Source organism: Protopterus annectens, chromosome 7.part0 (genome assembly GCF_019279795.1).
Source record: "Protopterus annectens isolate FY-2018-M chromosome 7.part0, PAN1.0, whole genome shotgun sequence".
NCBI classification, from domain to species: Eukaryota; Metazoa; Chordata; order Ceratodontiformes; family Protopteridae; genus Protopterus; species Protopterus annectens.
In genome coordinates, this window is record NC_056739.1 from 1,349,405,779 (window position 1) to 1,349,477,867 (window position 72,089).

Here is a 72,089-nt window from a genome sequence, read left to right on the forward strand (position 1 = left end):
CTTGTGACTGGTCGGCAGTCTGACTTGGAATCAGCTACTTTCACACTGTGGGTTTTATCTGTGAGCCAATTTGCAACCCACCTAGTGGTATAGAGGTTGATGGCTAGCTTAGTGAGTTTTTCTGTGATTCCTGAGTGGGGAATGGTATCAAAGGCCTTGGCCAGATCAAGGTAGGCTGGATGAACCACCTTGCCTTCATCAACAGCCATACCTCTCAACCTGGAAACATCAAAAATCTGGACAAGGCCCATGAAAAATACGTACAAATCTGTATGCTAATTAACATCTAATTTGCATACATAATTACATAACCCCACTCCAATGGAATTGTGGGATAGCTACTTTCAAACACAAACTGAAGAACAGACAACCAAAATATGGCACCAGAGTCCCCCTGCAGTCATCCCAATGTCCCATTACCAAGTTATTTCGGCCCATTTACCATAAAATCTAATGTATGCATACTGCTTTACTTCTGCAATGATTATTTGGATTTTATTTTTACATTTTACAGCACAACAACAATGCAGAAACACTAAGACATCTGCTAAATAAAGTAATACTGTCTCACAATGAAAATAGACTTGGCACTAAAACTTCTCTGCCTTTGAAACTCACATTCCTTGAAACACACACCTCTGCAATTACCTTAAAGAAGTTCCCAAATGGCAGTTTCAAATATTCCCATTAAAGCTCTCTGCAGTTACCTTAAAGAAGTTCCCAAACGGCAGTTTCAAATGTTCCCATTAAAGCTCTTTTTGCTCCGTTCCCGGCTAGATCCTTCTCACTCGCATTCGGACTGCCATTCTGAAGCTCCGTTAGTTGCTTCATTCAGATTGCCATTCTGAAGCTCCCCGCTTGCAAGACTGGCATTCTGAAGCTCTGTTCTGTTTCCTGCTTGCAGTAATGCTCAAATTAGAGTTGTATTTGCGGCCAGCCGGAAGATCTTCCTTCAGCTCAATTCCGACTGGCTGGATGGCCTGATGGAACTAACGTCATTGCACACATGATGACATCATCACCAACAGCGCAAAATTTAAAAGAATTAAAAAATAAAAGGGAAAAAAAATCGGAAATGAAGGGGAGCCACTCCGGAATCATGACACTCCTTCATTTGGATCCCAAAACTTGGCAAAAACTGAGTAATTTGGGACGGTTGGGAGGTATGTCCACAGCTCTGGTGACTGACTCAAAGAAGTCAACCAAATTGAGCAGACATGATCTACCCTTCACAAACCCAAACTTTGTGGGATCCAGAGTTTGGAGATTCCCTACATCCTTGTTTATTAGGTCCATGATTTTGCGTTCCATAACTTTGCATATCAGACTCGTCAGGCTAATGGGGCAATAATTTCCAGGGTCTGTAGTTGCTCCTCCTTTGTGGAGAGGGATGACTGTAGCAGTGTGCCATTTGGTAGGGACAAAGCCTGAAGTGAGGCCGTGACTGAACAGGCATACAGATGAGATGCCAGTTCACTCTGTAGTTCATGTAGAACACAGCCAGGGATATTGTCAGGTCCCATAAAAGCTGTATTTTTTGGCCTTGGACAGTGCTGTTTTAACCTGTGCAGCAGTAATACTGGGTGCCTGGCAATCTACTGTTATTGTGATTGGTTCTTTGGGGGGATAAAGTTGGCACTGAATCTGTCGGCCAGTATATTGGCAATATCTGTTGGCTCAGTATAGGACGTACCATTGTGCAGTAGCTCAGAGCAAATCTGGCTATTGCCATGGAAATTCTTTACATAACTATAGAAGGCCTTGTGGTTGTCTTTACTATCTGCTGCAATTCTGTTTTCATAGCTAGCTTTAGAGGATTTGATGAGGGATTTCAACTTTTTGTTGAAGCTGATAAGGGAGTTTTTCCAGTCTTGGGACTTCACCTTATTTCGCATTAGTTCCCTCCTTCTGTTGTATAGTTTGTTTATGGCAGGAGACCACCAGATTGGCTTCCTTTTTTTGGAGGAGAGCGTCTTGGTTCTATTGGGTATGGCAAGATCCATGCATTTGTGTACATGTTCATACAGTGCATTGGTGCATGATTCAGCAGTCATGCAACTATTCTTTATTTGCATGGGTGCCGTGAAGTTAGCCACCTCTGTTTTTAGGAGCCCAAAGTTAGCTATGGAGAAGTTTTTCATGGTGGTTACCTTTGGGGGGGATGTGGATTTCCAAAGTGATTAGTTTGTGGTCGGATCTAACCAGGGAGGAGTTGACTACTGGTATAGAGCAATGGTCACCCATGTTAGTAATAACCAGGTCAAGGATGTTGCTACCACTAGTGGGGGTAAGAATGAGCTGGTCCAGGGCATTGGAACTAATGAATTCCAGGAAATGTTGGGCAAGTGTATTGGTACATGAGTAGTTTTCCCAGTTAATGGAGGGGTAGTTGAAGTCGTTCAGTATGAGAGTGTTAGGTTGTACCCTTATATTCTCCAGGGTGCTTAGGAACATGGAGTGTGAGTCTTGGGACATGGTTAGGGACCTATAACAGGCTAAGACCCGAATCACTGTCTTACCCAATCTGGAGGTGTGCACATTCTTTATGAATATGAAAATACCACCGCCTTTGGAGCTTCAGTCCAAGTTCTGAGGCCAAAAGGTGTGGAATGAGTTATAGCCTGGTAGTGCAGGGGTGTTTTCTGCTGCCTTGAACCAGGTCTCTGTTACAGCACAAATGTCAATATATCATGGAGAAAGGTGGGTTAAAACTTACAAAAGACAGCTGGACAAACAGGTCCCAGGATAAAAAAAGTGGCCAATCCTAGTGTATGCACTGATGCCAGGACTCAAAAAATGGCAGTGTAAGAATCTTCAAGACACAGAAACATTCCTACAACAGGTTAGGCCAAGCCCAGGGGGAGGATGGACCCCATTGTAGAAAGAGGAAGTAATCCACAAAAAAATACAAAAGCTGACTGGCCAAAAAAGAGACATAAAGATGACAAAGTGGACTAGAGAGGATAAGGATGAAATTATGTATTGTTACTATTATGCAAGAAGTCCAGAATTTCTAGACAAAGGATATGCAGAAAGATTAAAAGAGAAAGGAAAGCAAAGAAAATATATTTGCGCTCTCAAAAAAAACCCTCTCAAATGCTGCACAGAAAAATAATGTATTCATTAATACAACAGATTTATGAAAAACATTAAATAGATAAAAGAACTTTGGGACACCTGGAAAAAGAAGCAACAATGGAAGTGCAAAAATATAAAGAACAAAACCCAGAGATTTTTGAAAGGCATAAAAAAGAAACATGAACATGGGAAAAAGAGATCTGGTATGGTGCAGTATTTATGCAAAGGAGAAAGCTAAACTAATTGATACAAAAAAAGTCCTAAATATATTTGATGTGAAATACAGTCAAAGTCTCCCAGATATGGAGCATTTCACAATGCAAAAAAATAAGAAAGCAAAGGGGGAATGTAGAAATGAGGATTAGTACAGCAGAAATTAAAGAAATCAAAACTGATGTTATGGATTATCTGCATAGTGAAGGATTTAGTTTAGAGAATCCAACAGAGGCAATGTTGTAGCATGATGGAATTGTGGGTCCCCAGATTAAGGAGCAACAGGTGGTGCAGGACGCATGTGCAGAAGATGTGCAATATAATGATGCTCTGGTGCCTTCTGCAGGAGACTGGTATGAAAGCAAGAAAAGGAGCAAGAAAGAATGGTAGCACTGATACAGGTATTGGTCCATTGTGATGGGCCAAAGGATATTCATATGAAGGAGCAGCAAATGACCCTATACAAGCATGTTAATAGCTGCATACAGGCAGCTATACCCACAAGGAATAAGCACAGAAACAGCTCAAAAGCAAGACACCCTGGTAGAATCACATCAACAAGCTGTATAACAGATGGCAAAAATTAGGAGGCATAGCACACATCAGGATAAAAGCACTCTCATCAAACTAAACAAACAACTCGGAGGACAAATAAAGTCTACCAAACCCAAATATGAGGTAAATTTGGAGTCCCAGGCCAAGGACAACCACAAGGCATTCTTTAGCTATATCCACAGCCTCAAAGGTAATACACAATTGTGTGCAGACCTCATTGTTAATGGAGCTAACTACAATGAGCCAGAAGATATAGCAAATATACTAGCAGACAACTTAATCTCTAACTCTTCCCCTCAGCATCCCCTCAGAAAATGCCATCAAACATAACTCTCCTCTACTATCACTAGAGAATAGGTCCTCACTGCTTTCTCTAAGGCCAAGAACACTGCATTGATGAGCCCAGACATTATCCCAGGATTCCGTCTAAATAGCAAAAGACATGACCTGTCAGACCCTCTGGAATCATTATTTTACCCATAGCCTACAAACTGGCTTGATGTCTAATGAATGGAGAACAGCAACCATCATCCTCTGCACAAAGGTGGGCCATCTACAGACCCTGGGAACTACAGACTCATAAGTCTCACTAATCTATTATCCAAAACCATGGAAAGAATTCTCATGGAAAAGATCAATAATGACATAGAAAATCTCAAGATGCTGGACCCAACCCAGTTTGGTTTCATCAAGGGCAAGTCATGTGTACTCAACTTGGTTGGCTTCTTTAAGATAGTCACCAAAGCAATGGATGAAGACAAAAAGGTTCATAATCTTTACCTTGATCTGGTCAAAGCATTTGACACAATGTCCCACTCTGACATTGTTAACAAACTCAAGAGGTTGGGTATAAATCCTTATGTTGCCCAGAGGATAGCCAGATAGCTCACAGACAGGACCCAGGAATTCAGAATCTGAGAATGCAACTGTACAAAGTCACAAGTAGAGTCCCTCAGGGATAAGTCCTAAGACTGCTCCTTTATGACATCTACTCCTCTGAAGTCAATGCCAATGACAAGGGCTTCTAGCTGACTAAATTTGCCGATGATTGCAAGTTGGGAGCAGACACAGACTCCCGCACCAAGACTAATGATCCTCAGGAAGGACTGACACAGACCAATAACTTGTGTCATAGCCATGGACTAAAATTAAATGCCAAGAAATGCATAATAGTATCCTTTGGAAAGTTATCTACCCCAGATAGTTATAATATTGACAATACACCTTTAAGAGTAGACTCAGTAGTCAGGGACATGGGGACACATATAGACAGTAATCTATCCTTTGACTATCACATGTGTACAGTATTGAGGAAATCATTCTATGTTGTGCAACTTACAAACAAAGATATGCCATCTAGGTCCAAGGAGATCACTGTTCCATTGTATTCAGCATTCATCAGACCTATCATTGAGTGCAATGCCCCCTTTGGTATGTTCCTAAGCAGACACATCCAACAACTGGAACATCCACAGATGTTCTACACTAAAAGAATAGAGTAGTAAGTAACAAGTCCTTTGCAGACCACCACAAAGCCATATCTCTATGTTCTGTCTCCTACAGGCTGTTGAGGGGAGACCAATGCCTGGCATACAAGGCATTGCTGGACTCCACCCTGATGGACCTCTTGCATATCCGCAGAGCAAACAGCAAAAAAATTTCTCATTCTAAAGACTTAAATTTCACCTGTGATATAGACAGGACCTGCTGGAGAGACAATTATGTATCCCAGAGACTACACCATCTATGGAACATGCTCTCCATACATGTGAAGCAGAGTTCCTCACTGACCCAATTCAAATGTAACTTGGGCAATTGATGGGGACATGGAAATTCATCCCTGGTTTGGCACCTATGTCTCTAATGGGCACAGGTAGCCTGTAAATGGTTCATCTCCCAGGCATCAGCTTGTAAATGTTTCAGCTCCCAGGCACCTGCTTGTAAATATTTCATCTCTCAAGCCCCTACTTACACTTATCAATGGTACCAGAACTTGTCAGAGATTTGGGATATATCTATAGGTTCATAGGTTGGTACTAGGCTATCGGCCCTAGGGCCTATACAAGCCTAGCCATAACAATTCCCTGGCTATTTCTTCCCACAGTATTTACTTCCCTGGACCCCTAACAGTAGGTAGGTGCATCTGAAAAAGATATGGCACAGGAATTTTTTTCTGCAACTTTCTGTAGATTACTTGCAGGAAACAGAGAGCAAAGAAGAAATTCTCAATCCAGAAGAAAATTGTTTAAGGGAAGACATATCTGATTTAATAGTAATGGATAGACTTAGTAAGATAAATGAAAGAAACAGTTTACAGAAAGTAAATGAGACCCAAAGTGTGACAAGACTGATAAAACAGATTAACAAAGTAATCAGGACTATTAAGAGAAATGAATGTGATATAACAGAAATAAACAGGATATATTACACTGCAGCTAATCTAATAATGGATAAAGTGCTACTACAAAAATGCAGAGTAGCAAAGGAAAGGAAGGAAATAAGTGAAATGGCACAATGGAAGCATCAAAAAGATAAAACTATAAAGCAATTAAGACAAAAGGTATCATTGTTAGAATAATATAGAAAATGGAACAGATCATTAAAAAACACTTAGCAAAATAGCTGTGGCAAAAACAACACACAGTTTCAAAACAGACGAAGAGTTGTCATATTCCATTGCCAATAATAAGCTGAAAATATCAGAATAACCAGAAAAACTTAGAAGGTATGCAGATAAATATAAATGAAAATTACAAAATAAGCAATTCATTGATGACCCAAAAAAATTTTATAGGGAATTTGGAAACGTAAAAAAAAAGGATAGAAACATCATCCAAACAGAAGAAATGGGCACATTTTGGATAAGCATTTTTGAAAACCCAGTTGAACATAACAAAGATGCTGAATGAACAGAAGAATTAAAACAAACAGTAAGGAGCTCTAATGTAGAAGGTATGAAATGGGATGAAGTAAAAGACAGAGAAACTGAGATAAAATTAAGAAAATCTCCTAACTGGAAACCCCAAGCCCAGATGCAGTACCTAATTTCTGGCTAAAAGCATTAAATTCTTTACACAAAGATTTAGCTATGAGTAAGAATTACTTATATGCGCATCCCAAACACACATCAACCTGGTTAACAACAGGAAAAAAAAACACTAGTCATCAAGAGTAAAACTGCAAGCCATCCTAAAACTATAGAACAATAACTTGTCCTCTGACAGCATACAAATTATATACTTGAAGTGATGCAGACAGGGGTTATTGTCATTTAGAAAAAAAAACCTTAATCATGACAAAAGAACAAAAGGGTAACAAAATTAAAATCAAATGGAACAAAGGATCATTTGTTGCTAAAGAAAGTCATAATAGAGAATTGTAAAAAAGTAATGATTTAAGCATGGCATTGATAGATTACAAAAAAAGCATTTGACAGAATCCCATATTTGTGGTTAAAGGAGTACTTACAAATGTATTAAATGCACCCTACATTGATCAATTACAGTATAGTGACCATGGAACAGTAGCAAACCACTTTGCAGCTGAGCCATGACAAAGGGCAGATTATTATCCCAGGGTTAAAAATTCAAAGGGGTATATTCCAGTGTGACTCTTTGTCATTTCTGCTGTTTTGTCATGTGCTTAACCCATTAAGCTATTTACTTAATTAATTAGGTAATGGTTACAGTTTGGATCCCAGAAAACATCCTTATTTAAATATTTCTCATCTACTTTTTGTGGATGACTTAAAGCTGTATAGTTCATCAGATGAGGAGTTGAAAGCACAACTACAAATGGTTAAAACTTTTTCATTTAAATCAGGAAATCTGCAGCACCAAGAAAATATGAGCCTGGAACATGAATGTAATATAAAAGAACTTGAAAGGAGGGCATATATAAATATTAGGGAATAGAAGAGGGATCGTCAGTAAAACATGAACAAATGTTAATAAAGCTCAGTAAGGTATACTTCAGAAGACTAAAACTAATATAGAAAACTGCCTTGGCATCCAGGAATAAAGATCAAACTAGAAATCAATTTGTTCTTCCTGTTCTAACTTAAGTTTTAGGTGATTGACTTGCCCCAAAATTATTGGATCAGTTGGACAACACAATAAGAGAAGTGCTTCATGCTTACCGAATGATATGTAAAGAATCAGTGTATACCAAGATTATATTTTCCTCACAGTGAAGTGTGGGCTTCCTCCAAACTGATTACATGTATAGAACAGCAATCAAGGGTCTGGACTCATATCTGCTGATCTCATCAGATCCAAACATACTGAAAGTTTTAAAACATTAGGAGAAGAAATCTAAGATGACATTTTTGCTTAGTTTAGCAGGAGCATTTCAGTGTCAAGTGGGAATACAAATCAAACCAGAAGTAGATACAAATCAGAAAACTGAATGTGCCAAAAAAAAAACAAAACTAAGAATAAAAGAAAAATGATCAGATGAGAAGGAAAGAAATCTGGAAAATTCATAAATATACTACAGAGATCTGCTGGAATAAATTTATGTTGACCAAGATTTGACAAAGGAATGGTTAAGGAGTGGCGAACTAAAACTAAAAGATGAAAGGTTAATAATCGTGGTCCAGGATAGTGGACTATGAACACACCAGTCTACAAAGTCAGCTGAACATGTGGAAGAAACAGATAAATGCAGGTTCTCTAAAAAAGGAACTGGAAACAGTCACACATCTTATCGCTGGGTGTGATATACTCACTCAGTGGCCCTGTATAATGAAAGGCACAATGATGTGGCAAGGCTGCTGCACTGGGGATTGTGCAAGCACCACAGTATAGAAGTAGCTGTGAAACATTGGAATCATGAACTACAAAGCATTATAGATAATAATGAAATGTACATCACATGGGCTTATCCACTACCAACAACTCAAAAAATAGATGTGAGAAAATCATATTTAGTAGCCCATGAAGAAAAGACAAAAGGAGCACTAATCACTGAAACTGCTACAAGACTACAGTGTCTTATGTATAGCAAGACACAAAGTCATAAAATATAAGGATATGCAGGCAGCAATCAAAGCAACATGGAAGAAAGCTACCCAGAGAGTCCCAATAGTAGTGGGAGCAATGAGTCTAATAAAAAAGAAGTTTTGGTTGTACTTAGATATGCTACCAATGCATGTAACTCCATATGAATTAAAGAAGGAGGCAACTCTGGGCACATGGCAGGTGCTTAGAAAAGCACCCTTGGCTAACATTAAAGACGGAAGCAATACTAATTTCATTAACTGTAATCATGCCCTTACTTAGGAATGGAATCCATTCCTGTCATGGTGTTAGTAACCCAAGAGACATGGAGAAATTAAACTGGGTATAGAGAAGCTTAAGTAAATGTTGACATTTTTTTAAGGAAAAGTTTGTACAATATAGTAAAATATGGTGTATTAATAAATTATGAGGAAGCCTCTCAAGAAAGCCTATCCTGTTTGATTTCCTGTAGTTTTTGCTTGAACCAACCAACCAAGTCATTGCCACAGTAAAACCATGCCTGCTTCTATGTGCATGTACAGAGAATTTTAATAATATTTATTTATTTTATTTTATGTTACATTTGTTGACTGAGATAGTCCAACTGGATATATGTCCATTTTCAGCGAAGGCCCGGGGAGAAAAGCTCCAGATAACACAGATAGAACATAAAAGATATGAGTCAAACATATTTACAAAGCCCTCTAGTGGGTACTCACAATATACACAGTGTGTAATAGTATACAAAAACAACAGGTTGCAGCAAGCTATTATGAGCAAGAGATATGTACAATATTAATTTAAATAAGGCATTGAATAAGTAGTGATTAATCAGGGTTGGTACAGGGACAAAGCCAGTGTTCTTTAAAATATTGTTTTGAGGCCTTTTTTGAAGAGACTTAAAGAAGGTTCGAGGATAAGGTTAAATGGAAGTGAATTCCAAATTTTACCAACAACATTGGCAAACAGGGAATCGCTGACTGTTTTAATGGCTTTGTGGGTTTGCACCAACAGTTTATTGGATGATCATAGTTGCCTTGAATTACTCTATGGCTTTATGATACTTTTGAGTGCCAGAGTATTTTCAGGGTGGTACAGAATTTTGTGTGCTACTATAAGCTGACTGAACAGAAGAAGGCTAGGCAGTTCTAGCCACCCGAGAAGACTAAGGTTTTGACAGTGACGTGTCCTATATGTTGAGCCGATGGCAAATCTGGCAATATGGTTGTAACAGTGAGAGAGCTCACTAAGTTCAGGTTTGGTCAAATTGGAGAGTATGAGGGAGACATATGGAAGGGTAGACAGTAGGTGTGAGCGGGCGATTGTAATCCTAGCTAATGGAGTTAGAAAAGATTTGCTTCTATATAATGAGCCAAGCTTCTTATTAATATTTTTTATAATTTTATTGATATGCAGATCAAATTTGAGATTATTGTCCACTATTACTTCTAAGAGCTTAGTGTGGTCATCTGGAGAGATAGAGGTACCGTTGTTGGATGCTATGGAGAAGGAAAACGGGGTGGATCTACTGGTGGGGCTAAAGAGGAGCAGTTTCGTTTTGTTGGGATTTAACAACAGATGGTGATTAGAGAACCAATTTTCAACTGTGTTAAATGTGTTTTGCGTTAAGGTTTGCAGGTCTAAAGGGGAAGAGGCCATACAGATCAGGGTAGAATCATCTGCATATTGAATGCAGGTTGCATCAGGAATGGCAGTATAAAGATTGTTGATGAAGAGAGAAAAGAGTCGATGACCTAGAATAGAGCTCTGAGGGACATCAAGGGTGAGAGGTAACAGGGTGGACAGTTTGCCTGCCATAATACAGTCTGTTGTCTGCCATTCAGATAGGATAGGAACCACTAAATAGCATGGTTATCTAGGGAGATGTATTTTAGGGAATGGATGAGTAATTTGTGATTGACCATATCAAAGGCCTTCGACAGGTCTAGAAATATAGGATTGAAGATAGCCTGTTGTTGTTTCTATTTTGGAATATGGTATTTGTAAAAGAAAGGAGGGTGGAGGTGGTGCTGTGATGTGGCCTAAAGCCATGCTGAGAGTTGGCAAGCAGACCGTTCTGAATGAGACAGTCCATAAGCTGCTTATGAACGCACTTCTCCATTAATTTGGCTAGTGGTGAGAGAATGGCAATGAGTCTGTAGTTGAAAAGTTCTGTTGAACTTCCACCTTTGTGGAGTGGGATAACATGGGATATTTTCCAGTTTGAGGGGATAGTTCTATTAGTTAGTGCTCTATTGATTAGGATAAGGATGGGAAATGCTATGGCATCGGCAGTTTTTGCAGGTACTCAGCAGGAAGGAGGTCAGCAGAAAGGGTGATGGGTTTAGTCTTTTGATAAGGGATCAGACAAAAGTGGTAGAGACAGGTTGAAAGTTAATGGAGGGATGAGAACTGACTGTGTTAGTGGTAGAGTTAGAGTGGGTGGGAATAAGTTGGTTAGCTAAGGACTGAATAGTTTCAGTGAAAAAGTTATTAAAGGCAGTGGCAACAGTTTCTGGGGATTTATGGGTATAGTTTGATGGGGTTGGAGTAGAAGATTGTCCTTGATGAAGAAGTTGTTAATACCTGCCCAAAACTTTATCCAGTATTATATTGCACTCAGTCTATTTGGGCAATGCAGTGACGCAGCGGTTAGTGATGTCATGTCACAGCAAGAGGTTCTCTGGTTCAATTCTCGGTTGTGGTGCCTTCTGTGAGGAATCTGCATGTCCTCCCTGCATTTGTGTGGGTTTCCTTCAGGTGCTCGGTTTCCTCTCACATTCCAAAGATATGCGTCTGCAGCATTTCTCCCCTGGCTTCTGCTGAAAATGGGCTCTGTCCCAGTCAAACTTTCCCAGTAAACAAATGTTAAATAAATTAACTGTTTTGGATGTCTCAATTTCCTCTAACATTTGCCAGTTTTACATTCATTCTGGATCTCATGTATTTGCTTAGTTTGACAAAATTATTCTTCTCTTAAAACATATCACTCATTGCATTTTACCTCACACATATTCATTTGCCATGCTTGAATTAGCATTTTGCCTCTCCACTCATTTTGCTTTTCTGGGGAAATGTATGGCCATTTCTAAAGTCAGATTCCTTTCAAGTTGTAACTTTTTAGACATTTTAATATCAGCCATCCCAATAACAATTCTGTGTCTGATTTGTTCATCTTTTGTGCAATTAAACCCACAATTTTTAGCCATCTGCCTATCTTTTCCCTCCAGAAAGCAAAATTAGTTCAGACTTCTTATAAACCAAATTCTTCTTATGACCAAGACATTCAAATATATTACAATCCTAGTTGGTTTTAATATCAGTCTTCTGAACCCATTCAACACAGGTAGCTCTTAGTGTTATACAACTAATTAAGAAGCCAACCAGACTAAACATTGTTTGAAAATGCTCCCTTTTAGACCTCATGAAGACAAATATTCCCAACAAAATGTCAGATATCATCATACTCCCACCCTCCTCCAGTGACCATGGTCTTATAACATTCATTTCAAATATTCCAAATGATAACCCCCCCACAATGACAGCCCTTTGACCTAAATTTTATATAAATCTTAGCTTTATAAGATGTATGGTCAAACTTAACTGGCAATCTATTCTAACTAATGAAGATCTTGCTGAAATAGCTTCTCCTTTTATACACACTATACTAAACCTAAACACAAGCCATTATAAACATATACAAAACAAATGAGTTACAAAATAACTGGAAATCTTTTTACAAATGAAGAGATACTGCTTAACAGTATTGAAAAAGTTCTCCTTCAGCAAAAAACAGAGACAGATTCATTATCCCAAGGAACCTAACCAAAATAAAGCAGCTATATATCATTTACTTGTAGTCTTCATAAATATGTCTTCATAATAACTAAAAACAGTTATTAGACCCAATCAGTTGTCTTATAGAATACTGTCCTTATAAAGATCTCATAAAAAATAACACCATCACAACCACCTTAATAGCAGGACAGAATTTTTCACTCTTCCATCCACTGTTTCAGTAATCAAAATTCCCCTCCAAAGTACAGTATGAACCATTATATATCCCCATTCTATTTCAGAATAATTAGGTCTAAAGATATAGCAAACCTGATGGATCAAATCCCTTCAGATGATCCCACAGGAGCAGATAGCCCTGTTTCATCCTGCTTTGTAGTAGAATATCTCATACATCCCTCCACCACGTCTATAACCTCTGCCTAAACAAAATATCATTCAGTTTGAATATAAGCAAGCCATAGTCAAATCAGTACCTAAACTCAACAAACATTCCATGTCCAAAGGCTTTTGACCAATACCCATGCTGCCAGCACTACACATAATTTTTGAAAAACTGCTGTTCTTTTACCTTACTGATTACACCATAACGTACAGCATTCTATCATATCATCAACATGGATTTTGATCAGAAAGGGGCACTCTGACAGCCTTATTCATCCTCAACAATAATATCTTTCACAATATAGATAAAGTCCTCCTAAGTGCATCAGCATTTGCTTATCTTACTGAAGCATTTGATCTAATAGATCACGTACTTCTACTTGTCTCCATAATGACATCAGAAATAATCATCCTGGACCTAGAATATTTTAAACATTTTTTTAAACAAAAAGGATTTTAAAGAACAAATTGGATCCACTGTATCTCTTACCGCCCCATATATTACTTAACAACTGAAGGCCACCAGGCACAATAACACCAAACCAGAGATTAACAAATTACAAACATAAAAAATGAAAGGCATACAGAAGTAAAGTAACTGCTATCTGTTATTAGGGATTTCTTTTATGATAACTAAGCTAATTTCATTGTCCTAATTTGTTAATAAAATGAAGTCAATGTATATAAGTACAACACTGTATAGTTGCGGTCTTAACATACAAGCTACCAAATAGAATTGTCTATTGTACCATTGTACACATTCATTACAAGACAACAGAGAACAAAGCACACTTCTAGGAATGAAATGTATTTGTCAGAGCTTTTACAGCTGTCATGATCAGCTCAGCTAGTTTGATGGAAGTAAAACGGGAATGTAAGCAAACAAGTACCCAAGGGGCTAATTCCTTCACAGAGTAATGTTAATGCACTATTTGTACTACTAACAAGTGGTACAGGGAGTGTTGGAACTTGATACCAAACAGTTATCCCAGCACTACATAAGGATCACATTCAGTCAAATCTACTTGATGGCTTTTATTTGCTAACGGTGTTGGCACTTACCCCCCTTCAGGTTAGCTGCAGACAAGCTACTTGTTTTGTAAAAACATAATTGCTGACAAAGTAATAGGCCAATCAGTTGTATTACAGCAGAACATTTCTGACAGATCTGAAGACAACATCCTGATTAAGCATTGAGCTGGAAGGGGAGGTGGAGACAAAAATCAACCTACCTGTGTGAAGACACAACTCCTTTCCCAGGTATGTTCTAGTTAGGAATGAATATGATGGAGCAAAGGAAAACAGAAGAGAAACAGAATATTATTATACCAAAGATGCGTTAGATTAAGTATACACCCTAACCTTTCTTCAGTGTACAACTGAACAGAATGCTGGGAGTAGGAGCAAAGTAAATATGAAGCTGAAAGCATACTGGAACTAAGAGCACCAATACTGATAAAGCATGTGAGCTACAGAATGTCACGGATGATAAGGGTTTACACTTCACCTGTGAGCTACAGAATGTCACAAATGGTTAGGGTTTATGTTTCACTTGTGAGCTATAGAATGTCACAAATGGTTAGGGTTTATACTTCACTTGTGAGCTACAGAATGTCACAAATGGTTAGGGTTTATGTTTCACCTGTGAGCTATAGAATATCACAAATGGTTAGGGTTTATGCTTCACTTGTGAGCTACAGAATGTCACAGATGGTTAAAGTTTACATTTCACTTGTGAGCTACAGAATGTCATGGATGGTTAGGGTTTATGCTTCACTTGTGAGCTACAGAATGTCACAGATGGTTAAGGTTTATGGTTCACTTGTGAGCTAAGAATTTCACAGATGGTTAGGATTTATACTTCACCTGTGAGCTACAGAATGCCACAGATTGTTAGGGTTTATACTTGTGAGCTACAGAATGTCACAAATGGTTAGGGTTTATACTTCACCTGTGAGCTACAGAATGTCACAAATGGTTAGGGTTTATGTTTCACGTGTGAGCTACAAAATGTCACAAATGGTTAGAGTTTATACTTCAGCTGTGAACTACAGAATGTCACAAATGGTTAGGATTTATGTTTCACTTGTGAGGTATAGAATGTCACAAATGGTTAGGGTTTATGTTTCATTTGTGAGCTACAGAATATCACAAATGGTTAGTGTTTAGTTTTACTTGTGAGCTACAGAATGTCACAAATGGTTAGTGTTTATACTTGTGAGCTACAGAATGTCACAAATGGTTAGGGTTTATACTTCACTTGTGAGCTACAGAATGTCACAAATGGTTAGGGTTTATACTTCACCTACGAGCTATAGAAGGTCACAAATGGTTAGGGTTTATGTTTCACTTGTTAGCTACAGAATGTCACAAATGGTTAGGGTTTATACTTCACCTGTGAGCTACAGAATGTCACAAATGGTTAGGGTTTATGTTTCACTTGTGAGCTACAGAATGTCACAAATGGTTAGGGTTTATACTTCACTTGTGAGCTACAGAATGTCACAAATGGTTAGGGTTTATGTTTCACTTGTGAGCTACAGAATGTCACAAATGGTTAGGGTTTATGTTTCACTTGTGAGCTACAGAATGTCATGGAAGGTTAGGGTTTATACTTCACTTGTGAGCTAGAGAATGGCATAGATGTTTAGGGCTTAAGCTGCACTTGTGAGCTAGAGAATGGCACAGATGGTTAGGGTTTATGTTTCATTTGTGAGCTACAGAATATCACAAATGGTTAGTGTTTAGTTTTACTTATGAGCTACAGAATGTCACAAATGGTTAGTGTTTATACTTGTGAGCTACAGAATGTCACAAATGGTTAGGGTTTATACTTCACTTGTGAGCTACAGAATGTCACAAATGGTTAGGGTTTATACTTCACCTATGAGCTATAGAAGGTCACAAATGGTTAGGGTTTATGTTTCACTTGTGAGCTACAGAATGTCACAAATGGTTAGGGTTTATACTTCACTTGTGAGCTACAGAATGTCACAAATGGTTAGGGTTTATGTTTCACTTGTGAGCTACAGAATGTCACAAATGGTTAGGGTTTATGTTTCACTTGTGAGCTACAGAATGTCATGGATGGTTAGGGTTTATACTTCACTTGTGAGCTAGAGAATGGCATAGATGTTTAGGGCTTAAGCTGCACTTGTGAGCTAGAGAATGGCACAGATGGTTAGGGTTTATGTTTCATTTGTGAGCTACAGAATATCACAAATGGTTAGTGTTTAGTTTTACTTATGAGCTACAGAATGTCACAAATGGTTAGTGTTTATACTTGTGAGCTACAGAATGTCACAAATGGTTAGGGTTTATACTTCACTTGTGAGCTACAGAATGTCACAAATGGTTAGGGTTTATACTTCACCTATGAGCTATAGAAGGTCACAAATGGTTAGGGTTTATGTTTCACTTGTGAGCTACAGAATGTCACAAATGGTTAGGGTTTATACTTCACTTGTGAGCTACAGAATGTCACAAATGGTTAGGGTTTATGTTTCACTTGTGAGCTACAGAATGTCACAAATGGTTAGGGTTTATGTTTCACTTGTGAGCTACAGAATGTCATGGATGGTTAGGGTTTATACTTCACTTGTGAGCTAGAGAATGGCACAGATGTTTAGGGCTTAAGCTGCACTTGTGTGCTACAGAATGTCACAGATGGTTAGGGTTTATGCTTCACTTGTGAGCTACAGAATGTCACAGATGGTTAGGGCTTATACTTTACTTGTGAACTACAGAATGTCACAGATGGTTAGGTTTTATGTTTCACTTGTGAGCTACATAATGTCACAAATGGTTAGGGCTTATACTTCACTTGTGAGTTACAGAATGTCACAGATGGTTAGGATTTATGTTTCACTTTTGAACTACAGAATGTCACAAATGGTTAGGGCTTATACTTCAATTGTGCGCTACAGAATGTCACAGATGGTTAGCGTTTATGCTTCACTTGTGAGCTACAGAATGTCACAGATGGTTAGGGCTTATACTTTACTTGTGAGCTACAGAATGTCACAAATGGTTAGGGTTTATACTTCACATGTGAGCTACAGAATGTCACAGATGGTTAGGGTTTATGCTTCACTTGTGAGCTACAGAATGTCACAAATGGTTAGGGCTTATACTTCACCTAGCTACAGAATTTCACAGATGGTTAGGGTTTATGTTTCACTTGTGAGCTACAAAATATCACAAATAGTTAGGATTTATGTTTCACTTGTGAGCTACAGATTGTCACAAATAGTTAGGGTTTATACTTCACTTGTGGGCTACAGAATGTCACAGATGGTTAGGGTTTATGCTTCATTTGTGAGATACAGAATGTCACAAATAGGGTTTATACTTCACTTGTGAGCTACAGAATGTCACAGATGGTTAGGTTTTATGCTTCACTTGTGAGCTACAGAATGTCACAGATGGTTAGGGTTTATGCTTCTCTTATGAGCTACAGAATGCCACAGATGGTTAAAGTTTATGCTTCATTTGTGAGCTACAGAATGTCACAGATGGTTAGAGCTTATACTTCACTTGTGAGCTACAGAATGTCACAAATGGTTAGGGTTTATACTTCACTTGTGAGCTACAGAATATCACAAATGGTTAGGGTTTATGTTTCACTTGTGTGCTACAGAATGTCACAAATGGTTAGGATTTATGTTTCACTTGTGAGGTACAGAATGTCACAAATGGTTAGGGTTTATACTTCACTTCTGAGCTACAGAATGTCACAGATGGTTAGGGTTTATGCTTTACTTGTGAGCTACACAATGTCACAGATGGTTAGGGTTTATGTTTCACTTGTGAGTTACAGAATGTCACAAATGGTTAGGGTTTATACTTCACCTGTGAGCTACAGAATGTCACAAATGGTTAGGGTTTATACTTCACCTGTGAGCTACAGAATGTCATAAATGGTTAGGGTTTATACTTCACCTGTGAAACACAGAATGTCACAGAAGGTTAGGGTTTATGCTTTACTCTGTCATTGTACATTTTCTATAGGTACATAGACTAGTACTAGGCTAACTGCCATTTTAAACCTAACCAGTTACCCCATGTGAGAGTCAAACCCTGCACCCTGTGTCTCTAAGGTTAATACCATTATGCCAATCTTGTGAATATGAAAAGGAGATGTGGCTCATCAGAACTAGTGACAGCGGACAAGTGTGAATCCATTTTTTTCCAGATGATATAATACTGTCCTCGCTTATTTCCTGAATGGCATCCCATTAAGTGAAACAGCCATTAAATTTATTTTGTTCATAATCCATGTGAAGGCAAGTTAGAGCTAAGGTCCTATAATATTTTCATACTTCTGGGGTAATGGGGAGCAAACAAGAGTACTAAGAGCTATTGATTTTGCAATGACAACACATAATCACAGATAATAAAAGTAAAAAGTGCAAACCATTTCTCCGGTGCAAAATCAAGATTTTTTTCTAAATGTTTTAGCATATTTATTCTACATTTACACTGTTTTGCAGTGTATGTTGTAATTTGCCAGTGATAGAACTTAGGGATAAGTCAGTCCTGATAGGCTAAATAATAGACATTTAAAAAATATTCCCAGCCTTATTACTTGTACAAAATATGGAATATATAGTAATGGCTATTAATGTGGCTACCCTCTTTGTGAAGACTCATCTGAAAACTCTTCCCTTACTGTGACCTTAAACTAATAATTATGTGCAGTTTTTTATTTGTATTCCTTCAGTCACAGACCAGACACAAATCAAAACAATAACACACACTACACATACACAGAGAATAACAATAGTAGAAGAGGCAACAGGATGTTCTTGTCACTGAAGTAAGTCATTTGGAGATTATCACAATAAGAACAAGGACTACAAGAGTCACTTCCTCTTATAACTTATGGAAAGCACTAAATGAACTATTAAGCAAATAATTGTTCCATGATAACCTTTGAAATATGTATCTATCTTTAACTGTACGTTAACAGACACCATTTGTAAATGGTTCCTTTTACTTTATCTGTTTATATGTTTGTATTTAGTTAATAAAATGAATTCTTGTTTTACTTTATTTGATAGATACTGAAGCAATCAATTCAATGTTATTGGATAGTTCAATTGTTCATCTTTGGTTTGATTTTATCCTAATAAAAATTATAGAGAAAGATGGTCAGAATGAGCTATTTAAGAATCTCAGATCTGAATTAACAAGCAAACAAAATTCAGGACAACACCAACATATAATGTCAATTCAGGACAACACCAACATATAATGTAATTAGCAGTGGTGGTGCTGCGGTAGCGTTGTCGCCTCACAGTAAGACGTTGTCCTGTTCGATTCTCAGCTAGAGCGTCTTCTGTGTGGAGACATGCATGAATGGGTGTACCTTCATTGAAGGTTGTGTGTCAGGGCTGGCAACTCGGCACGTAAAAATCTACTGCCAATCATTAGCGGACCGGAGTTCCGCTGTGGCGACCCCTAACCGGGAAAAGCCAAAAGACACAACAACCAACATATAATGTAATGTGAACCACAAAAGGGACAGTTTTAATCACCACATAAGTAGTAGGTTATGTTTAGTTGTTTAAATAATTCCATAGGCACATTTAATTTTTTTGATTTTTAGAACTGCTTCATTTCAAACCTAAACTCAGTCTAGAGACCTTTTTTGACCTCAGAGTGCAGACAATTATATGGAGAATGTTAAGGAATGGTTATGCATGGTTAGGGATATCAGGTACAAATTTGTGACTGATGGGTAGGTGTTACCACCAGCAGTCAGGTACTGACCATATGAACTATCTCGACTTACTTCAGCAATATGCCCTTTTGTTACTGCCCTACAGAAGCTCCCTAAATGGATGGAATTCTAACAGTGTTGTACTCACTGCTATTCTACAGCTGTCATTCTTACATTGGAGGTATCACTTCTATGGGAATACTATGTAAATGAACCTCCATCTGCCTGTTTCAAGTAGGTGTGACATAAATATTTTGAGAGCTGTAGTATGCCATTTATGGGAAAGGATTTTTTATTTTTATGTATTCATTTTTAATTTGTTAACCAGGGTAGAACACTGATCCCATTGGACCCATTTCCATTTTGGTTTATTCCTTTTGGTTTATTTTTTCTAAATCCTACCTTAAGAGCTATCATTGGAAATGTGGAACATTTGTACCTTGGCATTTAGCTTTGAACTTTCTGCAAGGTTACAAAACATATCTGGTTTATTTGTTGCTAATTATTAAGATGCATACATTTTCATATGGTTGCTTCCCAGCCAGTTACGTCATATGCACAGAATTATTTCAGGAATAACAGCGGTTGGGTTCCCATACAGATATTGTTATAGCACCTATATACATTTAACAATAAATACATATTACCAAGGTAGTTGGCATATTTTAGAGTAAATTAATTTATTCTGAGCTAGTCTTTATATTGAGTTGGCCTTCGGTGACAGGGAAGTAGGATTACTTGACCTGATTTCATTGTACAATATTTCATTTTTGTCTGTGAGGTGTGATACAGTTGACCTAACTTATTCGGCAGTTAGCCCTATGTTTTCCACAACAGGCTATTTCATGCCATTCTTTATTTGACACTATTTAACAATGTTTTTTCTGCAGTTGTAAAATGATTACTTATTTATTTATTTATTTTATTTTACATTTGCTAACTGGGCTAGTCTAGCTGGATATATGTCCATTTTCAGTAGAGGCCCGGGGAGAAAAGCTCCAAGCATGAACAGTGACAAAGTTAACAATGTATAGACACATGAAGGATTACAGTACAGTCTAGTATTAGTCTTAAAAGGAGTAATAATGATACATTTTTGACATACAACAGTTAATTTATAAACATACATGACTACAGTAGAAAGTAGAGTTAGTCTAAAAGGAGTAATAATAATAATACATTTTAAATTATAGCACGTTTAATAGAGATTCTATTAACTAATTATTCAACACACAGTAGAAGGTATGTGCAAGTCTCAGGTAGGGAAGAGAACACAAGTGATATTCTCATCATTCAAAGAAAGAGAAGTAACTTGTGTTGGAGATTAGGTTAAAGGAGTAGGGAAAGGGGTAAGTAAAAGAGTAGAGGCAGATCTCAGTCTGGATTAGTGCATGGACAAAGCCAATGAATTTTTAGATGTTCTTTAAAATGTTTTTTAAAAAGAGAAGTAGACGCAAGGATAAATAATTCAGAGGGAAAATGTATTTATTTACTGTCTCTATAATACTTGATAAGTTCTAACACTTTGCATTTATTTAAATCAATTAATACTATTTTCAGACAGCATTAAATATACCTCTAATATGTTTGCGTTTCATTTTATGTTTTATTTTTTTCTAAATCTTCTAATGTAAAGCATTTAAACAGAAATCGTTCTAAGTCATGCTTCATAATTCTGGATTGTATAATCGGATTAATTCATATTGTGTAGCCTTGCTTACTGAACTGCAGAATGATTTTTTTCTGTATGAGATTACGTTATTGCATTCTGCCTATGTACTGATCCCCAAATCTGTTACAGCAGGGTGCAGCTGGTTGGGTGTTCCTAAGGGACAATGAATGGAGAGTGTGACAGGTGTCTTGGAGTACATGCTGTGAGATAATTTTCATCCTTTACTAAGTAAACAAGCACTCTTACTATGCAGTTTATTCCTTAGCTAAATACCCTTATATCAGAGTCCTTAACCTTGTATTGTTTTCACAGTGAGTCTCAGCTGTCATGGATTATCCTTCCCTGTATCCTGTCCTGTATCCTTCCCAGTATGTCACACAGGAGGTGTGCTCCATTGTTGTTAAACATCATAGCTGAAGTTAAATTATCTGCCTCAAAGTGGCTCTCACATGTCCACTAAAGGGAAGACTACGTCTGGAAGACCACTCAGCAGGTGTACTACTGTATGGTCAATTATTTATGTAAAACTACAGCCATGCTCAAAGTTGACCCCACCCTAATATATTCCCACCCACTAATCTTAACTCCATCCATTTAGTTGCTCTCTGTGATACCTCACCTTTGCATTGAGGTGACCATTCACCCCTGGATCAGGCTAATATCCTGGTACTGGAATAGTTTAAAGTGATACTTATGGAACAAAGCTAACTCCGGCAACTTCATAACTCTTTGTTCTTCTTTCTTTTTGATCTACAGCATTGCTTAGTTTATCTTTTCAGATCTGTATTGTCCTGTCTCTAAAAGTAAGAGAAAAGATTCTGACCATACAAACTGTCCTTTCTGGGATAGTTACCTGTAGACTCCATTATAATTTGGTCAATGGCCAACTGTTAGCCATGTGAAAGCCTGTGGCAGTATGGTTCCCTACTGATGAGAGAAGCAACTTTTCTGAGGACCACCTGATACAAATGCTGCAAAATGATAACCGATGGAAGAGAGTCATAATTCTCTATGGTCTCACTAGTTGTGTGACTTATAAAAGAAGAGACATGGATTGCTGTTCTCCCTCTTCCTAGCCATCTAATCTGGAATTACCTATTCTTGCATTTTAGTTTTCATCTTATGCTACAATATTTCTAGTAATGGAATTAGCATAAATTGCCAATCTCCCTATGTGACCAAACCTCAATGACTCTTTTCAATAATATATTCCCTGCATGTTCTCTTAACATCTATGGGCAGATTCCAAAAGACTTATTCTGGTGTAAACCTGCACTGATACCAGACAATTTGCTCTTATTGTAAATGATCTATTCCTGTGTAAGCCTGCCCTGATTCAAAATGTATTTATTTACTGACATTTCTTTAACTGGAAAGTCTGACTGGACACTGGTGCCCGTTTTCACTGAAGGCCCAGGAAGAAAAGCTCCAAGGTAACAAATTTAATGCAATCAATACTTACAGTAACATATTTTATAATGCAGATTACAGTCTATACACAGCATAGTAGTCAGTATAATAAAATATGCAATGATATTCATAAACATTTATATTAGCATTGCAGCCTGTTTTTTTTCCGGACTATCCAGAAGTCAAGCTTATTGTCTGGTAGTCTGGAAAACATTGTACAAACTCTGGTATTATATTTCAAAAGAAGAAACAGACTATGATAGTTTGTTAAATCAGCTGAAGTATAGTAAATCAGCAGAAAAAACATCATAAAAGGAATAAGAGGGTGTTCCTCCTCACCTAATATGTTGTGGGGAGTGGGAGGGGAGAAGGGAGGAGATGGGAGGGGTTATGGTATGTGCAACAGGTCTGACCTTGGTCTCATTTGGGCAACAACGAAAGGTGGCAACCCTAATTAATATACAAGTATTATACTGAGAATTTACATATAGAAGAGTGGTGTATAAGATAGGTAGGAGTAATTTAAGAAGTACATTCTAGTGAGGTATTGGGGATAATCAACTTCAAGTGTTAATAGAGAAGTAGAGATGGAATGGAAATTTGGTTGTGCTAAATCATAAGTATGTATAGTAGTTTAAGTATTACAATAAAGAATTGCTCTTAGTGTAAGTGACGTTTTCCTAATTCCAAAAGACTTGCTTTCATTATCACATACTTAGTCCAGTCTTTCAATGAAAGCAAGTCTTATGTAATCAGGCACCTAGGAACATGTGTATTAGTCAGATCACAATTCCAGTATAATGTATTCCTGTTTAGTGCAGACTTTCTCATCCTAGTCAATGTATATGTTGATATAATGTATTAATACTTGCAATATGTTAATATTCTCAAGACATCTTTAATGGGAACTAAGTTAGAAAAAAGTCATACGTCAATAACTCATTTTTATACAATGACCTATTGATATACTATCTCTTTTAAATTTTTCTGTTGTACTGTTTCTTTGCAGTCAGCAATTCATTCCAGCAAATGGAAAATGCTCAGCAGTCCTAGTCCAGTTAACAACATGTAAATAAATAAATCTATAAATTGTTCCTTGGGACCATTGCTGAAAGCTAAAACTGTTTGTTCCTCTTGTGCAATCTTCCATTTTAACATTTATCATAGATGCCCAGATGTTGTAGCAAGATGTTTGCTAGTCTGGGAACCCCCTGGTAAAAGCAGCATTATTGGTGTGGCTTCTGTGTATGGCATGTATTATGCCTAAAAGTATCTCTTTTAAATGTGCCACCTAACAAAAATACCAAAATTACATATTTGTAATCAGTGATCACATATTAAAATGTAGGTCATGCTAATGGAAATGCATTACTGAGTTTTGTTGGGAACTGCTGCTCCTAACAGCCTAACATTCATGAGATCCTTGTCTTCAAATGTAAGCTAAAAAGACTGCCAGTATTTAGTAAGAGATGTAGGAGCTGCTACAGAGGAAAATTTCCCTGCAGAAAACTTGGAATGACCTGAGGACAACTGGAAATAAAGACACTTTCTATGAACCTGCCTATTTAAATATCCATGCATATGGTGACAGCTCTAAGTAAATTTTACAATTTTTTAGTAAGCAGAGATTCATTTCTTTTTACTTATTGTATATCCTTGGGGACAGAAGGATCTGTTGCTCTGAGTGCCAGATTCCCTTAGTACAGCTTTGTCACAAGTAATGACCAAGCCGAGATCAAATAGTTGAAAAGCATCCGTGACAGAATTCAACTACAGCACTAAATGCAACAGAAAAAATTTTAAATTACAAACTTAGATGGGAAACAAACATCTGATACAAAGATTAACAATCTGAATTTTAAAAAACTTTCTTAGAAAAAATATTGTTCAAACTGTATGATCCAGAAAACATTTTAAAGTTAAAAGAATTGAATAAATACAACTTATGAATGCAGATTACAGATGTAAAACAGATGAAGAGTGAAATTTGTTTAGGGTAAACCACAAAAGAGCAGATATAGTTAAAAACTTTTAATCAGTGTTCTCAGAGGAAGAAAATGACAACTTATAACAAATCATTTACACGCATATGACACAAACCAAGGTGGTCAACAGACCATTTATAGAGCTGTATAACCTGAAACAAAATCATAAAATATAAGTAGGCATTACATACATGCTGAAGAAGGTAATGGAGATGCCATCAGCTACACTGACTGCTTGTTCTTTCTGCCACTTCAGAATACAATCTTTTTTTACACCTGGTAGGGTGCATGTGCAGTTATTCACTTGGCAGGATGGGTGGGTGCAGACTAATAAGCTTAACTTCAGTGCTGAGGAAATTAATGGAATCAGAAATGAGGCAGGAAAAACTACATGCAATGTCCTACACCCAGCAGCTTTCAGGATCAAAAACAGTAAGCTGATCAGTAGAGGTGGTAGGCCATGACTGGTAAATCTAATATTTTAACTGTACGGGCTAATCTGATTAGGACAGGGTAGAGGATGTTCCATGTTCTGATTTCAATAAGACCTCCAACAGGTTTGGACAGAAGTGACTCATAAACAAGGTGGCAATCACAGTGTAAGATCTAAGTCTGGAACACCAGGAGTAAAACACAGAAAAAAAGGTTACAGTGAAGCTCAGTACTACTGCAAACCTCATTGGTGGATTTATTACCAAAAAAACATTACTAAGTGGCTTGATGGAACTAAATTCTTTCTGATAGATGGCACAAACGTCTACTACAGGAGACACTCAGGGATGAAGACAGGTCTACCTGAATTTTACCATTTGGTAGTGCTGCAGTAACTATGATTCAATACAAATAATTGCAAAATTGTGCATCACAGGATGTGCAACGACAGGGCACAGACAATCGACTGAAAGTGAAATAAATGATGCATATCAGCAGTGAATATGTTTCGCTAAAGTGACCTCTAGTATATAACTTCAGTAGAGACCACACATTTTCAAATTGATCAGATTTATAAATAAAGTACAAATAGTATGATCGAATTTCTCTAAACTCGAAAGTCATAAACTCGAAACCAGAATCTCGAATTTAGAGAAACTCAAACATATGAAAGGGACAAAAAAAAAATTAACACCTTTCAAATGTTTTCGCAGGGGGGCTTCGCCCACCTGCACCCCCCACACCCCCCTACTTAAATATACCTACTCTGAGATCGCACTATAGTGAAGGAAAGGGAAATCTCCCATTCCGCACTATACACGTAAGCGCAAAACGGAAGATTTTCCATTCCTCCGCTATAGTGCAGTTACGGAACATTCACATTTAAACTGCTAGGGTACAGGGGGACCTGGCCACCTGCAATAAGGTAAGTTAACTTTTCATTTTTTTAAACCTAAGGCTCCCATTCACAATTTCGAGTGAATGGAAGTTCGAGATTCTGGGCTCGAGATTATGAATTTCAAGTTTCCATCCATTCGATCTTGTGAAGGGGAACTATATATATATATATATATATATATATAGACTTTCTGATGAGAGGTTATACAAAATGTTTTTTGGGTATTTTTTTGCATAGAGACATGCTAGAATTAAAATAAAAAAAACTTAATTATTTACAGTAGTTATAGTTTATTTCGTCATATATTTTATTAAATTATTTATTTTCTTCAGAATGTTTGGTAAGCATTTTTTTACTTAATTCTATCAGTTCTAAAGATTTCTGGCTACACCATTGGCTATAGGAGCTGACCAGTAGGGAAAGAAGGATTAGCAATGGATGAAATGAGGAATGCTGCAAGGATTAAAGCAAAAACTACAGAGTCCAGTTTCATGACATAGAGGGAAGGAGACTTGACTATGACCCAGATAACTAATGTTTGAATAGCAAACTGGATGTTGGAGTAGGCAGCCAGGGAAGGGAGGGGGGAGTGCACTTTGAGCAGCAAAGGCTGCTTTGTCCATCATAGAGAGGGGAGGGAGTCAGTTTAAGTCCATCCACAAGAGATGATTAGTACTATGCTGCAACCCATAGGGATTCCGCAGGCATAACCATGGCCAAAAGGTACATGCATTCTATGGGAGTGTGAAAATATACACTCACAGTAGCTCAGCATAGCCAGTCAATGCACTACTACTGCAAGCTCATAGGGAGGATATTGCTAGCAATTTCAAAAAACACCTAAACCCCCACAGAATGGCAGATTGTCCCCAACTCTTGCCTCCACTTTCTGGTACCATTTCCAAGGGAGGGATAAATTGGACAATTGGAGATATGACTCGAAGGTCACAAGACAGGATATAGTATTAAGAAATGACAAGTAAATTTTAACAAAAAAAAAAAAGAGGATAACCACAACCTAAGTGTCTACTGATGAAATCTGTTTCATATGCAATATGAAAACTATGTATATGTTTTGGTATAATGAAGGTAAATAGAGTGAGACTATAGTATTACCATTGTTGTGAGTTTCATGGTAGGAAATCTATGAATAAACAAACTATTGTTCAGTTTAGAATTAGGACTTTTCACTAAGAAATCAAGTGTATCAGATCTGTTCTTTTTATAATGTTAAGCATATGCTGCAATACTAGGTCAGATAGTCATGTGGGCGAAAGGTATGAAAATATATATCTTATGTTATAATAAAATCTTTATAATAAAAATATATAAAACCTGCTAGCTATAGTGTATGTAGGCAATATTGCTCAATGTTCATCTGCTTCCACACTACCTAATTATTATGCAAGCTCTGGTCTGGATTCAGAGCAGCAGGAAACTAGATGTAAGCAATGTGCCAGAACTATATTGTCTTACTATGCCCCATGTTTCCTCAGATGGAAAAATCATCTGTGACAAGCCACTTTCCTGGGTGAAGAGCTCAAAAGACGTTTAGAGGCTTGGGGCTTGATGAAAGGTATTTGATGTCAACAATATCTGACATATGCAGGTTTGATATGTTCACGGTTTCTAAATTGTGCCAGAAAATGCAGCTTATGAGAATAATGTAGGAAAATAGAGAGCGATGTGAACTATTTGAGATAATTGCTGTTAGTTGTGCAAGGTCACCTTGATTTCAAAGAACACACACTACATACACACAGATATGTACACAAAAAGGTTTTCAGTTACAGTCTGATTTCAGTTTAACAGTTAAATGCAGACAATTCACCACTCATTTATATCTCCTAAATACATCTCAAAATACATTTTGACAGAGTATGCAAATGGCTTTGACATTACTGATGGCATGAAAAGTATCATCAAAGCCTGGTTTGTACATCAAATGCTTGCCTGTAACATTCCTCTCTTTTCACATTCAATATGGATTATGACAGCAGATTTAATTTAGAGTTTGCTTCTCAAATTTGTTTTTACCAGAAGGCAGCAATCGCAGACCATGTTTTGGTTCAGTTTGAGACTGACCCTTTCTGGTCTGATCACATGGTGTAGCTCCATCCTCAGAACTAATACAGAACCTTTCAAAATGTACACATTTTCACGATTCTTAAATACTTGAGAGGTTTGGGTTCCATTTTCTTATGCCTTATAATGCCAAGTATGCAGCAAGATTGCAAGGAGCATGTTAATTTCCACAGGAGTACAGTCACTTGTCTTTTTTTTAATTTTGTTTAGCCCTCCCTTTGAATAATCCAGAGAGCTTCTGGCAGTGAATAAATCTGTTGAAAAATCAGTGCAGATGTTATATCAGAAAAAAAACACTGTTAAGAGAACAACAAAGCTACCAGAGTTAATGGCATGAATATATCAAGATAATCAGACAGAAAGATTTAATTTAAGCAGTGGGGAACAGGGTCAATGGAAACACACTATTACGAAAACACAGGAAGACAAGAATGCAAAGATAATGTAAAGAGAATAATAAAATGCAGCCCTCACTGTCCTAAATGGGTACCAGCAAATATATCAGTAATATAGTAGGTCAAATAACAGTGATAAAAAAGTTATCATGGCAAAGACACACACCACTACTACCAGGGAATTTAGTACTGATGAAAAGTCATGTACAGTATGCTTCCTGGCTCTGTGGCCCAGAGCGAAAATACCCTGACTGTAACCTGGATTACCTGAGTTCAGGCAGTATCTTGGGCTTTGGAACAGCCAACGGGGGTGGACAATGAGTAGTTTATGGCTTACCCATCCTGAGGTGAGAGTGATATGGTTTCTTGGTTTCCTGGTGGAAACATCAATCCCATGCAAGCAGAGGTATATAGAACAACGGGGACCATTACTAGCAGGGTAAGGGTTTGACACTCCCAAACCAGTGATGGCAGACATTGGGCCATATAAGTAGGAGCACACATGCATCCTAGGAGGGTGTAAAAGATTCCTTTAGCAATGTAGGTGATTATGTCAGCCAAAAGAGGGTGGGAGTTAGGGCCATAGCAGAAGTGCCAATGCTGTCAGTGGTGGAGGGCTAGAAGAGGGGAGTGGTCTTGTGTAAGTCCTTGGCCTTGGGACAAATAAGGTCTTCCTTGAACATGGTTGGCTCCTGTTTGAGGGAGGGGGGATGAAGCCAGACCCCCAAGCCTTAGGGATGAGGACACCCTCTCATGACAACTAGATGAAAAAGAGTGCATCAGCATGGGCACAAACTCTTCCATGGCTGTCTGGATGATACCTCCATCTAGTTGACTGTAAGCCAGATAGGGCCCCTCTGCCTAAAATAAATGAATGGGCTTGAGACCTATGGACGTATGGCTTAATAGCTAAAAGGCAGGGAAAAGGTGCTTTGAAGAAAATAGTCATATGCAGTGTGCAACTGATGTATTTCCCTATTTAGGAGAAAAAGACCTAGAGGGCAATTTAAGAACCGTGTTGTTAATAACATGAAGCAATAAGGATGAAGTTCAGATTCTGAATGAGGCAGGGAGGTGGAATAAATGAAGAAACTTTCCATCATTTGAGAGTCTCTTGGGTTATTTGTCCAAAATCTTTGTGATGGAACTTGCGACTAAAGATGGTTAATGGTTCACAAATGCCTGTGGTGCAAAGCAACACTGATGCCTGGATGATAATTCCCTTCATTTGTGTCTTGTTCCAGCTGGCTCTCACCTGAGTTGGTGGCCATGTTGTCAATGACAGAGAGCAAACAGGCTGAAACTCATTGGAAATGGGCTGATAGTAAGCAGATAGGGAGGTAAAAAACACTTAGGAAAAATATATTTACAATATGTATATTTGTGACAGATAAAGACAGCAAAATGACTGCTAGCAAAAACTGCACAGTCAGTCATGTGACTTGAAATTACAGTCTTGGGCAGCACTACTTCCTCTGTCATCCTCTTGTACACACTGAACTATATTTTTGGATTTCTTAAGATTACAGCAAGCTGGTAGAATATGTTTTCACTTACTTATACTCCTTTTCTGAAATGTACATTTTAAAACAGTTTAAATAACTGAGGTGTGGTGTCAATGATCTAAATAATCTAAATAATCAGAAAATCTAAATTTAGCTGGTTTGATCAACAATTACAGATTTACTGACAGTTAAGTAAATAGTATCACTCATAAAACTGATCAAATGGTAGCAAAAAGAAGAATCAGGATCAAATGGAATTTCAGACAATAAAACAAAGAACATTTTCTCCAACGAACCCCAAAAGAAATTTGTGATGAAGCCTGTCACAAAAGCAAATACCGCCAGCACAGCTATCTGGAATTTTGTAAATAATTATATGTCATTGGTGAATATCAAAATACTTTGTGTAAGACACTTGTGCTACAACTGTATTAGAACTGCATGCTATATGTATATCAAACTGCTGGTACAGAAGGGTGTGTTGAAAAGGGTTTGTAAAGTACTGAGCTTAAAAATGTAACCACAGTGCACCCTGCTGAAAAAGAACAGAAATGTACATACACTATTGTAACTGTTTAAATGTATATATTTTAACAATGGAAACTGGAACACAGAAGGTTAACTTTGGAAAAATAGCTGAAATTAAATTACTTCATGGCCACACAATAAAAATATGTTATCGTCCAAATTCAGTGCAGCAGGAAACATAAAGTCTTTATTAGACATGTTTTCTGTATTGTCTTAGAAATGTTTTATTGTTTTATGACTTCCAGCATCTGCATAGATCCGAGGAAAAGCCCTTGTCTATGTATTTTCACAGGTGGATGCTAAATGCTACTTGCTTTCAGCACAGGGGGTTTACCTGGGATAGATTCAGATGACAAGAAATGATGTCACTCTGCAAGCCATCCCAGTAGTAATATTTGAGATATTAATTTAAGAAGTTTGTGAGAGAGAGACTGCATTCTGTATTCTGTCTTTGACCTGACATCAAGATCCACCCACCACATCTGCCTTGCTGCTCTAATTAAGTAAGTGTACTAGGTATAGTAATTCTCTTAGATATAGTCAGGAATATAGCAAAGCTTAATTTAGATGATTTTCTTTATTTATTTGAAACTGTCCTGCAATATTGTTTTAAATATCTCCTGTGATTTTGAACTCTATCACTGTAAATATATACTGAGTATTTTCTTATTTTCTTATTCATTATTAAATACATTTAAAGATTTCATTGTGGCTGATCTGTCTAGATATATTTAAGTTCTGAGAGTACTTGCAAATTTATTTGGTGACACTACGTAGGCCACTCCTAACAGCCTTGCTCTTTGTCAAGCTACCATATGTATTGATAGTAACATTATACAGTAAGATTGGACACCCTTTATTAAGGGGCTTAAAGTAGCTGATAAAGAGTTGGCTTTTGGCAGTAATAAGTACATTATAGTCTGGGCAGAAGGCGGCATAACTATTAAACCTGTGCCAGCCTTTCCCAGGGGTGTGTGTGTGTGTGTGTGTGTGTGTGTGTGTGTGTGTGTGTGTGTGTGTGTGTGTGTTTGTAAAACAAACCTCCAAGAGTGTGTGTGTCAGCTACTTGGGCAGGGACATGAAGCACTAGTTGGACAGAGAGGGTGCTGGAGGTCTTGGCTTGGCCACTCAGCTGAGATCTCAACTCTCTAGCTGTGCCAGTGGGGAGTGTTATTGGGGATCGGGAGAAACCAGCCCCTGACTGGCTATGGTGTCTGTGTGCTCTTAAGGGAAATTGCACTTTATGCAGAGAGCTGCATCAGGAAATACTGTGTGTGTACCTGTCGTCACCCCAATGTACGTCCCCCACTGTTGCCAGTAGTGAGGATTGAGGCTCCTTGATTATTGGGCCTGTGGTGGGGTGTGACATTTATTGGTTGGCAGTGGTGGGATATTCACATATTGGGATTCAGTGGTGTAGATATTGAATTCCTGCACCCTGTAAACAGTGCTCACTGAAGAAGGTGTTTCTACTCTCAGTCAGCCATGCAGTGAACATTCAGAGTTTCACATCACAATAGTTTTATTTAATTTTTTGTTAGCATAGTTAGTCAGGGAGAACAGAAAAGGATGTCAGCAGAGGATTATGGCAAGCTGACAAGGAGCCAGTTGGCTGAGATGTGCCAAGACAAAGGATTAGTGCATACCAACCTGACTATAGTAGAAATGATTGTAGCCTTAACCACAGTGGCATCACAGACCAGCAACCAGGAGGACAACCAGACTGGCCTTGGGGGTGTACAACTCTCAGGAAATGGACAGTTCAACCCTTCCACAGAGAACTTAAAAATCTGTCTGGAGTTAGAGAGACTTGAACTGGAGGCCAAACATTTGGAAATAGAATCAGCAGAGAGACTGCGGATTTTGGAGGTTGATGCAGAATCAACAGAGAGACTGAAACATTTGGAGGCTAAAGAGAATGAGAGGCAGAGGCAACATGAAAAGGAAATGCTGACTCTTTGCCAGGGTCATGGAGGTAATGGGGAAGGGAATAACTGAACCCCAGAAGCAACAAATGTCAGTAAATTCTTTCCACAATTTACATAGGGGGATAATTTTGATAGTTTCATTCATATGTTTGAAAGGGTATGCAAAAAGTATAATGTTGACCAAGAGCTCTGGGTACAGTTCTTGACCTCCTTACTCCATGGTAAAGCTGTAACTGCAATTTCTAAATTGTCTGATACTGATTGCTTAAATTAGAATACTGTAAAAAATTGTTTATTAGAGTGTTTTAAGTTAACACCTGAAGCTTAAAGGAAAAAGTTTTGTGAGCATAGACGCAAGGCAGATGAAAGTGTGTGAAAGTATTGCTGAGTTAAGCACTTATTTTCATAGATGGGTGAGTGGGTGTCAGGTCACCACTTTTAAAGGGTTGGCAGACCTTTTGGTGAGGGAACAAGCTTTTAGCACTTTGCCTGAGGGCATGACAATCTGGTTAGTAGATAGGGAATGTAATACTGCAGATGAGTTGGGGGAAAAAGGGAGACCTATACCTAGCAAGCAGAGCATCACGTCACAGGAAAGGGATAGCCAGTGCTGCACATGGGTCTAAGAGAACCCAGGGTGGGCAGCCTAAACCATCCCAAAAGAGTCCGTGAGTAGCAGGGGAAGCCGCTAGTTTAGGTACACAGCCAGGACCAAGGGTTAAATGTTTCAAATCCAACCCATGGGGCCATGTAGTGTATGGATGTCCACAGAGGCAAGGTGTGGAACAAAAGGTGGTAGAGCTACTAAGGAATGATAGAATGACAGCAGTAAGTTGTCTGGAGTCAACAAGGGCACCAAACTTCCACAAGAGGTTATATCCTATCTTAGTAGATGGGAAGCAAGCTACTGCTAAGAGAGACACAGCCTCTGACCTAACCATTGTGAAGCCTGGAATGGTTAAAAGAGGAGCACTACTTCCATGGGCAGTCTACTGCAGTGAGAGCTTTAGGGGAACCCCATTCCAAATACCTATTGCTAGGGTTCACCTTGACTGGGGGGATGGAAAAGGAAGCAAGCAAGTTGGTGTGTTTGAGGATATCCCTGCAGATGCCTGACAGGGAATGATTTTAATAATGCAATACCTTTGAGCATGCAGTTACACACACTCAGGATTAGAGACAAGCATGTTGGACTGGTAGCCTGGGAGGGATGCAGACAGACTGCACACTTGAAGCCAGGACTGATGAGGTGGTTACTTCAGGGAGAGAGCTACTCTATAGTAGTGAGACTAAAGGTGAACCACAGCTGCTGGTGGATACTGATGTTCCCTTGGACAGAGTGACTGCAAGGGCAGAGGTGAGTTGTAGTATCCAGGCTGACAGTGAGGCACCACTGTCAGAGAATACAAGACTTCCTGTGGAAGGAAGCTGGGAAGTGTTACAAAGAGAGAGATGAGACAGGCTCATCTCTCATACCATATATTTACAAGGCCTGAGAAAGGTAGCCAGTGAGATACCTAATTGTCAAGGAAAAGGGGAATATGTATACTGGGACAAAGGGTTACTGTATAAAGAGTGGACCCCTGAGGGATGGCTAGATGGCTCCTAGAGCCTACCTAATTAAGTGTACTATGGCATAGTAATTCTCTTAGATATAGTCGGGAATAAAGCAAAGCTTCATTTAGATGTTTTTCTTTATTTATATGAGACTGTCCTGCAATGTTGTTTTAAATATTTCCTATGATTTTATTATTCATTATTAAATATATTTAAAGATTTCATTGTGGCTGATCTGTCTAGATATATTTAAGCTCTAAGAGTTCTTGCATATTTATTTGGTGACACTGTGTAGGCTACTCCTAATAACTTTGCTCTTGGTTTAACTAGCATTTGTACTGATAGTAACATTACACAGTAAGATCAGACACCCTTTGTTAAGGCTCTTAAAGTAGCTGATAAAGAATTGGCTGGTGGCAGGAATAACTACCTTATAGTCTGGGCAGAAGGGGTCATATCTAGTAAACTTGAACCAACCCTTCCCAGGTGTGTGTGTGTGTGTGTGTGTGTGTGTGTGTGTGTGTGTGTGTGTGTGTGTGTGTGTGTGTGTGTGTGTGTGTGTGTGTGTGTGTGTGTGTGTGTGTAAAACAAATCTCAAGAGTGTGTGTGTGTGTCAGCTATGTGGGCAGGGACACAAAGCACTAGTTGGACAGAGAGGGTCCTGGAGGTTTTGGCTTGGCCATTCAGCTGCAATATCAACTCTACAGCTGTGCCAGTGGAGAGTCTTACTGCGGATCTGGAGAAAGTGGGAGAACCCAGCCCCGGACTGACTATGGTCTCTTGTGTGCTCTTACGGGAAATTGCACTTGATTCAGAGAGCTGCATCTGGAAATACTGTGTGTACCTGTCATCCTCCCAATGTACATCCCCCACTGGTACCAGTGGTGAGGATTGAGGCTCCTTGATTACTGGGCCAGTTGTGGGGCATTACAAAGCCATGCAATCATGCAAGAGTGCACCCAGTAAAAAGGAGAAAAGAGACTTAAATCATAGAAACTTAAAAAAATAATCTATTTTAACTTTGTGTGGCCTGAAGGAAGCACATTCTCCACTGATGCTTGTCAGACTCCTCAACCTTTACTTAATAATTTAGTAGCTGTCTTCTAATAACAGGGGCAACCCCCAAGGATACAATTTGTATCTGCACTAATGATAAGGAAGTGTGGAAACTGTAAAGAAACAAAAGTTACAGCACTGATTACTCTCTAATTGAATATGTATATGCCCTATGACTACACAGAAGTTAGCCCCCTCCAATGTAGCCCCCAAAATCCACACATAAAAAAGAAGTATATTTTGAACTCAAGTATCAGCAAAGATCATGTAACTCCTCTGTAATGGAGGTAACATAGGCTTAAACCTTGCAATACATTTCTGCATTAACAACGTAGCATAATTGTAGAAAGGCAGAAATGGCTATTGCTAAAGTAATGGATAAATGTAAATACATTTAAAATTAGGCAAAAAGTTTTCATCAGTCACTGCATTCCCCTATTATTGTTGAAATGAAAGCATTATTTCAGAAATATCAATATACCTTGACAATACAGCAATGAAGAAAATAGTTAAATCCCACAAAGTCCTGCTATTCTACCAGTATTTATTTTACCAGTATTTAGCTCTGTGTTTCATAACAGTCTCCCCAGTATGATACATGGCCATTATAACAAAGTTGCTAAATTTGCGGCACACACCCCTTTCAGAACTCACCACTGTATAGCATTAAAAAGACTTAATTGTTTAGAACTGCACATCAACTAACATATACACAACTTCTTATCACCTATAAAATTAATCAGCAGACATCTGCCTGTCCAGCACATAAAACATTCTACGCAACTATGTTTCCAGTTGTTCATTCCAATCCCGTGAAAAAAACTCCTATCTACAAACATAGCAATTCTGTTGGGCATTGTCTGTACTTGTACATGGTTGCTAAGGCCTGGAATGCCTTATTTGTATCTATCAGGTCCATACCCTCCATCCTATCTTTCAAAACCACTCTGAAAGCCTTCCTAGATAAAATTTGTCTCTGATCTTGCTCAAAACCAGGATAAATTATATAGCTAAATGTGAACAAGTAGCGTTTCATTCCTTTTACCTCCTTACTCTCCCTTTTTCACTTACATCCTTACTGCTATTATCTTCCCTGACTTTCTCTCTAAATATATCATAAGCCTGTTTTTCTTTCACGTCATATTGCAGTTCCTATTTATATAAACTAACTTACATTTAATTTCTCTACAAACTGTCTAAAATTTCTCTAAATATTAAATGATTGTCATATTCTTTGCATTAATTTTTTACCAATGTTTTTATATTATGTGTAATTTGTTATAATTACTTAAACTGCAGATATTTTTCTTTTATTTTTGAAGACTCTAAAATTATTGTTCTTAAAATAATTTTTTGCAATAATTTGGAGCATTTCTCCCTGGTCCTCCACTGAAAATGGCCTTCTACCCAGTCAGACTTCCCATTAATCAAATGTCAATAAATACATACATATGGTTCAGAGTTAGCCCTGTCAGCATTGTGAGTATCAAATGAGGTGAAATCATTAGCATTCCTGAATACCAAAATATGCACTATGTGTAGGGAAAGTAAACATTGTGTAAGGACCTACACAGTTACAGGCACATGCCCTAGAAATGCAATGATGAGCATTGAGAGGTTTTGCCTGTTAATATCTTGCAGGTGTCTCTGATTACCCTGACAGCAGGAACAATCAGCTTTTAGTCACCTCCATGTTTTATATATATATATATATATATATATATATATATATATATATATATATATATATATATATATATACTTAGTAAGGGTGTGTCAGGAAGAAAAGATTAAAAAAAAGACTGCAAGTACATTGACTGATACATCAAAGTTGACTTTTTCATGTCTTGTTTTGTCTTGTATCATTTGTATGCTGCTTGCCAATGCAAAAATCACTTTTTCAATTTAAGGAAAAAGGAGAAAAAGTTAGCCTAGGCTGCCATAGGTCATGCAAACCAGCAAGACCTCATTGTAAGGTCAACATCACTCTGCATAGTACTGACGGAAGAAAATGCACCTGTCATGTATCATTCTCTGTGGCACAAGTTGTAAGTGCAATGAGCTATATATGAAGTATAGCTGATGCATGGTTCAAATCCACTGACATGACCCTTTTACAGAGGTCTGAAAAAAAAAAAAAAAAATATATATATATATATATATATATATATATATATATATATATATATATCATCACATTTTGTGATACCATTATGTTGTTGCTTAAAAAATCAACTGTCATTACTGCCAACAGCAAGTGATCATTAGTCTGTCCACTGTAACATAATATGTCATTAACTAAATATCTGATCACATGGTCCACAAAGTACATGTCTGATGTTGCAAGATATGACAAGGAAGAATTGTTCACTTGACTGCACTTCTTGCTCTGGTCATTGCTACATATACCCATGCATTGCATTTCATTCACTATCTGTAATTTTCCTAACATATATTACCCTTGCAATGTCTTTTCTATTTGCTCTGCACTTGATATTGTACAAACATGGTTCACAACATAAGGAAAAAAGTGAAAAATGTAGTTTTGGCTGATTTAGGTAGCTCAAAAATGCCTGCCTGATTTATGAGTCTGGCAGCACTCTGGATAGTAATCATTCCAGAAAATACACATTAGGTAACTTTCTCTGTGGGGCAAGGTGCAACTGGGGTGAACTGACAGAAATAAGGTACATGAAGAATTGTTCAAATCCTGTTTACAGAACACCTTGCCACAATTCACAGTATTTACTTTTCAATTGTAATCCATTTTAAGAGCATTTGTTCTCAGCTTGGTATCATGCAAACACACTTCACTGCCGAAGAAAACAGTGAAAAATTTAGTTTAGTCTGCCTTAGATAGCTCAAACACACCTTGTATTGCTTCTTGACCTCCCTCTACAAGGAGAGTACTTACTTCAGGAAATACAACTGACAGATGTCAAATTCTGTCATACAAGGTGAAACTGAAGTGAATCCAGAAAATAAGGTGCATGAAGAATTGTTAGAATCCTGTTTACATAACACTTTGCCATAATTTACAATCTTTACTTTTCAATCATAATCTATTTTAAGGTACATTTGCTCTCTGATTGGCATCATGCAAACAGAGTGCACTTCCGATGGAAAAAAGTGGAAAATTTATTTTAGGCTACCTTAAGTATCTCAATTTATTTTAGGCTACCTTAAGTATCTCAAACACTCCTGACAATATTGTGCTGTTTTAAGCACTCTGGACAGTACTAAGGGGAGAAATACTACCTGTTGTAGTCCTACTTCTGTGGCACAAAGTGTAAGAACAATGAATTTTGAGAAATAACACAGGCTATTAAGGGTTCAAATCCATCTACAATATATTGTTTAAAAAGCGTGTAAGAAGCACATATTTTAGACATTTTTGAACAGGACTATAACAGTAAAACAAATTGTTAATGTTGCACAGTTTCTTGCAAGCAATGCATCAGTAAGTCTTGCACAATGAAAATGTACTTTTTAGCAGATTCACTTCAGAAGCTCGAATTAACAAAATTTCGAACTGTAAATAACCGAAACCAAAAGATTGAGTTTCGGAAACTCGAACTTCTGAAGCGAAAACAACAAAAAAAAGGCAAACTTCACTTTTGCAGGGGCGGCTTTGCCCCCCTGCACCCCCTATGTGGGGTCTGTGCCCCCCACACCCCCCTACTTAAATATACCAACTCCAAGATCGCGCTACAGTGGGGAAATGGGAAATCTCCCATCTTGCGCTGTATGTGGAAGTGCAAAACGGGAGATTTCTCATTTCCTGTCAACACCGCAAAAAAAATAAAACATTACGTAAACACAGAGTGTACAAGAATCCTTGCCCCTGTGTGCATGCAATGTATTAAGGTAAGTAAACTCTTATTTTTAAACCAAAACCAAGTGAAAGCACTCAAAACAACTAATAAATCCAAAATCGAGTGCAGTGAGCCAAACAACAGAACGAAGAAACTTTTATCCCACTCAATTTATTGGCAAGAACTCTAAAAACATTAACGCTTTTAAAATACAAGAAACATGCGTTTTCATCCTCAACATTCGGACTTCATCAGATACTAGTGAATTAATACCATTTGTCTCTTATATATATAAATTAAAATCAATCAACCAATAGTGTCTTCACAAAACATTTAAATGGACAAACCAACATTTTCTTGGAGCTCATGAATATTCATGAATCTAATATTCTTTATATATAATTCGTTTTCTCACTTATTTAAAAAAATACCTATAAAAACTTTTATATTATTAAACATAAAAACCACACATCGTTCCTATGTTTCTTATACATCTATAAGTTAATATAAAATATATACAAATTTTAAATAAGTTATATAAAAGAAGCATAAATACTTCCTAATACAAGCATAAATAGAGAATTCCAAGGGTGACTAGCTCCCTCTACTGTAAAAATTTATAATTACAATCAAATTCTGGTGGCCCTTAATTTTAATAGTGGCAATATTGTTAAAAAATAATTTAAACCTGGAATTTTCCCTGCTTCCAGGGTAACTTGCCACCATAATTCTTTACTTTCTAAGATCTCCTCCCAAGGGCCCCCTCTGATATCTTGTTTGACTTGTTCTAATACGAAAAAATAAAATGTATACCCTTCACAAACTCTTGAATGTTTATAAAGTGCATTAGTGCTTTTGCTTTTGAAATTTCATAGGTATGTTCATATATTCTTTTTCTTAATGTTCTTTCCATTTTACCTACGTAAAACGCTTGACATTTTTGATATATCGCAAGATATACCACTCCTTTGGTATCACAGCAATAAAACCCTCTACTCTAGATTCTCCCAAATATATTTCTTCAATTTATTTTCTTTTTCCTGTCAACTAAATAACAATGCTATCCCCTTCTTTATAAACTTCCTGAAATTTTGTGATATTTTTGTATGTACTGTTTTGTGACCATGTAGTAGATAGCGGAGCTTTTCTCCTCGGGCCTCCACTGAAAATGGACTTGTATCCAGCTGGACTAGCCCGGTTAACAAATGTAAAATAAATAAAATAAAATAAAATAATCCATCTGTTCCTACTCTCAAGATGGATTTCACTTTCATTTATAATATAGGGACATTGATTACATCTTCCACACTTATACGTCCCTATTCTTCTATTTCCCATCGAAAATAAATTGGTTCTAAACCCCCTAATAACCCTATTACTACCATTTTCCAGGATTTTTCTTATGCTGTGGGAATTTTTATATATTACTTTTGGTGTTATTTTGGATATTTCCTCCACATCCGTAAGTGATACTAATTTTTCTCATTCCCTCTGAAGGATGTCTCTCATCTTATGGTTAGTAGCATTGTACTCCACTACTAAATCTCTTTGGAACCCCTCCAAGGAATGTTCTTCTTTATTTCCTACCCCATGAATGTCATTACAATTACTGTGCCCCATACCTTTAATGGGCTTAAACCTGTCTAGTCTACCTTTTTCTACTTCCTTCCTAATATTGTTAACAAACACTCTAGGATAGCCTCTATCTATAAACATTTTCTCTAATAAATCACATTCTTTTACAAAATCTATATCCAGACTGGTCATTCGGGAACCTCTAACAAATTGTCCCTTTACTATATTTCTTTTACAATGTAAAAGGTGGGCACAATCATAAAGCAGGAGGAATTACAAAAAGTACTTTTTCGAAAAACTCTAGTTTCCAACTTCTGATTTGTCTTATATATTTCCACATCTAAATATTGCAGAAAATCAGTTGAAATATTATACGTAAATTTCAAAAAATTAGTAGTATTATTTAAATAATCCATAAATTCTATAAATCTCTCATGACCACCTATCCAAAAGATGAGAATGTCATCCAAAAATCTGCGATATAATAACCAATAATTCTTAAATTTGGAACTTAATATAAATTTCTCCTCCCATTTTGCCAACACAATGTTAGCATACATAGGAGCGCATGATGCACCCATTGAAACACCTTGTATCTGCTGAAAAAATTCACCATTGAAAATCAGGAAATTGTACTTAAGTATTATTTCCATAAGTGCTGTACTTGCTATTTTTTCATTTTGAGTTAAATCCTTATCCTGATATACAGTTTCTTCAAACATTTGCATACCCATTTCATATGGTATGCATGAAAAAAGATCCACAATATCAATGGTTACAAACATCAAATTATCCAGGTACACCTCAGGTGTAAGTTCTTTTAATAAGTCCCATGAATCTTTCAGTATAGTTCTCTTACTCACCCATATGTGTTTTGTTTTTAAATCCACATATTTTGCTAGTGGCATAGTTTTGGAGCCATCCGCAGATACAATTGGTCTGAGGGGTGGATCTGAGAGTTTTTTATGAATTTTAGGTATGCCGAAAATAATAGGTATTTTCGGCTTAATCACATACAGGAATTTAAAGATAGAATCATCTATAACTTTTTCATATACCATATCATTTAATAACATATCTATTTTTGATATGCCATATACACTTCATTTCTAGAAACACATATGTATTTCTTTTCATCCCGTAGTATTAAATTCATTTTCCCTTCATAATATATATTCTCCATGATCACAATCCCCCCTCCCTTATCAGGTTTCATAATTCTTACCTGGGGGTTGCATTTCAGTTCATTTAATACCTCATTTTCCTCCTTACTGAGATTATTGATGTATTTATTTTGATCCTGAAATTTTCTAACTTCGTTCTCCAGAATTATTTCGAAGTTCTTTAGTTGGGGGTGTAAGGGTGGATTAAATATAGATTTTTTTTACTAGGCCTTGATTTTCTATATTTTTATTCTTTATATTATTTTTAGAGGCAAAAACCTCCAAATTGACTTTTCTCACAAATAATTTGATATCTGGTAAGGTGCTAGTTAAATCCCCCTTTATATAGGGTATAAATTTTAACCCCTTACTAAATAGTTTGAAATGCTCTTTAGTTAATGACATATTACTAAAATTATAAATAGAAAAATATTGGTATGTGTTTTTAAAACTCTCCACTATAATCTCTTCCTGTTTTCCACATATCACACTAAGAGAAGGGGTAACAAGTTCTAATATCCCCCCCATCCGAAAATTTTCCCTATTTACACCCTGTTGGTCATTAACTCATTCTTCTCTTCCTAGAGGTGGAAATTCCAAGTCATAATCAAAGTCATTCCATTCATTTACCTTCTTTTTATTGTTAACACTATTCCCTCTTGTATTGGCTCCATATAAATCCCACTTAGTATAGGGCGGTTTGGGATAACTGGTTTTATTTTCATACTCTTGTATGTCCCTTTTTAATTTCCCCATTTTCCGATTGATTAAATCATCACACTTAATATCTATGTCATTCCTTATTTTAAAATACTTGTCCTTTTCTTCTTTTATACCAAAAATAAGGTCTTCCTTAATAAATATATCTAACGCATCTATTTCTTTCTTAAGTATTTCCTGCTTTCTGTCATTTTCTTTAATAATAAATTTCAGCACTTCCAGTCCACATTTATTAAAAATCTTAAGTAAATCTTCATGAAAATCAGAGCTCACTTGGACATTGTTTGGGTATTTATATACCCTAAGCCCTTTTGGTACAATTTCTCTGTTCAAACATTCCAACAAATAAGCATTTTCAGCACTCATCGATCTATATTTAGACATCAGTTTAGTTAATTTGTCCAATTTAATAGCATAGGAATCACCATTAGGTTGCCCACAAGGCACATTATTGTCCAAATTAAAACAATAATTCCTCCGTAACCACTCATCAGTTGCTTTTGTTTTAGCTTTAACAGTACCTGTAAGCGCCTGCATGGAGGTTAGCGTTTTAGGTCTGACAACTGCGTCCGTTAGTGAATCCTTTTCTTCCTCCTCACCCTCCACTGCAAATTCAAAAATCCTCGGTGTAGCTGCCGGATTAAAGGAACTACCACTTGGTTCTTCAGGGTCGCCAGCATCTCCATTTTCGCCCATAAGCTCCCTTTCCCTTTTCCTTTTGTGCTGGTGTCCAACAAACCCTTTGGTTCCGTTTCCAGCTACATTGTACGTATTACTACGTCCTCCAAGGAGGGAGTGGCATAACGGTGTGAGTAAATCAATGAGTTCAGTAAGTTGACCAATCAATTTCCTCGATTGGCCCAGATCTTCCTGCCCTTGCAAATTCATCTGGGATATATGTTCTCAGGTTCAAAAGTTCCCTTTTGGCTCGTACACAAAAATGAACCAACCAAAACCAAGTGAAAGCACTCAAAACAACTAATAAATCCAAAATCGAGTGCAGTGAGCCAAACAAGAGAACAAAGAAACGCGTGTTTCTTGTATTTTAAAAGCATTAATGTTTTTAGAGTTCTTGCCAATAAATCGAGTGGGATAAAAGTTTCTTCGTTCTCTTGTTTGGCTCACTGCACTCTTATTTTTAAACACTACACATATTCGATTTACTGAAATCTCGATCATATGGTCTCAACCATATGAAATTTGAGATTTCAGTAATTCGATTATGTGAAGTGTTCCCACTTTTTAGCATATATGAGTAATGTTTCACATATATACACAACTTAATGCACGTTGACTGTCCTGGACATGACAATGAATATATTTCATATAAAATTCACTTGCATATGTATGATGGGCACAATACTTTTGCTGTAATCATCATGACTAATGACATATCCCAACTACGTGTTTAGGACCCTTATGTCTTCTGGAGTATATATGTAGGATAAACCTACCTGTCTTGATTATCGCATCCAACTGCATCCATGTGAACCATGGTTACTTACAGTAAAAATGATGTTTACACAGGAATGCATTCCAAGATAGGATTTCAACCCTCACACACACACACACACACACACACACACACACACACACACACACACACACACACACACACACACACACACACACACACACACACACACACACCTGTCTGAAGTGTTTTTCCATTCATTCAGATATCAATAAATGTCAATTTTACAGGGTATAAAGTTAACTGTTCTATGGCAATGTCATTTAATATACTAAATTGCATTTTTTGCCTCCTTTATCCCATGGGCTTAATTTCCAGCTGTTACAATAATATTTTAACAATGGGTAAGCCCAAAATTGATAATAGGTCAGAATTCAGCCATCTTTCACATTCTAAAGTGCAACCCTCAAAAGCCATGCCAGTAAGCATTCCATCCTTGAATATTGGAACCTTTGATAATGGCTGGAACATCACACAGGGCACAGCTCAATGACATGTTTCACATCCTTACTGCTATCTGCACTAGGTAGTGCAATGTGTCTGCCAGGGGGGTGCATCTGCTTACAATTGTGCAAGAGCAATTGGCAAGGCCATGCATGTTTGCACAATGCAAGTAACAGGTGATATATGAATTAGGTGCCAATTCAGATATAGTTTGTAAGCTTAAATTTTGTAGACATAGATGGTGAGGGAGAGAATGGTGCTAAATTTAGAGCACAATGGTGGGGTGTTGAGGAGTCCAGGCAATTTGTGGGACTCCTCATGAAGGGCTATAGCCTTAGACTGCAACAGGGGGACTATACTGGGTCACAGTATAAGGCCGAGTATTGGAATAGCTTAGCCAAGACTGCCTGGACTGAAAATGGCATTCGATGCAATGTAGAACAATGTTGTCACTACTATAGTGACCTTAAAAACACAAGCAGGACCTCCTAAGCCAACGGGAGGCTGAATTTAGGATTGGGAACACATCCAAGTTGTGTAACTATAATGAACAATGACCTGTCCATGATATAGCAGTAATTATCTAGCCAGCCAAAACAGATACTCATTATGTTTTCATATATATTTGTCTTCTTTTTGTTCTCTAATAAAGATCTAGTTGTGCCATCCCATTTTGATTATTGTGTTAGCTGGAGTGCACTCCCCTCTAGGGGTGAACAGAAACGGGAAAACATTTTTTTTTTTACCTGAGCAGGTCCAGCCTTTTGATCGATCCCTTCGGTGTACCTTAAATTTCAATATCCTTGGTTAGTGGTGTTGGTGGTCTGCTTGATGTTGGCTTCTTTACCTCTTTTGAAGTTTAAAATGGGTTTGTAGGATCTCAGTCAAATCATCACACAGCGCCGCTGTTTAAAGAAGGAAATCTCAGAGTCGTGATTCTAGACCACGGTGTTCTTCATGTGAGGCAGATGACCAGTGCTGAAGATGCTCCAGCTGCTCTTGCTTACTTTTCAGTAAGTTAATCTGCCTGAAATAAAGAACACCATGGAGTAAAATCATGTCTTTGAGATATCCTTCATTAACAGCTGTACTACATGATGAGTTTACATGAGCCCTATATGCATGGTTTAAATTCCTCAAATGCCTAGAAAGGTATAAATGAAATTCATAATTTTTCATGTATCAGTTATTGTTTTACATGTAGCAAAGGAGGAAAAAGATGGCCTATCAGAATTGAATTACTCTTCAGTGCAATCTGCAAAACTCTAAAAAAAGTGTGATCCTTGGAAAATAACAGTAAAGTGCAAAATTTTCTGTAGCATCTAAAAGAAATTTTGTAGGGCACTCCTACAACCCCAATACTACCCTCACATCACACAATTTATATATGCTAACTCAGAGATTGCTGTTTCTCAAAGAAGAAATTCTCCAAAATATTATTAATATTGAAGTTAGTACAGATTTCCCTATAATCACATTTAAATTATCGCTGTTCTAAGAATTGTACTTAAGGTCCTTGAAAATACAGCAGAAATTCAGAAATAAATAATGCTTTGTGAAGAAAAAATACAAACTTTAGATATTACAGGATTGCCCTAATGAATTTAAAGTGAAAAAACAGTACCAAGCAGAATTTTGCCAAGAAGTGCTTAAAGGAAGAATTCATTACTTTAGGAAATATCCTGCTATTTAGATGTTTAAAGCTGATGGTGAGAAATACTGACTGGATTCTACACAGAAATGTTGTAAGCTTTTTTCAGAGATATTTGTACATACTATTACCTAAATTAAAGGGTATTTATATTACTTGACTCTTGTAGAAAGGGATTTCAAGTAATGACTCTTTGTGAACCCAGGCCAGAAGAAAATGGATACTTTATAAGTTTACCAGCTAGTTTTTAGTCAAGTATTAGTATCAGAACCAGTGGTAGTAGTCCTGTTGCAGGGAATAAAACTGCCACTGTAATTTTTGGCTGTACTCCTAGCTAATCTATTGCTTCTTTTGTTTTCTCGGCTGAGATAAACAGCCCAGAGTACTGCTCCACATCACTACAGGTAGACGCAGGCTCTTCCAGTGTGGAATTCTTTACAAAAGCCCCTAGCCATTCTTATACTCTCTGTGATACTGTAGCTGTATTCAACACTGCCTATTAATTAGAATCATGTCCTCTACTATCTTATATAACCAGGAAACATTCTTAGTCATTTTACCCCTCTCACACTACAAATATGAACTATTTTTAAATATATTCTTAAGCCGTATTCCTGTAATATTGCTCATTCCTCATACACTACAAATGTGATTTTATATATATATATATATATATATATATATATATATATATATATATATATATATATATACACACACACATGGATCTACATCTATTTTGGAAGCTTGAACATTCAAAACTTCGAACTTCATATGGTTGAGACCATAAGATCAAAGTTTTGAAATTTTGAACGATTTAAATGGAGATCACAGTACAGAGCAGAATGGGATATTTTGCCATTCTCTTCACTGTAGTGTGATCTCGGAGTTGGTATGTGTAATAAGCAGGGGGTGTGGGTGGTGCAGGGGGGCTTGTCCCCCTGCATACATGTAAAAAAAATGTTTTTATTTACTTTTTTTATTGAAGTTTCAAACTTTCAAAACTTCTATGTTATGGTCTCGACCATATTAAGTTTGAAGTTTTGAAAATTTGAGCTTCCAAAGGAGATCCATATATGAAAAAAAACAAACAAAAAAAAACAAAAACAAATATATATGTATATATATATATATATATATATATATATATAGATATATATAGATATAGATATGTATATATATATATATATATATATATATATATATATATATATATATATCGATAGGCCACATTTCTTTAACATCATAAATACATTATTTCCACTGAACTGATGACTACTTAAACATTTTCTTAAGATCAAATAATATTATATTCCTTTACTGTACTCATGGACTTAAATAGGTCAGCTCAGCTTGTTCATCCTCAAGTTGACAGCCTCATATACCACCTGGTTTAATCAGGCATTATAACAATTGCCTGATTCTGAAAGGCGATGGGTTATTGGTTAGCCCGTCACTATGTGTTTGTGAGTGATGGAAGTACTTAACCTAAATCGTGGCCTCCCTTTCACAAACAAACATAACCTGTGAACAACACACAACACCACTGCATTCCACACAAATGCACAATAAATTATCATACACATATGCTACCAAACTCTAGTGAAATCAAACATCACCAAGACCAAGTAAAATCAAACAAAACACGTTAGCAGTAGCACAGTAAAGTGTCACAAAGAAATTAACCATTCCAAAACTAGTGCACCTAGATACCCTTCTAATGAAAGTGTACTAGTTGTTGATGATTCCATTGTCAGACACACTGACCCTTCTCTTAAGCTGGAGAAAGAGATGGCCACATTGAGTTGCCTTTCAGAATCCAAGATCAATAACATATCAAGTGTCCTAAAAACCCTAAAGCCAAACAACTACAATTATGACACTGAAGTGGTCCGTGTAAGTATGAACAACCTAATGTATAAAACAGTGAGGGATATACAGAGAGACATGACAGAACTCTCCATATATATCCACAAATGATGCCAAAGTACAGGTAAAGATGATTGGCATCAACAGTCAGCTGCATAGTTGGTGTGATTCTATGGGGATCCAGTATGTGTCAGCATATGGGGAGAAACAATACTGTCACTCTTGCTTTACAGTGGATGGCTGCACCTGTCTTTCTTGGGCTTCCTCATACTAGCTAAAGCCTTTGCTGTCCCAAGAGTGGCTTTTTTAGGTAGAGTCTAGCTAACAGATCTCCCAGCCTAACAAAAGAAACATATCAAGCACCACACCCCATAAAGGTGGCTCTGCTCAGTGCTAGGAGTCTAAATAACAAATTGCCTGACCTTGAGGCCCTGCAACATTTAGAGTGCATACACGTGTGTGTTATTACAGAAATTAGATTGAAAAGTAGAGAACGCACTCACTCCATACAAGAGTTCTGTGCCTACCACAACTTTCCTGGCCAGGTAGTAACTGCAGAGGAGTATCCATATTTGTTACAGACTACATCACTTACTGGCAGATCTCTAGAGAGAAAAAATTAACTTGATCGAGATCCAAATCAAACTAAATAGCAACAACCATTAGATCACAGTATGTTACAAGGACCCCTTTTCTGCTCTTAGAAAACCATGTTAAGTTCCAAAACACCCTGGAAGAACAACAAATTAACTGGAATTCCATTACCCTAGGAAACTTTAACTGCTCAACAGTAATCACTTAATAATTCCTTGATCTCATAATTAATAACTCACTGAACCAAATGGTTAAAGAACCCACTAGAGGACATATAATATTTATCTGGCCCTTACTAACAAATATCTACTATCCCCCTGGTACTCCCTTCTCCAGTTAAATCTGATCACAGACTTGTAAGTTTTTCCCTTCAAAATCTCCAGTTAGATGCGAATATCACAAAGTTCAGAGACTTCAAAATACAGTCTTCTACAGTCCTATAACAGTCTCTAAATTCAAGTTTAACTGTATTACTTAAGATACTGACACAGCTAGTAGTTACACAAACAAACTCTAGGCAGAGCTAGATAAATGCATCGATTTGGCAGTTCCTAGCAGATTCGAACAAAATTGGAAGTTTAAAAGTAAAACAACTTAGTAGTCCTCATGTATAAGTAAGAAATACAATCAAGGGGAAAAAAGCTTCTTAAACTATGTAGCAAAAAAAAAAAACTCAGATCAAGGTTAATATTAAAAAGCTATCAAAAGAACTAAAAAAAAAACACTGTCAAGAAAATGATGGCTTCCCATTAACCTAGACTAGCATCAGAAGAACCTAGACTAGTATCAAAAGCTAAAGACAATTACGAATCCCTCTTTAGCTACATTAGGAAACTAAGGAATTACACTCAGAATTGCTCAGAACCTATCCAAAAATGACACTACCTACTCAGATCCAGCAAATATAGTCAATATAATTTGGTTTATACACAGTTTCATTCTGAGCCATTGATGTTTTTCACTGCTTTTTGGTGTTTTCATAGCCAATATACTAGCAAACAATTCAGTGCAAATTACATCATGAAACTACTACAGAAAGCCCACATATCCCACAGAATCTCAAATTCCCCAGCCTAACCAAAGAACACTTACTACAGGTACTCTCCAAAATGAGTCTGATAAAATTCCCGGCTGCCTAATAAATAGTACAAAGCATGCCCTAGTGAACCTGCTCCTAGAGCTACTAAACTTGGGCCTACACTGGTTTTGTCTCTGAAGTATGGGTCACAGCTGATATGATGCCACTTCATTTGGATTAACTACTGACCCCAGAAACTACACATCTGTTAGCCTGACTAGTCACATCTGCAAAGCCATGATACATATCATAAATGCCCTAATTAACTATTATATCAAACATTTCATGAAGCTTGATCCCTAGCCATTCAGCTTTGTTAAAGGGTAGATCCTACCTAATAAATGTGGTTAACTTCTTTGAGAGAGTACACAAGTTGGGGATAGTGGGTGTGCTACCCAAACAGCACATCTTGACCATGTTAGAGCTTTTGATACCATACCTGAATGAGCTCCAATAGTACCCATACTTAGGTAGATACCAAGTTAGTTGTGGGACAGAACCCATGTAGTGAGGGTGGTAAGTGCATCCGCAACAAAGATGAAGTTTATCAGTGGTATTCCTCAGAGTTCTGTGCTGGGAACTCTACTGTTCAGCATTTACTTTGTAGATCTCTAAATTACAAAAGGGGATCTCTGGCTAACCAAGTCTGCAGATGAATGCACATTTGGTGTCAGTGGTCACCCTTAGGTCCCCTTCTGATACACAGAACATCCAACTGGAACTCACACATATCAATAACTGGTTCTCAAAATGGTTAGAATTAATGCTAAAAATGAAGTATCATTGCATTTGGTAAACAATCCTTTCTTCATCTTATAGCTTAGATATCATCTCTCTTCAAACTGAAAGTGTGGTGAGACACTTTGGGACACAGGTGAATAACCCCTTTAACTTTGACCCCCAAGGTTTCTAACTAAAGAGATGACAGGCTTAAAAGTCTAGGGCTAAATGAAAAGGCTGGAAGCACTGTCCTTTTATTCAGTGTTCCACAGACTCCTTAGGGGCAATCTGTGCCTAGCTTTTCAGGCTATTAGGGATCCAGTAGTCCAAGAACTCTTAACCATCCACAACTCAAACAGTCCCACTAACACTAGAACCAGGGATCTAAACTTGCTTCAGCAAATAAACAAAACATGGTGGAGAGAGAGATTTGCCATGCAATGCTTACCTGTTCTCTAAAACAAACTTCCACTCCAAATTAAGCAATATGACACACTTTCTTCCTTCGAAAAGGAGTTAGATAATTGGATAGTTGTCAAGAAATACACCCCCAGTATGACTGGCTTATGAGTGGCTATCGGCAAGGTGTAAATGTCTATGGGGCCCAGTTGCCTTGTACATTCTATGATTCTATGAAATGTAAATAAGACACCACGTTACTCATGTGTGCTAACCCTAACCATACATGTAAGGGTAATAAACACCCTTTCCTTAACAGTACCACGAGTGAGACAGACAGAGAGAGAGAGACACACGCACACACAGACATTTCAGACATGCAAATACCCAAACATACCACTAGTTCTTTCCCCTTCCCCTAGCCCTTACTCTAACCCTAAAATGTAAATATTCATATGCACACACATACACACACACACACACACACACACACACACACACACACACACACACAAAACCTTAGTGCTGAAACTTCATTGCAAGCAAAACTTGTTTTACAACTGAGTCCCACTTACCTAACATTAAACATTGCAAATTTCAACTTTTCAGTTACTCAAAAAAGCATGCATTTGGGCTCACTACTGAAATGTCAGCACTCAAAATGCCAAGTGCTGACAAGCCAAAAAAAGACAGAAAACAAGGGAAAAGAGTGAATCTAGAAAATTGCTCATCTTCTCTAAACTACTTGGGGGAGCAAGCCCCCCTGCACCCCCCCCCCAAATTTATAAACACCAACTTTAAGATCACCATACCTTGCAGAAAAAGGAATAGTCTGAGAAATGGCATCTCGGAATCAATATATGTAAATCCATTCTTTTGGCCATTCAGTCTCTGTATTTTGTGACTTGCTCTAGTGGGTGCCAACATTTCATAAACAGAAACTAAACCTCTTAACCAGTATACCTCCTTGCAGACTGTTAGATTACTTTGGGTGGTGGCACCGATGGCTAATTTTCTTTGTCACATCAGCTAATAAAGGCGAAAATGTCAACAAGGTATATTTGCTTATGAAAAGTAGAAGTACTTTTGCAGTGCTTCAGGAAATGAATGAGATAGTATTTTATGTTTATCAAAATAACTTCTTAAATTAGTTAATGCTAGAATACAAAGTAATGAATTTTATGTCAGTGGTTAATGAAAATTAAAAGGAATGCTGCCTAGCACAGAGCAGTTTTTTTACCATCATAAGACATTCATCATCATTCCTTTAATTGTGTATAATTTACTTGATTTTTTCCCAAATTAATTGTTTATGATACAGGACTTCAGGCGATGCCTGCTGTGTTAACATCTTTATGAAGCAACATGATCCAACTTTAAAGGCAGCAGTAAATAAAACAGTGGTTGTTTGCATTTTCTCATTAATTAGGGAGACTTCAAAGGTCAGATAAAATGAGTTTTTAATTAGCATCAGCACTGAATAAGAAAAAAAGAAACAAAATCCTCAAAACTTCTTTAAAGCCTTCCCCAAAGATACCTCTTTTGTAATTACAGTAATTGCATTAGAGTCACAAGAGATGGCATTATAATATTCATGGTTCAATGTCATTTTTCAAGTACAATAAAAATGAATCAGGTCATTTTGATATAAAATTGTTTTCTCCCCTGGTTTCTTTGTCTCCCTGCTGTCAACAGCAGCTGGACGAAGGCATTTTAGCATTACCCTTTGTCCTTCATTCCCCAGATGTCTATAGGAAAAAAAATTTAACTTTTGTTTTTGATTGCCAGCAACTCTGTCTTATCAGAACCACACTGTGCAAGCAGAGACCTGGCTCTAAAATGTGGTCTGCCAAATGTCAACACTCTCTGCCTGTGTCTATTTGTTCTTCTATTAGATACAGTAAGAATTTTGGCACTGTGCACACAGTAATGCTAATCCCAGGATGAATAAAGTCAGAGTAATTCAATGCAGGGATACAGAAAGTACTAACATGTCTTATTTGATGCTTGAAGTCAGATGACAGTAGAGACCCAGAAGCGTTTTATGTGTGTCAGCAGAGAAGATCCATACGGCAGAGGGTAATGGCAGCATTCTATTTACAGGCTAGAAAGATAAGCAGGCAAAAGGCACTCTTCTATTGTTTTTCATTAGCAAATCCCTCCAAAAAGTATATATATTTTAGTAAGTGTAATTTTTTCCCCTAAAATATATGCATATAAAAATATGTATGCTAGTTGTATTTAGACAAATACAGCTGTGCTATATTAATTATTTTCAATATGCATGATTCTCATAAAAAATGCCTAGCATTTAACTGGAAATAAATGAAATATAAACTTCTTAGTAATTACTGTTTTGATGCTACATTATTTTGTAACATCAGACCCTTTCTTGTAGCACAATCTGACAATGCTTTAACAAGCCCTGAGGATTAATGAAGGCTACATACTTGTTATAGAGCTTTCAAATAATACTAACATCTTAAGTGCTGCAGTTTCAGCACACAAATCTAAGGAATCTAAAATAAATGTAAAAACATCAGTCCATAATAGGCCCTGATCAGTTGCGGAATAACCCAATATGCCAAAGCAATCAACCTACAAAGAAGCATTAGTATTGTATATTACCACTTCACTTCAAGTTCATGTCATCTGCAACTTCTTTACTGACAAAATTCTGTAATTTAGATTTCATCCATTTACATTTTCAACATCTTCAGGCAGGTAAAGGGGTATTTTTGATTTCATAAAGCTATGTTTAACCTTTGAGGCAAAAAATAAACAAGTTCCCATTGTATTCATTTTTTACATACCTGAGAAAAATCCTTGAGACCTGTCTTTCAGCTACTGATTTATAGGAAAGTGTTGGCATAATGATTTGAGATATATCCAAAACACAAAAACAGTGTTTGGAAAAGTTACATCTTTTTCATTTATGACAGCTGGCAAGATTGTTTCTCACCCCTTGGTCCAATGTTTGAATCACCAACACCATGGATTTAGTAACATCAGCAATCAAAATGGTAGTGGTTAACCAGAAGATTTTCAGATATTCAACAGATACTTCTTCTGTAATTCAAAAATATGAGGTGACCATGAATTGGCAGTCTTTGTCAGTTCCTCAAGTTCTGCCTCTCCCTTCAACATAAGATATATGGACATTTTCTGAGTCTATTTCATTTTATTACATAATGCCATAATGGTTAAGATCTCCTCCTCCTATGCACAGGGTACAGGGTTTGATCCTGACTTCCAGTCAATATGTATGTGGTTTACATATTCCTCCTCTGTCTCTATAGGGTCCTCTCTGCAGTCACATGGGTTTCCTCTTGGTGCTCCGATTCCCTCCCACATTCCAAAGACATGCAATAGGTGGATTAGAAAGTCTAAATTGGCTGTGTGTGTGTGTGTGTGTGTGTGTGTGTGTGTGTGTGTGTGTGTGTGTGTGTGTGTGTGTGTGTGTGTGTGTGTGTGTGTGTGTGTGTGTGTGTGTGTGTGTGTGTCTGTGTGTGTGTGTGTGTGTGTGTGTGTGTGTGTGTGTGTGTGTGTGTGTGTGTGTGTGTGTGTGTGTGTGTGTGTGTGTGTGTGTGTGTGTGTGTGTGTGTGTGTGTGTGTGTGTGTGTGTGTGTGTGTGTGTGTGTGTGTGTGTGTGTGTGTGTGTGTAAGAGTGAGGGGTAGGAATGAACTACCATGGCAAGGCTAGTCACCCAGCGATGTAAACCTTGGCTCGAAATAATTGCCACTGCTGAAGTGACACCCCAACCTCATGTGCAAAATGGAAAAAGGGGTTGAGGATGGATGGATGGTCTCTGTAGGGTCCCCCCTCTTCCCAAAAATATGCTCTGTGTTTCCTCTTCAAAATAGCCCAAAAACTTGATGGAGTCATACACAGCAGCACAAACTCTACAGTGGTGTCTAAAGGAAGAAGAGCTGCATAGACCAACCACTCATCAGGCATAAACTGTGGTCCTCCATATCCTCTAGAGGGAAGAGCACAGACTGTGCACTTTGTCAGGGCTACCCACTTGACAGTGTAAAAACTGGCTTTTGGTGATTTGGTCACACTGGCCAGTGTTGCCAAGTAGTAGACATGGATGTGCATTTGCTGGTGATACTCTGACCTATAGAAGGGATGCATGCTAATGTTGGGAGGGATCTAAGTGCCTCTTTGTGCCTATATTGGCCAGTGTCTGCCGTCCATAAAGCTCAGCAACTGTGGGTCAATAAGCTGCTGGATATCCGGTGTCCTGTTGCTCAGTCTAGGTTACCTTGGATAACTTTGTTGAGTGAAAGCTGGACAAAACAATTAACCTGTCAAACATGAACTGAAGATTGGTACACAATATAGGTTCACTGACAAATACAGCTTGCAAGTGAATGACATGATGGTAAGGAGGAGACTGGACATTCTGTGTATCCAGAAGAAAAGTTGTAAGGGCAGTCCAACAGAGCCACTTATCTTGGAATCCTGTCTACTACTAAAGGGAAGGACAGACTAGAAATGGTGTGAAAGGTGGTGAGGGACAGCATTCTTAAGACAGTGAGGGATGTCATTAGAATTAGAGATAGACTCATGCAAATCAGACTCTAGTTTAAGGGTAGCGTGTTATTCAAGATCTCAGCCTTTGCTTACAGTAGGGTCCTTGACTGATGGGTTACAGTTCTTATCCTCGGAACTGATCCAGCTGTTATATAGCTCATGCCAGCCAAAAAACTCTGGAGCTAAAGGTCTACCCACAATGCCCCTCCCTACATTACCTCAAATTGAGTTTGTAATTTTATAGAAAGGACTATATATACATACCCATATATACACCTAGTTGGAAATTAACCACCATGAAGAAGCCATGTTCAAGGAGTATCCTAACCCAAGACCCAGGACAAAAATTGCTCCACCAGGAGTCCCCAGGAGGGGGAAGAAGGAAGGGATGTCAAGAATAGTTGAAGACTGACAACACAGATGGAACATTACAGTAAGATGAAACGTTATGGTAAGACATAACTTTTTTATCTGATGTTGTCAATCTTCATCCATTCTTGACTGATGGGACAGAGTCCCCAGCTACTTTAGATTCTGGGATGCCCTATGGAAGAGTATTCCTGAGAACTATAGAACCAAAGGCGTCTCTTCCCCTGGAGACCAAATCCAATTTGTAATGAGTAATAAAGTTATATGGTGCACCCCATGTTGCTGCCATGCATGTTTCATCCATTTATTTATTTATTTTATTTTTATTTTACATTTGTTGACCGGGCTAGTCCAGCTGGATAATTTCCATTTTCAGTGGAGGCCCGGGAAGAAAAGCTCCACAGATTAAAACAAGGTTATAGAAATTAAACATTTACCATAAATGCCTGTGACACAGACAGTGAGCAACAATGCATACATATTAGTCTAGATCAAGTAATAAAAAACACATAGTGATATCTACGTATTGAGAAAGGCATTAATTCTTTACAGTACAATTATGTGAGGATGGGGTACTACATATTTTAAAATGTATATACATACTTGTGAAAGACATTGTTTGTACCCTTTTTTTTTTTTTTTTTTTTTTTTTTTTTATGAGAACAGTAGTAACAGTACAGACATTAAGTCATTTGTGATCACAGAGAAAGGTTGCAGTTTTAAAATAAGGAAATATGATAGTAGAAAGAAGAAAGTAGATTAGGCTGGATTGGTACAAGAGCAGAGCCAGAAGTTGTTCAGATGTAAAAGAAGTTGTTTTTTAAAAAGATGAAAGGAGCCTAGAGAGGTAATGTGTGAGGTGAGGCCTTTGAATGAAAAACAGCTGATGTAGCCATGGATCTGCTGGAATGAGCCTTAACTGGCATTGGTAATTTTAGATCGTTTTTGTTATAAACGAAAGTAATCCAGTCTCTTAGCCATTTTGACAAGGTAACCTTAGACACAGATTTTCTGAAGGTTGTACCAGCGAAGGAAATAAATAACTAATCTGATTTCCTGAATTCCTTAGTTCTATTGAGGTAAAATTGCAACTGTCTGTCTAACAAGTGTAGGCAGTATTCACCTTTGTTGGTAAAATTTGGAAAGAAGACTGGTAAGTCTATAGTCTAATTGATGTTGGAATCTGAAACCACCTTTGGAAGAAAGGATGGATTGGTCCTGAGTTTAACTCTCTCTTTATGGAAAAGTAAGTAAGGGGGCTTTGAACAAAAGGCTTGCAATTTGGATACTCATCTTGCAAAGGTCAGAGCCATAAGTAGAAGTGTTTCCCAAGAGAGAAATTTCAAATCACATGTAGCTGCCGGTTCAAAGGGAGTAAGTACTAGTGATTGGAGAACAATAGTCAGGACCCATGGTGGTAGAGGATCTTTAAATGGTGACTTTTATGAAATAGTTCCCTAGAGGAAGACCTTAAATAGTTTATGTGAAATTAAAGGTTGGTCTCTGAATCCATTATGAAAATTAGAGATGGCAGCTAGAATTACCTTACCAGTAGAAGTGGAAGCTCCTTTGCAAAAAGGATGACCAGAAATGTTAACACTTTTTCCACTGAAAAGGGGTTGAGACCATTATCACAACTCCAGATTGAAAACCTCTTCCACTTACTAAGGTAGAGTTTCCTGGTGGATGGTTTATGTGATGCCAGCAAAATTTTTCTCACCGGGGATGGTATATCATTATGCCTGGTGACTAATGGAATTGGAGGAACCAAGCAGTTAGCTTGAGACTTTGAAGATTGGGATGCACCAGTCTCTAGGGGTGAGACAGAAGGTCTGGAACTGGGTCCAGAACCCATGGACAATGAACTAGATGAGGCCACAGGAAGGTAAACCAAATTTGTAGAGGGCAGTAGGGTGCAAGGAGAATTACTTTGCTCCTCAACCTGACTGCTTTCTTGAGAAAAGGTGGAATCAGAGGGAAAGGAGGAAAGGCATGCAGGAGATATGGGGGCCAATCAAGGAGAAGAGCGTCTCTTGGGGACTCCCCCTGAGGGGGAATCAGGGCAAAATAGCTTCTGCACTTGTTAAATTGGGGTGAAGCATAAAAGGTTGCAGCAAGGCTGGCCTCAGCAATGAAAGATCTTTTTCACTATAATGGGATTGAGAGACCACTCATGAGGTAATAGAATGCACCTGCTCAATTTGTCCATTATCACATTTGAACTCTCCAGGATGTGCATTGCTATCAGAAAGTGGTTGGAAGCAATGGCCCATTGGCACACTTGGAGGGCTTCCCAACAGAGGGGATAGGATCTGGTTCCCCCTTGTTTGTTGATATACCAGACTACAGACATATTGTCGGACTGAATTGCAATTGTTCCCTGAGGAAGGAAGGAGAGAAATGCTTGCAACGCTAGAAGCACCACCCTCAACTCCAAGACGTTGATATGCAAATTGGCCTCTAACATGGACCAAGTGCCTTAGACTGTCTTTCCCAAATAATGCCCCCCCACCCCATCTGGGAAGCATCCGTGGTCACTATGGATTTGGGATGAGGTGGGACAAAGGGTTGGCCCAGAAATATTTGCTCAGATTCCATCCACCATGACAGGTCTTTTTTGCAGCGACTGGTGAGAAATATGAGATGGTTCATTGGGTAAGTTAGTATGGACCACTGATTCGCTAATAGCCATTGTAGTAATCTCAAGTGATATCTCACTAAAGGGACCAGAGTTATCACCACTGCCATGGACCCTAATGCTTGAAGTACCAGTCAAGCCTGAACTTTGAGGTCAGGAGCGAATGAACCTGAGATTTTATTCTGTACAACCTATGAGCAGGTAGGGAGGTTACGCAAGACAGCATGTTTAGATGAGCTCCAATAAATTCTATATCTTGAGATGGGGTCAGTTGGGACTTTGATTGATCGTCATGCCCAAATCCATGAACAACTACAAGAAGATTTCTATTGCTCGTAGCAGTAGATTTCCGGTGGAAGTGGTAATGAGCCAGTCGTCTAGATATGGAAACACTTGGAATTCATGCAGTCTCAATTGAGCTGCTACTTTTGCCATACATTTAGTGAACACTCTGGTGGCTGTGGTGAGACCAAAAGGCAGCACCCTGAACTGATACTGATTGACTCATAGCTGGAAGTGGAGAAACCTTCTAGAGTGCTTGTCCATTATTGTGTGGTAATACATGTCTTGAAGGTCTATAGAGCACACCCAATCATTTTCTTTCAGAAAGGGATGTATTGACTGAACCAAGACCATCCGGAATTTGGACTGTTGAACAAATTTGTTTAGAATGCTGAGATTCAGAATGAGTCTCCAGTCTCCTGTCTTGTTTGGCACTAAAAAGAATCTTGAGTAAAATCCGGATCCTCTTTGGTCTGGTGAGACTTCTTGGATGACTCTTTTGTCTAGTAGCTTTTGAACTACTAAGACTGCTTGGTCCCTCTGACTGGACAGAACATGAGGGAGCCTTAATTGAGTTCTTGGGTAAAGGGAGAAGGGGATAAGGTAACCTCTGGAAATTATTCTCAGCACCCAGGCATCTGTGATTATATGTCACCAGGCTGATGAGTGCAAAGAAAATCTTCCCCGACTGCTTACAGAGGTAAGCAATTGAGCCTCCTTTCAGGAGTACTGATAGGGTTGGCCAGAGGAGGACTCCCTGGATCCCTGGTTCTGCAGGCCACCTTTGCCTCTAGGACAGTGTCTGCTGTTTGAATTTCCCCCTCTGCCCTGAGGGGAGTCTGTACTATGTGTGTCCTGGAAAGGCTTCTGGGACTTCTTAAACCACACCTTCCCACTCCTCTGATTCTGGAAATGGGCTTGATGTGGAGCAGAAAAACATATGCCAACAACAGATAGAGTCTTTCCATCTTTCTCACACCTGGAAAGAGTCTCTTTACCTTTGGGGCCAAAGACGATCCGTCAAAGGGTCCATTGACGAAGGAAGATTTGAATGTCTCCACAAACTCACACAGGTGCATCTAAGTGTGTCATCGAATAGCAATGCCTGAACTGGCTGACCTGGTCATCCCTTTGGCTTCATGTGCAATGAGTCTCATGGATGAATTAGATATAGACTCCAGGGTACATAGCTGGGAGGCCACTTTTTCCTGCACCCCCCTCAGCTACAGTTCCTGCCAGGGTGTCTGATAGCCCCTTGATCACATCCCTTTGCAGCCTAGTAAAATGTGCCACGAAGTTCCAGGACCTGATAGTAAAGGTCTGTGATGCATAGACTCACTTCCCAAATCTGCTCATCATCCTTGACTCTCGGTTAGGGGCATGAACAGTGGAACTTTCCTCAGCTAGTTCATTTTTACTGGCAACCGCCACCACCATGGCAACTACTGCGAAGCCTTTCGCCCAGTGTTGGTGGTCCTCGGTGTTGACAGTATTCTATCTGGTCTCTGGGAATTGGGTCTATTGAATCAAGAGCCTTCCAAGCTCTCTGAGCAATCAGCTTAATAAGATCGTCAATGGAAGGAGTCACCCAGGAAGTAGATGGGTGAGCTCCGAGGGCCAGAAAGTATACAGATTCCTCAGAGGAAGGGTCTTTGAACTTCCAGTTACCAGTCCAAGGATTTCCAGTATATCTCCAAAAGAGACATATTCGGGGGTGACCGGGGGGAACCCTCCCCCTCATCAAAATCTTTGTTCTCAGAGACAGACTCTTTCAGGGGAGTCTAGGTATTTCCTATTACACAGTCTTTTCCAAGGGGGCTCGTCAGTGGAAATATCTGAGGAGGACTCAGAAGAAGGATGGTCTTTGGACAGTAATTCTTGCTGCCTTGGATCTTGCTGTCTGGGAATTGAGGTTGGTGTAAGCTCTGGAAGGACTGGGGTCAGAGGGTGAGACTCTGGTAACACAGGAGCCACCTGAGAAGTAGCATTGGCCAAGGCTCTCTCCGTGGCTTGGAAAGTAGGCCCCCAGAACCAAGACCAACAAACTCGTAACTGGGGTCACACCCCACCCCAAGAGAGCCATCTCCAAACTCGAAGCTGAGGAAAACCTGCAGCCAGTACAGACAGAAGTGGTAAGGTCAATCCCAAACACAAAATAGGAGATAACTCATACCCACTGACCCAATGGCAGAGGACTGATTCTGGGGACTCATTAGTTTTGATGGCACCAAGGGAGTCAGAGCCATGCCCGGAACTAAAGACAAAGATGTTGGCACCTAAACCATTGGAGGCTGCGCAGTTGGAATCTACAGCTCTAAAGCCTGTGAGGAGGTCAGAGGAGGAATGTATGTAGGGGTACTAGGTGAAAACTCCCCTGCTCCAGGAGGGAGAGGGGGCTGAGAAGATGGAGGATGACCCCTGGTTGTCAGAAGCTAGTCCACCAACCTCACTATGTCAAGTTTGGAGAGACTCCTTGTGGAGCAAACAGACAATACTGAGGGAGAATCAGGTCTTTCTAAGAAGGGGCTTGGAAGTTGACCTGGAAAGGGGCCAACCATGGGGGAGTATTTTGTCCTGGGAGTATGGAATCCTTCAGTCTTTGGCACCTGAGTATAAGCAATGGACTACAGTGCCATAGGAGATGCTGGCACTGACATGGTAGCTGATAAAGACATAGCCAATATACAGGACATAGTACTGGTGCCGAAGTTGGTGCCAGTGTCATAGTCAATGACGATGTCAAAATAGGTGTCGATGGCACCGAAATAGCAGTTGGTGCCAAGCAGTCTGTACATTCTGAGATTTTTGGAACCATAGATTTCACTTCCATAGAAGATCCAGCAGAAGAGCTTTTATGTCTTTTTTGGTGTTGGCGCTGATGGAGATGTTGGCATAGAGTGACTAAATTTTAACCAGAGGCCAGCGGAGATTTGCTGGCCTTGGACAAGGCTTCTTCAAAGGGTGTTTTAAGGATCCCTTTAAGAATAAGCTTATTCTTATGTTCTGCCAAGGTTGTGTTACTAAGGCCCTGGGATACAGAACAGCTACTGTCAAAATGAGGTGCACCTAAGTAATAAAAGCATTTCCCATGCCCGTCAGAGTTCAGCATTTCTCTTCCACACTCTTGGCACTATTTAAAGCCTGTGGCAGATTTCGACTTCTCTGCCATGGTAAGCAAGAAAAAAAGGGGGAGTAGAAAAGACAGACCCACTCACACAGAAAGAAGAATCCTACCAGCGATGGTAGGAAAGATCACCTATCGGTAAGTTAGAGGAGGGAAAGAAAGAACTACCACCTATGGTAGGCGAGAAATATCAAGTGGTGTAAGGGACACACAAAAAGGGTAGACACTTGACAATAAACTTCTAGCATTGCTAGAAGAAAGATATTAAAGGAGGAAAACTTTAAATATAGAAAATTACAGTTATATTTCAAAAAGAATATACTTAGCTGTGAGACAGAGTCAGCTGACACGTCTTTCTACAAGAGCGGCAAACGAGATCTGAGGTAATTTAGAGAAGGACATTATGGGTAGACCTTTAGCTCGAGAGTTTTTTTGGCTGGCGCAAGCTATATAATGCCCGGATCAGTTCTGAGGAAAGGAACCGTAACCCATCAGTCAAGAATTGATGGAGACTGACAACATCAGATGTACTATTATACACTTCTTGGCAATTAATTTTAAGCTGTGGCTTTGGCAGCAGTCATTTGAATGCATTAGATATTTGGGTCTATATTAGAACACCGAACATTCAAAATTTCGAGTGTTCTAATATTGACCTGTTTTCAGCGAATGCTGAAAATATCGAAGAAACAGAAAACTGAATTTTTTCCTAGGGAAAGAATTCAGTTGTCCATTTCTGTTGCTTTGGTATTTTTAGCACTGTGGTGGAAAGTTACGGGTCGGGTTCAGGTAAGTGTGCAATTGTGTGGACGTGAGGATTAGGGCGGGTTAGGGAGTGGGTCAGGTAAGTGTGCGATTGTGTGGACGAGAGGGTTAGGGCTTGGTAGGTGAGTTAGGGTTAGGGCACGGGTGAGGTGACCGTGCGATAGTGATGGACCTTAGGGTTAGGGTTTGGGTTAAGGCAAGTGGATAGTTAGTGGTGTATGTATAGTTTAGTGTAGGGTTAGGTGTAAGAGTTTAGGTATATGTGTGTGGATTGCTGTTTGTTTGGTGTGCTTGTGTTGTGTGTATGTGTTTTGGAACAGCAAATTTTTTCCCTAGGAAAAAAATTGCTGTTCTGAATGTTTAATGCTTTAAATTTTCGATTCATAAGGTTCGATATTAGAACACTCGAAATTTTGAATGTTCGGTGTTTGTGTACATTTATGTATGATGTAAGTACCTTGGGGGGGGTTCTATGATTGCTGTTAGCTTGTAGTCTGCAAACTTGCTAAGCCAGAGTCCCTTGATTTAAAAAAAAAAAAAGATGTCAAAGAAAAGAGGACCTAGCACAGAGCCCTGCAGGACTCTACAGGTGACCAGCCTCTTTGTGGAGGTGGTCTCTCCAATCCTGACTTCCTGAGACCTATCTGTGAGCCAGCTGGCAATCCAGTGAGATACATAAGGGTTTATACCTAATACCAGAGTTTGTTTACAATGCCCAAGTGGAATATTGTATCAAATGCATTAGCTAGGTCAAAGTAGGGAGTGTGTCCCATTTGTCCTCGTCCATTGCCTTGGTGACCTTCTCAAAGTCTACCAGGTAAAGTAGGCATGGCCTGTCTTTGACAAACTCAAACTGGGTAGGTTCCAGGGTCTAAATGTTTCCCATGTCACTGTTAATCATTTCTATGATAATTCTTTCAGTGGCTTTGCATATGAGACTAGTCAGAATAATGGGTCTGTAGTTCCCAGGATCCATTGTTGGTCTGCCCTTTTGCAGAGGGATGAACACTGCAGTCCTCTATTTGTGTGGCATGAAGCCTGTGCAGAAACTATGATTGAACAGTGACTTCAGTGGCCTTGATAGGTCATATTCCAGGCTATTTAGAAGGCATGATGGAATATTATTAGGGCCCACTGAAGCTATATTCATGGCCATAGATGCACATCTAAGACCTGCTCCCTACTGATAGTTGGAAGGGTTAAGTTAGATGGTATTTCCTGGGTGATGGCTGGGGGTGAGAGGGGACTAAATTTGGAGATGAATTTGAAATTTACTATATCTCCCAGTTCTATGAATGTGTCTCCTTTTACCAATAGCACGCCACATTGTTATCTACTGTCTTTGAGGTTCTGAACATAGCTAAAGCAGGCCTCATGGTTGTCCTAGGCCTGGGATGCTATCTATACATCAAAATTTGCTTTGCTGGACTTAATTAATCCTCTTAGTTGTCTATTCAGTTTGGTGAGAGTTTTTGTCTTTCTTGGTGTTAACACTTTCTAATTTTAGTGATGACTTTGTTTCTTCTGCTGTACAGCCTGTTTAATTTTGGATTCCATTAGACTAGGGTTTTTTTTTAAGTTAGTTTTGGGCTTACATCTGGTAGACACAGAACCCTCTATTCAGTCACTGACATGGTTATACAGAGCTTCTGCAAATAATTCTGCATAGGTTGCTATGCTGTTTATGTTTGGAGGGGCACGGAATTTGGACAGGTTATCACTTAAAGTTTATTGTCACAGTACTTCCCTACTTTTTGAAATTGTTTTCTGATTGTGGAGTTAATCACAGAAGTGGTGTGCATATTTTTTTTCCGATTTAGTTATTTTTCTGTTTGCTTTTAAGTAGTTATGCTCTGCCTTTGCTCACTTTTTTTCTGAAATGACATTTGACCTCTGACATCAGGTTAATGATGGTGTTATGTCTGAGAGGTGATTTTAGTAGCGTGAATGAGGATTCGGATGCAAGTTTACCTGACAGCAGTGATGCATCACGTCTCTGAAAGGAGATCTTCTGACAGCAGCGATCCCTTGGAAATGAGAATTAGTAATGAGTTACAGGATTTTTAACCCCTATTAAAGATGATCTTTATCCATCTGAATCAGAAAGTTCTGCAGATGAAAGTACTTCTGTTGGTGATAATGTTTTCCCTCAACCTTTTGGCAGTGTTCAGCGTGTTGGCAATCAGGACTGATATGTTAATGTGTTTCTCTCCATGAATTTAAATGTGGTTATGACAGTTCCTGTTATTTATGAATGCTGTCATTGCATTATTTCAAGACACTTGTTGTCACTTATTGCAGTGATATAACAAGGTGGGGGGGGGGGATTTGAAAGCAGACAGACATATCTGTTATGTTTGCCAGCATAGTGATATGACAGTGTTGTAGGTGAGCGTCCTCTGGGATATTTCCTCTTATTTGATGTAATTATTACTTAATAGTGTTGTGTTACTGTTATTGCTGTTTTTAAATTTTTATGTGAAAAATGTTATTTTACATAGGCAATTTACAAATGTGGTAAGCATTACTCATAAAAAAGTAAGCATCATGATGTTGTTTTATGTCAGGAGAAAAAGTAAGGAGGATGGCAAGTTGAGTGGCAGTGATCATTAAAGTATTTTTGGCATTTCCTTTTGTAGTGTGAAGTTTCGTTTGTGAGTATTTTGATTTATAGGTTGCCCCACATTGATATTTGTTTATTGTTAATGCTCGGCAATGGATTGCATATATGTAATAGGGTGCACCTGTTATGCTCACTGCATACATGGTTATGTATGAAGTTTTGTGTCACTGTTCACACTAAGAAGTATGTTGTACAGTAGCAATTTTGTATTGTGATTGCCATTTATAATGAAAGTCTGTGTGTACTTTGCATGCTTAATATACAAAGTCCATCTGTGCTTGATATTTTCCAATATTTAGTTTGGATGCCATGTGTTGAATTAAGATGAAATAGGCGTACATTATAATGAATAATTTTGTTTGTTGATTATAATTACAAATGTAGGTATATGTTACATGCCCTAACCCTAAAGTACGTGACTATCGCACCATAGTGGAGGACATTGCTATGTCCTTCACTGCACTGCAGTCATCATGGACCTTAGGGTTAGGGCACAGGTCATGGTAAGGGGATAGCCCTACGGGATATCCCCTTACCATGACCCGTGCCCTAACCCTAAGGTCCGTGAGTACTGCACGGAAGTTCAGTACAACGCCCGTTCGTTGTACTGAACTTCACGTAAGTGCACTTGCGATTAAGTGCACTTTCGCTGCAGTGTGCATTCCATACACTATTTCGAAGTAGTGAACCTTCGATCTAGTGTATGGAATCCATATATATATATATAAATATATATATATATATATATATATATATATATATATATATATATATACACACACACACACGCACGCGCACACACAAACACACACACACAGACACACACATATTATAAACTCATAGATATAGATCTGTATATATGTCTTTATCCAACAATATACATGCATACATAGGAGAGAGACAGACAGATGTAATGTGTGTATATGCATTACAGTAAAAAAAAAGGCCAAAGTCATAACATTATGTGAAATTCTAGACAGTGGGCAGTTACAACTGTAAATGGTCATTTTTTTTTTGTGTGTACGGTGTACCTGTGGAAATGCAGCCCAGTGGATGACATAATTGAGTGCGTGTGCTGAAAGGAAATACCAAAAGTGACTAAGCATGGATGATGAGGAGGCTGCTTGCATCACTGATCATAATGGATTTCACCATTTCCCTTGATCAAAATGTACTACAAACTGCCTATTACTAAGTACCACCAGGAGTACAGTGCTGGTGATGCTCCTCATTCACCACATGAGTAAGTATGCATTCACCATCTTTTTGTCTACCTATTCCATGCATCAATGCAGTGCTGTATTTTCATTAATATGATACTGCTGAAAGGTATGCAGATGATTCTACAAGCACATTTCCAGTGTTACATTCTGTATACAAAATTTAAATCAAAAAAGGTGTAAAATTGTGATGACATTAGTGTGAATGTGTTAAGTGAGATGTAATGGATGTTTGTAAGTAAGAATGCAATTGGTATTTTTATTTTTGAAAAAAGTGTTGGTCATGTCATTCCGCAGTAATAAGTAACAACTCTTTGCAGTTAGAAGTAAGTACCTTACAATTTACAATACCAAATCATGCATGTACTTCAAGCAAAAATGCTGCTGTTTTGGCATTTCATTTGGTTTTGGGGAGGGTACCCTACATACTTCTCTCACTGATGAAAATCCCTTCCATGACATCATGAATGAATAAAACCATAATGTCTCACTACCTAAATCAATGTTTTATGCACTATATTTGGCTCTGTACTGAAATGTCAGTACTCAAAATGCTGAGTACCAACAAGCTGAAAAAAAGACTGAGAACACAGGCGAAGAGCGAATCTTGAACATCACTCTTCTTTAAACATCTTATTCCAGGGGCAACCCCCTTGAGGGGAGGAAAGCCCCCCACACCCCCAAATTTATATATACCAACTCTGAGATTGCCACACCTCAGAAAAAAGGGAATATTCTGAGAAATTGCATCTCAAATCATATGTAAGTCTGATCTTTCGGCATTCAGTTTTCACGTTTTCCAACTCATTCTAGTGGGTCCCAGCATTTCAAATAGTTAACGTATATGTCCATGTGAAGTGACCAGAAGTTATTTGTGTCTTCTGAAACAGACAAGTAGTAAATTAGTTCTTGTAGCTGGAACGCCTCACGCTAGAAATTCTGACATGAAGATTTGTTTGGGGAACTGTATTGTCAATAAGAACCAGCTCCTTTGTAGAGCTAATTTACTGTCGACTAGCCTTGACCATAATGTTCTGAGGAACTATTTAAACCAGTCATCAATACCTGACATGACATAAGTTTGTTGGGGTGCTTACAGAGGTAAGCTATTTAAGTAGTGTACTTAAAGTAAAAAGGTATTATACTATATTCATTATTTTTTGCAAAATCTCTTGTAACTTTATCATTAGGAATACTACTATACATGAACCACATCTATCAGCAGACCTATCACTGATGGCAATGCACCCTTTGGCGTGAACCTGCCCTGGCACACACAATAACTGCAACATCTGCAGAGGTCCCTTAGTAAAATTTATTACAGTGCCTACATAGAAAGATCCCTGAAGTGTATGTATATTGTAATAGCATTTTATGAAAATTACATTTCACTATATTCACTAATAGACATCAACAGGATATACTGCATATCATTAAATTTAGTAAAGTATTTGATGCTTCACCAATTAATTACCAATTGTTATTGCAAGTACACCCAATATGAATCCCCAAGTTGACATGACGTGAATGTTCATTACTGCAGTGTAATCTGTGTTATCTACTTTCTTATAGGAAGTATCCATATGTCTCAAGTGTATCTCATTATGAGGAACGTACCTCATTTGGGGTCTTAAAAAATTCATGTTCCTCGAAGTTCCACACTGAAAGGGTCTGTCACATATTCAGTGTTAGGAATTGTTTTAACTGATATCCATGGTAAATGGAAATGAATCATATTAATCAATTTAAAGATCTTTTTCATAAGTAAAACCAGCATAGTTTGACTATCCTACGACCTTCCTAGTTGATGTTGTTGGTAAACTGTTAGTATGTGTTCCATATTTTGCCCATTAGTTCAATATTATGAGGGCTAGTGTTCCTCATTTTAGAGACAGGATGTTGAGAGCTATGGAAGTATCAGTACACAGCTTATCAACAGTTGGTGAGATGGTGCTAGGGTTACCTTGGAGGGAAGTAAAAATTTCACTTGTATCTTGCTGTTTAAAAAGAATATGTGACAAGTACCTGAATGACCATAGGTCCATGATGCCTACCACCACTTCAGAGTACAGCATTTTAATCCACCATAGCTGAAGTAATAAAGTTAAACTTCTTTTACATGATAGACTTCACATCAATGAAGTACTCATGATGTCAAAGTGATTTGATTGGAAGAAGCATGAATGATATGTCAGTAACAAAAATTTGTTGTTTTTATTTCTTTGTAAAATTAAATTCAATACATTAACACACAGCTATTGTAATGGCACAATAGCAATACATTAATTGTACTTAATGCTGCATATCAACTGTTATGTTCTCTGCAAGTAAATCATTTCTTGTCAAGGAAGCCATTTTTTCTAAAAGGAAGAAAAACATGTAAGCATTAATATTTCAGTAAAGCATCTTTGAAATTTTCATGTGGATAACCGCTTCTGTTATTTAGGCATCTCAAATACAATTCTTCCACCTTTAATTGCATGCCTGCAGATGTCAGTTTATGACATATGGAATCGACAGCTAAAATTTCAAATTGCTTGTGATTAATCATCTTCAGTGTACTTACCTGTAAGGGAGTATGGCTGAGCCCACTGCTCAGTTTGCATTATATAACCCTATAATACACTATAATCCTCTGCAGCGACCATGGCATGCTCCATTACAATACATGCGTAACCTGTTGGCAAGACATATGACATATGTATATTGATTATTACATATTAGTTATTTACTAATGTGGATGATTTGTGACACATACCAAACTGAATACATGGAAACAGTATCTGTGTTTGATGTTTGCCATAAGTTATTCTTCCTATACTCAAAGTGTTCATTAATTCAAATATTCTAAGGGCTTTAGGAATTGATATCCAGATAGTAGTGTGGTAGCAGCGGTTGTCACATTTCCAGCAATGATCTTCCCACATTATGGATGGTTTGCCCATCTTTTAAGAAGTCCACATGTGGTGCACTTCTTGTTTACCAGTAACAGTGTACATCATACTTTTGTAAGATTATTACTGGAGAATCACAGGTAGTGAATATAGAAAGCAATCTTTAAGCATGAGAGGTGCACTACGTAGGTAGGCTCCTCATGAGCACAATACAAAGGGCAGGATTCACGAAGGCTTGCACGGAGTGTAAGAGACGTGTAACACTCCATGCAAGCCTCGCGATCCAGGAACAGCCCTAAACTCCGTGTAAGAGACCAGCTAAAACGTCTCTTACACGGACTGGGCATGGACATGCTAAATACCTCACTTGCAGCCGAAAGGTATGCAAATGAGGTATATTAGCGATCCACGAAGCAGAAACCAGCCCGTGTAAGAGACGTTTTAGCTGCAGAAATGTACTCAGTTGACAACTGAGTAAGTTTCTGCAAAATTCACAATGGAGCCATGTCAGCTCCAAATAAAGGGTGTATATGTGTCATGCAGCATGCCAATGGCCAAATATGTGGCCATTGGCAAGGTAACCTGATGCAAAAATAATAAAAATATAATTTTTTTTTCGGCGCTGCATAAAACATAAAAATGAAGGTTATAAACCCACAAATGTGGGTTTTATGCAATACATGGAATGGCAATGCAAGGACCAGCAGACCAAAAACAACATGGCCACCGTGTAGTGATTGCTAAGGGGGGAAGCTGAGTTTAAGACATGTAACTAAGCATTAGTAGGCAATCTCATGTAAATGAGGGTTAGGATACTGAATCCCGCAGTCACATAGCAAATGAGCACAGTCTGAGTAGTGTAAGAGATACATAAGGGGGAGGAATAGAGTAGGAGATAGGTGACATCACAGGGGGGAATGGTAGAAAGAAATGCAGTTCATTGGAGGTCAGTGTAACATGACAGATGACAGACACAGATCAGGTAAAGAGGAGTGCCCCAAGATAAGCATGGGAAAGTCAAGAAATGGAAGGTGTACACTGTTACTTACACTAAAGTTTCTTGTTGGTCGTGCATGCGTACGTGTGCACGCTATGAAGCGCGAGTAGGGCAGTGTGCGCGCGTGTAGGGCAGACTGAGTATGTAGGAGCCTGTTGGCAGACTTGTAACACTGTTTGCGTGGGTGTGCGTGCATTTTAACCCGAATAAGACGATTGTAAACCGTGTAAGCATGTGTGCGTGCATGTAAGCCACTGTGAGCGTGTTTCTGCTGGTATGCACGCTGCTCCCCCCTGAGGAAACAGAAAGGAAAAAGGAAGCAACTGAATTACTAGGAAGCTAGCAGGGAATACTGCTGGAGCTAGCAGGTGAAAACAATTAGAAGCAGGCAATTACACAGGAAGAATAGTAGCCCAGCCCAGCACTTAAAACTCTGCAAACAGTAGTGCAGGATGTTTCTCTCAAGAGACACTGCACGACAGGAGTAAGCTATTAGAAGTGAAAACTGAAAAAGCTTAACTCAGAGCAGAAATGTTAGGGGCTGCCATAGCTGTCATAATGAGACATAGGCGACTTGCTGAGGGTGGTGTCAATGTAGATGGTGCCAGACAACCCACAGTGAGGAGACGGAGAAGAGTGTACAGGCCAAGGGTCACCTACTACGGGTTACATGAGCTGGAGATAGTAGAGCGCTATAGAGTGGACAGAGAGCTCCTGCAGCAAATAGTTGAGCTGTGCAGGCCACGCCTCACACACAGAACCAACAGAGGGGAACCCATCCCAGTGGAAACCAAGGTATGTGTTGGCCTAAGAATACTAGCAACAGGTACCTTCCAAAGACCAACTGGTGATATGATGGGGATATCACAGGCATCAGCCTCCAGGGTACTGCACCAGTTCCTGGATGCCATGTCAGCACATGTCGGTGATCATGTATATTTCCCCAATGCCCGTGAGGTATTGGCCAGCAATATGCGTCTCTTCCATCAAATAGCAGAATACCCTGAGGTAGTGGGTGCAATAGACTTCACGCACATATGCATCAAAGCACCAGCCGGTGAGCGGGGTAGGGCCTACATTAACCACAAGGCCCCCTCCATCAACTGCCAGGTCATGTGTGATGCCCAGGGCATAATAATGAATGTGTGTGCTGGCTGCGCTGGGAGCTACCATGATTCCCACATCTGGCATTTGACGCAGCTGTACCAGACATTTGCCAATGGGGACATCCCACACGGACACCTAGTGGGGGATGCAGGTTATGCACTGGAGCCGTGGCTGATGACACCCATCAGAAACGCACACACACCTGAACAGGAACGCCATAATGAGGCACATGCACAAACACGTAATGTAATAGAGCGTGTGTTTGGGCTGCTCAAGTCACAGTTCCAGTGTCTGGACACATCTGGTGGAGCCTTGCAGTACACACCAACTACATGTACCCAAATTGTCATGGTATGTGCTATGCTACATAATATGATCTTGCGAAAACAGCTGCAGCAGGACCAGCATAGGGCTGGGCCAAACAGTCCCCCACCATTGCCAAGGCCATCACAGGCAGAGCGTGACTCAGAGGAGGAACAACCTGAGCCTGCCCCAGTAGGCAGAAGGAGACGTGCCCAGTATGCCCTGGCCTTGGCAAAGAGGCAACGCATAGCACATACTCTGGCTCAGTAGGAACCCTAGGAATGATACCCCCTCTGACTCACTCAAATAATAACATGGATGCCTAAAATGACATGACCTGCTCACAAACATGTACAGGGAGTGTAATATGCGCATCCGACAGAGGCAGCCCTGCAGCACCACCTAAGGCATGAATGCCATGTGTTAAGCAATGTAACACCATGTACTATATGCACACCTGAGGACCCTGACTAACATCCACCCTCACCAAGCATGAAGCCACAAAATGACGATGGGATGATCAAG